General features: G+C 44.5%; 2 protein-coding genes across 2 annotated transcripts; one reads left to right on the plus strand and one right to left on the minus strand.

Annotated features, from left to right (window-relative positions):
- Nucleotides 1-17,792: 17,792 nt before the first annotated feature.
- On the minus strand, nt 17,793-22,044 carry LOC138785957 (olfactory receptor 10A7-like). Its single transcript, XM_069962480.1, has 2 exons — nt 21,994-22,044; nt 17,793-18,734 (listed from the first exon to the last, which is right to left on the minus strand). The coding sequence occupies exons 1-2, from the start codon at nt 22,042-22,044 to the stop codon at nt 17,793-17,795; spliced, it is 993 nt and encodes a 330-aa protein (XP_069818581.1).
- Nucleotides 22,045-46,406: 24,362 nt separating this feature from the next.
- Nucleotides 46,407-47,369, plus strand: LOC138785964 (olfactory receptor 5G9-like). Its single transcript, XM_069962495.1, has one exon. The coding sequence runs from the start codon at nt 46,407-46,409 to the stop codon at nt 47,367-47,369; it is 963 nt and encodes a 320-aa protein (XP_069818596.1).
- The last annotated feature ends 16,279 nt before the right edge of the window (nt 47,370-63,648 follow it).

The raw sequence follows: 63,648 nt of genomic DNA on the forward strand, positions 1-63,648 counted from the left end.
CAGACAAACGAGAAGAAGAGGCAACAGCTGATACAGGGGGTCCAGGAGTGCAAGGATCCAGTATTGGCTACTGTCCATTATACAGACAATACCTCGGTCCCTTTCCAAGCAGTCCAACATGAAGTCTGCCATGTGTGCCACAGTCTCAACAACCTACGGGCTGTCCCCACCAAAGGCGTGGTGCTTGAGTTAATTGTTTTCCATCTTACTAATTGTTTCTGTTTCTCTTTTTCAGGTCATTCCTGCTTGAACTGAATTGGAAATTCTGCATGTTGCCAGCCAGGGATTTTAGAAGACTACAGCACCACAAGCAAAGGTTCTCTGAGCTGTCTGTAATGGTTGCGGAAATCCTGACAGAACCAGGGCCAGAAATCTTGGGTGGGGGTAGCAGGTAGCCCGTCCTTGGGCCACTCAGTCCCCACCTCCACAACGTTGACCCAGTGTGCCGTCAGGGAGATGTAGCGTTCCTGGCCAAAAGTGCTTGTCCACGTTTTGTTGGTCAAGTGGACCTTTGCGCTAACCGCGTAACTCAGGGTCCACCCCGATGTTACAGCATACGGCTAGGGACAGAATACCGAAGTTAGGTACCGTGTCCGCCATCAGGTCACTGTTGCAATGTCCACTGCTTGAGTTTATTGTTTTTCATCTTGCTAATTGTTTCTGTTTCTCTTTTTCAGGTCATTCCTGGCTGGCAGGAAGGAGGGTCAGAGTGAGGTTCCTGCAGTACAGACTCTTGGCTAGTCAGGAAGAAAAGATTGGATTTCTCCTCTTTTCAAATCCACTCCTGGGTTTGGCTTCAATCTTTGGCAGATAATCTGTCGTCAGATCTGTTGGTGTAATAGGGCCCTTAATCGGCCCCTTTTGCTAATTGTTTCTCTTTATTTCTTTTTCAGGTCACTCGTCCTTGGACTTTTTACAGAGCCCCCACTCAATATTGAATGCCGCAGTGTGCAAACCGCGCTCAATTTTTTCATTTGCACACAAGTTAAAATATCTCCAGACCAAGGAAGAACCAGCCCTCGATGGGGGAACCTTGCGCAGAGGCCTAACTTGGGAAAGAGCTGCGGCCTTGCTGGTTGTAGCCTGCCTTTTGCGGTGCTACACATGCCTCAACATCCCCACAGCTTTAAATGCTACACATGACAGCGGGCAAGGTCGGGTCACTCACTTCGTCACAAGACGTGCCTCACCACATAACACACAATGACAGTTAGCGGTGGGGGCTGTTTGATTTCCTCCTTGCCTATGCCATCTGCGGTTGACATAGGCAACGTGATTTAAAGGGGTACATGCAAATTTTTATTTTGCTTAAAATGTGGCTCTGTCCATGATAAGGTAGAGGAAAGAAGGTTTCCTTGTGTTTTTTCAACTTTCCATAAAAGTTATATTGTGTTTGGAGTCTATTGTTGAGAGGCTGTGAAAGTGGCCTCTCCTCTCTGTCCCTATATCGCTGTCAGTCTCTCCTCTCCTCTCTGTCGCTATAACACTCTGTTAGTCTCTCCCTGCTCTGCTATAACTGCCTGCTGCCATCCTGCTCTCTTTTCCACACACAGCCGACTGGCCGCCTCTGTTAGCAAACCGCCTTATATAGAGGGGAGGGTCTGACATCACAGAGGGGCCTGCAGCTGATTGGACGAGCGCTAGGGATTATGGTTACTCCCTTTCTTTAACACAGTGATGCTCCAGACAGCATGTGTGGCTGCCATTTTGTGTTTTGGCAAATTTCCTTAACAAATTGGCAGGAATTCGCTTCGCGGAACAAAACAAATTGACATCACAATTCTAAACAAATCTTGATTTGCCAAATTTGTTTCACTCATCTTTACTTTTGACATTACTAGAATGCATGGAATGAATTGTTTCTTTTTTTGTCAAATACTAGTGTTAAGCGAGCAGAGTTGGTTAACCATAGTGCCATTGCTGGCATTCTGCCGGAGTTGTATTGTGTCTTGCAGAATCCTATTGCATTATTTCATTCAAATTTTTCATTCAAATATGCTGAAATCTAGAGGTTATTCAGTGACCAACGTATATATGGACATATGTTCTATGCCAGTCAATGTCAGTTTGAGATGCCTGTATACTTTAATTGCTTCTGTCTGTATATAGTAGCCATTCGGTAATTATTGATAAACATTCATCCGCTGTACGCAGTTTCTTTCCCAGCGTCAGAAACCTACAAGTCCATAGCGGAGGAGCCCCAGCTGGTGGAACATTCGCAAAAATCTGTTTAGTTCCCGCATTAGTTCAAAACTCCCAGGGGTTAGTGACGTCACTATAATACTTTACCGATCCTCATATAGGGGATAAAAACCTACATGCTTTGGCAGAGAACACATCTGCCATTGTCGGGGTTAACCCTGACAGAGTGATAAAGCAAGTTCTCTGCATGTGGGCTAAACATCACACATGTCGTTCTTCTCCACATTAAGAAGACGGCTTTGTAGCATGAGTTGGGCAAAGTGTTGAGAAGAATGACCTGTGTGCTGTTTATCCCACATGCAGTGAACTTACAGAAATCCTCCAGGTCAGCTAATTCCGATGCCATTGTGTGTGTGATGACATCCCAGAGGGGCAGGCCCAATGATGTAGTCTGGGAGATGGGGCATGACGGCCTTGAAGCCACACCCTGATGACTGTCCACCAAGAATAACATACATTTTTGGGCAACCAAGAAAATCTTTATACAGTTAGATATGAAGAATATAAGCTTAGAATGGAACTTACAATGGTGCTGAGAACTCTGTATATGAAAAGAGAGGTAACACTATCACTTTAAGAAAATGAGGGGGGGGATTATTATTTTTGCCTTCATTTCGCAATCTTGCCTCCTTCTTCTGATACTGTATGCTGCTCTGTTCCTTCCATTGTTGAGACCTTGTTGTCTAAGTTACTGACCACCATTCTGCTCTAAAAACCGTGGTCTGGCTGGTATATCTGCCCCTTTAAGGTCTATAGCAGCGCTTCTCAAACCTTTTTCTACTGGAGCCTCACCCAACAGACCAAGGCAATGCCAGGGCTTCACCAGACTCACCAAGAGGGTACCTGGGCCTCACCATCTGTGGTGAAAGTCTATTTAAATGCTGAAAATAATGCTAGGGCTGCCTGTCACCCGTCTCCCAAGCTCTATATACTAATAAACCAAGTACAAAATAGATTAATAATGTTGCTAAAATGGAGATTTCTGCAAACAGCAAAAATACTGTGCAGATCATAGTTACTTTGTAAAAACTGTGTCCTCAGCTCGGCCTTACCAACAACTAGGGGGCGCCTCACAGTTTGAGAAGCACTGGTCTATAGAACAAAAATGTCTTTCTATTACATTATGTACACAGAATTTTTTTTTCATAGACTGTAATGTAGCACGTTACTAGATAATAAATACGGCCATTTTACACTTTTTTACTGACATATTTTCCTTTTATTCTAGTTTGTGAACCTGAACTAAATTGAAACCAGAAGGTTTTGGCCTTGAGGACGCAGCCTTTTTTCATTGTGTGTTTTCTTTTGTCTTTCCTCCTTGTCTTCTAGGAGCCATAGCTCTTCTTAATTGTCCACGTACAGAGCTGTATGATGATGAATCAGTCATCCTTTTTATAATGACACCTTTCATTTACCTATAAAGATAAACAAGCAAAACTAAACAAAACAAAAAATATTGGTTGGGTGAAATTGTAATCTTGATTTTTTTGGTTGGTCCGATTATAACAGTGTCCATGTATACATATCTTTTATAATGTTTGAAAACTATACTGTTTGAGCGCCATGAGTGCGCAATTTTGAGTGATATTGTTTTGGCGAAGATAGGATTTTTCTATCATTTTTAAATCTTTTTTTTTTTTTCCCCCTAATACATGATGTGCCAAAAACTCTGCAATTTGGGTTATTATTATTATTATTATTATTATTATTATTATTATTATTATTATTTTGTTTGTTTTGCTGTTCACCATAAATGATAAATAACATTACATTTTAATATATCAGACAATTACACGACACAATAATATACAGTAAACATAGTGTGTGTGTATGTGCACAAAACAGGAGAGTGGGTGTTTGGATTTTAATTAATAATTATATATATTTCTTAAATTTTTAAAAACTTTTTAAGTCCCTCTGGATTTCTATTACAACATTTATTAGACTGCTTTTACTGTTCAATCTTATCTTATTGCACAGCATTGATCAGTATTGCTGGTGCTCTGCCCATAGTCCGCCTGAGGCAGACTCTATAACCAGAATGCCTATCTTACCACATAGAGGTTAGTATTATACCGCATGCAGTCAAGGAAAATGATGGGTAAGTGACAGGTGCCGCTTCTGTCACTGACATTTAAATACCACGATTGTGGCAAGCGGTAACATGCTCGCTTTTGCCCTTAATTAACTGTGAGGACCCGGCTGCTGATAGTAGCGGTCCTCACTGTCTATGAAGGGGGCTCACCTCCTGAGCTCACTTCCTAGAGCCCCTGAACATTATGATGTACTGAGACAGCACAAAGCGGAAAGTCACTGAGTATACAGTACCACTACGTCACATGTCTCTATAGGGGGAGGGGGGGAATTATTTGGAATACTAAAAACTTGATAGCAACTTAATTTTAAGGAACAGGAGAAAATGATATAATTAGAAATGAGCGAATTAGCGAATTCCCACCGATTTGTTAACCCCTTAGTGACCGCCGCACGCATATTCACGGCGGCCACTAATGGGCTTTATTCCGATGTGTACGCCTTTTAACGGCGAGCGCATCGGAATAAATTACCGCCCGGCGGCGGCTGCAGGACGGGGGATCAGCGGTCAGTGTGACCGCTGACACCCTCCTGTAACTGTCCAGAGCGGAGGATTCTCCGCTCCGGGCAGTTTAACCCATTAAATGCCGCTGTCAAAGCGTGACAGCAGCATCTAATGGATCCCGGTGGATCCCAGACGGCGCCGCAGGTCCACTTACGTGATCGCGATCTCCCGCGGCGCCGTCCGGGGTCCCAATGTCTCCATGGTGATCCCGGGGTCCTAATGAAGGTCACCGGGGTCACCATGGAGATGCCTCATGCTGACAAGGGTGGCCGTGGCTATTACCTGTCAGCATGAGGCATTATACAATACATTGCAGTACATCAGGTATTGCAATGTATTGTATCAGTGATCAAAGAATTTTACACTAGTGTACAGTAATGTACACTAGTGTAAAAGTAAAAAAAAGTGAAAAAAAGTGTTCACCAAACACAACACAGCCCCCCCCCCAATAATAAAGATGCATTATATTCCCTATACCCAATAAAACGTGACATAAAAGTGATCAAAAACACGAATCATATACATATTTGGTATCACCACGTCCATAACGACCCAATCTATAAAACTATTTCAATAATTATACCGCACGACACACGCTGTAAAAAAAAAATTAAAAAGACAGTACCAGAATAGCTGTATTTTATCAATCCACTTTAGAAAATACGTCATAAAAGAGATCAAAAAGTCATATACATATAAAACTTGGTATCAATAGAAACTACAGATCTTCCCGCAAAAAATAAGGCCCAAACCAGCTCTGTTGCGCAAAAGATGAGAACGCTATGGATCTTGCAATGTGGCCAGGGCCAGCTCCAGGTTTTTGTGGGCCCTTGGGCGACAGAGCCTCAGCGGGCCCCTTTGTATAGCATTGTGTGGCATCATTGTTAGAGGGTCTCTATCTCTCCATTCTGAGTAGGTGATCAGCAGTGTATTATATACTTATTATAACACACTGCTGATCACCTACACAGAATGCCCTGGCACTAAAACCCAACCAGCCTATATACCATATATATTCATATCTATCTATAGTATGCAGAGACAGCAGCACAACTTGCCACTTCTGTTGGGGGAACAAGTCGGATGCTGCCCTAGGGAGTCTTTGAAAACAATTTGACAGGTTCACCCAACACTAAAAACCTGCTGAGTAAAGATTGCAGTTCTTTATATTTTTATTAATGAGATGCCTCCACATCCTTTATTTTCTTAATATGACATGACCCAAAATAAACTATTCTGGCACGTTACAGCAAGCAGTCAATAATACATATTTTTTAGGGGTACAAACACACACACAGTATATGCAGCAGATACGCAGCAAATACGCAACACATACGCAGCAGATTAGATCTAAATAACTGAACACAGCATCAAATCTGCTGCAGATCTGCTGCGTATCTGCTGGCTATACGGTGTGTGTGTGTTTGTACCCTAAGGGTACAAACACACACACCGTATATGCAGCAGATACGCAGCAAATACGCAGCAGATCTGCAGCAGATTTGATGGTGCAGATTTGATGCTGTGTTCAGTTATTTAGAATACGCTGCATATACGGTGTGTGTGTTTGTACCCTCAGGGTACAAACACACACGGCTTATACGCTGCGTATTTACTGCTCCGATACGCAGCAGATTAGATCTAAATAACTGAACACAGTATCAAATCTGCTGCGTATCTGCTGCGTATCTGCTGCGTATCTGCTGTGTGTGTTTGTACCCTTCTAGATCAGACAGTTCTGCACAATCTAACCAATGTCAGCACTTGTAGAGTCTGCAGGGATCAACAACAAACATTTGCAATACAACACAGTGGATTTATTGCATATTGTGACTCCCCCATGGAAAGGAAAGGGGAAAATCTGCAATAAATCCACTCATTTTTTTTTTTTTTTTTTAAATTTGTTTTTATTAGATTTTTAAACAGTTTTACAACAGTAAGGCCTATATTTGGCCTTAAAAAACCATAAGCAATGAACATAAATAATAATAAATGGAAACAAAAGAAAGAACAACAAATGAGAAAAAGAAAATTATGCATATCAGCCATAACATAATGAACTTAACAGTTCTTCAAGAAAAAAGATTCTTTGTACGCGTATCGGGGTTAGGGATTACTTTATATAGGGAGATAGTGCCCAGCTCTTCCAACGTTTTGTAGCTTTTACATTGGGTAGTGTTGTGGGGGTAAGATAAATCTCGTGATGATATTGTGAATTAACACGGTTGATAACTTCTGATATATTAGGTGGATTGGGTGACTTCCAGGCATGTGCCAATGATAGTCTAGCTGCAATAAGAATATGATTAATCACAGTTCTCGTATGAGTAGAGAATAGAGATAAGTTTATATCTAAAATAGCAAGAGCTTTGTCTTCTTTACACGGAGTAGAGGAGATGTTGGAAATTAATAAAAAAACATTTTTCCAGTATTGTGATATGACAGGGCATGACCACCACATGTGGAGTTGGTTAGCGACTTGATTGCAGCCTCTCCAGCATAATTTTGAATAATTAGGTACAATATGAGCTAATCTTGCAGGTGTGAGATACCATCTTAAATTGATTTTGCGCATAAGTTCCATATGATTTATGCATTTAGAGTGGTTAGAAATTTGTTTAATTGCTGAAAACCATTGTTCACATGTGAAGGAAGTACCCATTTCCTCCTCCCATTTTAGCATGTATGCTAGTTTGGGTTTGGATTCATAGTCAACATTGTCTGTCAGGTTATTATAGATATGTGAGTAACCTTTCTGATAGCCTTTCCAGCTGAAGAAATATTTATGTATATTTGTCAATTTTTGGGGCTTTTGGAGCCATTTATATTTATTAAAATGTTGTGTTATCTTTGTAAGTTGAGATTGGGGAGGTGTGGTAAGTGTGGTTGAGATTGTAGGGTCTAAGTTTGTTGCGACATGTAGAGGTTTGTAAAAGTCTGCTAATGTTAGGTAACCGGCATTATGCCATTTATCATATTGTAAAGCCGGTAAGATCAGTTTTAAGAATTCTAAGGGAACATCTTCTTTTGTTATGTATAACCAATTTTTTTTTAGTATATATTTATTCCATAGGAGAATAGAGTCAGACATGGTAGTTAGAGGAGTCTCCGGATGCTTTATTTTGAACATAGAGGCAAGTAAAAGGTGTTTTGTGGAATATCCAGGAATGATATTGTTTTCAATTTGAGACCATCTGTGAAGATCGGAGGAATTCCATCCAATGGCAAGTGGTTCTAGGATGGCTGCCGTGTTACAAGCTGAAAGGTTTGGAACTCCCATACCTCCGAACCGGAGTTTTGTGTATAAGAGGGGTTTTGCTACTCTGGCTCTTTTACCTCCCCAAATAAATTTTAGTAGTGTGGATTGTATCTTGTTTAACAATGTTTGTGGGATTAGGTAAGGTATTGTTCTACAGAGGTATAAAAATTTGGGTAATAATAGCATTTTTACTATATTTATTTTTGCAATCCAGGATAATGGTGTTTTAGATAGTCGGGAACATTCATCTTGTATGGTCATGAGAAGTTCATTATAATTTGTTTTTATGGTTTCCGCTGGAGTTGAAGTTAGTTTAATGCCTAAGTATGTAATATTTGACATAGCCCAGTTGAAATTAAATTTAAGGATTTTTGAACGGATTGGTGATGAGATATTAAGGGGTAGGATAGAGGATTTGTTTATGTTCAGTTTGTAGTAAGAAACTTTGGAGAATTCTTTTATGATGTCTACTATTGTTTTTAGTGAAGAAATTGGAGATTGACATATGAGTAAGACGTCGTCAGCGTATAAACCAATTTTATGCTCATAGTCTTTAATTTTTATCCCTTTAATTTTTGGGGAGGATCTAATGTATTCTGCTAGGGGTTCCATGCATAAGGTAAAAATAAGAGGGGAAAGGGGACATCCTTGACGTGTACCATTTGAGATTGTGAATGATTGTGATAAGTAGCCGGAAGCTAATACCTTAGCTGAGGGGAATGTGTAGAGGGCTAAAATTGCATCTTTTATAATTGAACAGAAACCGAATTTCTCCAAAATAAGATCTAGGTAGTTCCAGTTTACTCTATCGAACGCTTTTTCAGCGTCGAGTGAGAGCAGAGCGGTAGGTATTTTTGATTTATTTGCTAGTTCGATCAAATCTAAAAAGCGTCTCGTACCATCTCTGGTTTGGCGACCTTGAACAAAACCTACTTGGTCTTGCGCAATGAGAGAGGGGAGAACAGCATTTATTCTAGTAGCTAATATTTTGGCATAAAACTTGGTTTCTGAGTTTAATAAGGATATTGGTCTAAAGTTGGCAGTTTGGTCTAGAGACTTCCCTGGTTTCGGTAGTGTAGTTATTATGGCCTGTAACATTTCAGGTAGAGGAGATTTATTAGAGATTATACTATTAAATGTTTCAGTTAAGATAGTTGAAAGCTGCGGATAGAAGAATTTATAATATTCATTTGGAAGTCCATCTGGGCCGGGAGATTTGTTATTTTTCGATAAGTGGATGGCGTTTCTGACCTCTGTTTCCGTTATGGGGCTACTGAGTGTTTTTAGTTGTGAATGAGTAAGTGATGGTAGAGAAAGTTTATGGAGGAATGCTTCTATTTCTTTTTTATCGGGGGTATAATTATTTGGGTCTTTATTTAAGTTATAAAGGTTACTATAGAAATTAGCGAATTCATCTGCAATTTTTTGAGGGTTGAAAATTTTTTTTCCATCTGCGGTTTTAATATAGGAAATTTTTTGCTTTGCTTGTGTAATTTTTACTCTTTTTGCCAAGGTTTTACCAGCTCTATCCCCGCTTATATAGAAGTTCCAATTAAGGCGTTTAAGTGTTCTTTCGTACTGAAACAACAAGGCTTTTTGTAGAGATCTCTTACATTCTAAGATTTGTTCTGCCAACAAAGGTGTTGGGGAGATTTTCATTTGAATCTCTAATTTATGAAGGTTGGATAGTATGGAATTTATTTCTTTATCTTTTTCTTTTTTTGCTCTAGCATTTAACTGTATAAAAACTCCTCTAATGAAAGCCTTGTGAGCACACCACAATATTTCTGGTGAGGATACTGAGTGTGTGTTTAAGTTAAAATATTCATTTAGTTGATTGGTTACGAAGTCTATATTTTTTTGTGATTTGAGTAAAAAAGTGTTTAGTCTCCAGGGAGTTGTGTGTTTAAGATAGAAACGGTCGGTAATGGTTATGCTAACTGGAGCGTGGTCGGACCAGGTAATCAGGTCTATTTTGGCTTCCGCTACATTATGTACAAGAGAGTTATCTATTAGAAAAAAGTCTAATCTGGAGTAGCCCATATGTGGGTGAGAGAAAAAAGAATAATCCTTTTCATTGGGGTGTAAGTATCTCCAAATATCGTGTAAATTTTCTTCTAGGAGCGTAGTTTGGAGGTCAGTGTAATTGTGTGGCGGGGGAAGAGAACGATCTAAATGTTTATTACTTACAATATTAAAGTCGCCACACATCATTAAACATCCTTTTTGTATCGATTTGGCTTTGGAAATAGTTTTCTTTATAAATGGGATTTGTCCTTTATTTGGGGCATAAATATTGACTAGAGTGTATAAAATTGAGTTGATTTCACATATAAGGATAATGTATCTTCCTTGAGAGTCAGTGAAATGATCAATTTCTTTATACGTGACAGTGTCTCTAATCGCTATGGCAACACCAGCTTTTTTTTTCGTATTACTAGAGAAAATTATATGTGGAAATTTAATGTGTTTGAAACGGAGGTTATCTTCTCTACACAGGTGTGTTTCCTGTACAAAGAAGACATCACAGTTGGAGTTTATAGCTTCCTTCCATGTTACTGATCTCTTAAATGGGGAGTTGAGACCTCTTACATTTAAACTCAAGAATTTAACTCCCATTTTGATTTATGCTGGAACAAATTATGTGTAATGTTACTGGTAACATAATCAAAGTATAAACAGACAGATACATTGGCTGAATGCATTGAGAGAACCAAAAAGTGTAGGTGAACATTTTGAACAATTCAAAGGAATACATTTCAATAGAAAAACAGTACTAAACAAAAGAATATTAACAGTTATAAATGAAACACTTCCCTCTTTCAGGGAAACTAGGGGGGCAAAATCCTAGCCAGAAACTGTGGAAGGGACAAGGTCCTCAGGGGAACATACCGAGGAGACTATTGTGTAGGGCTTTAGAAGTTTAGTTATTGTTTTCAGACCTGTTTCTTGTTCTTTTATTAGACCACAGGGGGGTGATGAGTGCAGGTCTTGAGTTTTCTCTTCGTGGTGGAGTCTGGAGAGGAGGAGTGAGTAGGTTCCAAGCTTGCAGAAGATCTCTCAGCACTTCTGGAGTGAGACAGACATGTTGGTTTCCATTTTTTGAGATGATTACTTTAACTGGAAATCCCCAACGATATGGTATATTATTGTCTCTCAGGATTTTTGTGTATTGGGCAAATTCTTTTCTGCGAATCATCGTGGTTGCTGATAAATCTGGGTAGATTGTTAAATCTTTGAATCTTTCTGGAAGAGTTGGAGAGGCCTTGAGGACTTTTAAGAATTCATCTTTGACGTGATAGAAGTGAATACGTGCAATTGTGTCTCTCGGGAGATGTTGAGCCAGGAACCTGGGTTTAGGAAGTCTATGGATTCTATCAATAGTAAGATCCATATTAGTGTGGTTTGGCAGCAAGATAGCCAGTAGATCTGTGAGAAAAGGAGTTAGTTGTTCTGTGGTGACGCTTTCGGGAATTCCACGAATTCTTACATTGTTTCTCCTAGACCTGTCTTCTAGGTCCAGGACTTTGTTGGACAGCCTTTGGACCTCCTCTTCCAGAGCAGAGTTTGCATCAATCAGGAGGTTATGTGATTTTGCGAAATCTGCCATTTTGTTTTCTATATGTTCTGTTCTGGAAGTTATGGATCTTATGTCTTCTCGAAGATCTCCTATTGCTTGTCTGAAATCAGATTGTATATTTTCTCTGAATGAGTTGAAGAGTCTTTTCAAGGTATCTTCCGTACTTGGCTGTGGATCATTTATCTCTCTATTATCCACGTCTATTGAATCAGCTCTGGAAGATGTAGATGGTGAAATAGATCTGCGCTGAGAATGAACGCGACTTCCATGTGCGTGAGTAGTAGGAGAGTTGAATGTCTCTGTTAGTTTAGTGGGTTTTGCTTTATTGTTTTTTTTTGTAGTGCCTCCCATTTTGGTGATGAGCAAATCTGGTAAGTTGGTAAAATACAGCGAAGGTATATGAAACAGGTCTTAGGAAATGAGGATGGTTTAGTTTAGCCGTTTTGTTGTCTCCTCAATATGTTGTTTTATGATTACATTCTGAACAGATATGAATTGTAATTTGCTTTTTACATCTTATTTTTTAGATTTTGCTCAAATATTAGTTCTGTTGTATATATCTTAGATGTTTTTCAGTTATTAGGATTATTAGAGTCTTCAGGGTGCAGTACCCATGCTTAGCTGAAGATGGGGCTGTTGTACTAGAATGTCTTTCAGATGTAAATGTGGTACTTGTATTAACACTAGAAATTCTTTTATCTCTTGAGTTCGTTGCAGAGAGCAGTTAAGTTATCGGTCTCAAAAGGAGAGAAATGAGAAAAAATAGTCAGTAATTGGTGTTCAAGTAAAAGTGATCCTTCTGTAGTTTTATATGTTGAGAGGGTATCACTTTCAAACACCACTTTATCCCCTGTGCATGAAATCACAGGCAGTCATATAATGAAATAGAATAGGGATCCTTAGTTGGAACACTCATGCGTTTGTGTTTAACATTGTGGAGGTCCCAGGCTTAATGCCAGCTCTTATGAATGAGATTTGTTGTGGTGTGCGGCACTTCCGGTTTTTGCGGCCGACAGGAAAGACCGCGGCTTCACTGGCGGTAAAGGCCCCGGTGCGGAAACAGGGTCCGGAGCTCCGGATCCGCCCCGTCAGACCTCGTCACCCCCGTACCTTCGCAGGCACCTCCGCCCGCAGTCCTCGGGAGGGGATCCCACACGTCCCCGGCGCGACCGCGCGCAGGAAAGGCCGCGGCTCCACCGGCAGCGGAGGCCGCGACGGGACGGTAAACTTCGGAGCCTCAGTCCTGCTCCGTCAGACCCCGTCACCCCCGTACCTTCGCAGGCACCTCCGCCCGCAGTCTTCGGGAGGAGATCCCACACGTCCCCGGCGCGACCGCGTGCAGGAAAGGCCGCGGCTCCACCAGCAGCGGAGGCCGCAGCGGGACGGTAGTCTCCGGAGCCTCAGTCCCGCCCCGTCAGACCTCGGCACCTTAAGGAATTCGCTGCGGGTACCTTCGTTTGCTGTTCCACGGGGAGGGATTCCGCACGTCAGTGGCGTAACGGTGCTCAGGAAAGTCCGCGGCTTCTGGTGGAGTTTAGGCCGGAGCTGGTATGTGGCACCTAGCTGACCGGAATACCCCTCTTTTCGTTCCCCGTAAGTTCGGGGGGGAATGAGTGGTTTCGGGGTGTAGGTAGAGGGCTTTTTTCCAATCCCAGGTCTGGTTTTGGGTATATTAGGAGAGGAGCAGTTGTGGCATGCGACTGTCTCCTTCTCCTGCCTGGCCACGCCCCCCAATAAATCCACTCATATGCCACAGGTGACCCTAAAACATACCTACTCCTAGCACACATATATAGATACACTCACACTCACACTACACTTCCATACAGACTTGCACACATATGCATGTATACACAGTGACACCATACACTCACCTCTGTATCTGTCAGGCAGCAGTCCTGTCACCTGTCACATCTCCCTCTGCCCTGGGCCATTGTGGAGGTCAGGAGTCCCAGGAATACAGGAGGGGGCAGGGAAGCACAGCACAGGCAGCACTGTAGTGAGGCTTCTGGGCCCTGACCTGCTGTTTGGCCTCTACAGGCTGCCGTGCAGTGAGCCCCGCCCCCCTCTCCTCTGGCCCGACGCTGAGGGAGTAAAGGCTGGAGGAGAAAGCTGCCACAATGTCACTTCAGTGGCACCAGCGCCCCCTCATCCCTGCGCCCGGGTCATCTCCCCTCCCCCCACAGCCTCAGGTAATGATACTGTTATGATGTGCAGAGGGACTCAGGAGACAGGCGGCCCAAGGACTGGCATGCTGGGAAGAAGGAGGAGGGGTCAGTGAGGGATCCCAGCAGGGTGTAGTTGTGCCACGGCTGACATCACTCAGGGGCCCCCCGGGTGTCAGCAACCCGACCCGGAGTCCCGGGGAGGAGGGAAGCGATGCAGCAGGCGGCATCACTCTGCTGCAGGTGTCCAATGACTGTGCATTCTGGGCGTGGGCAAGTGCCGGGGGGGCCCCTTGAGGCGCTTTGGGCCCCGGCACTTGCCCGAGTATGCCGGGTGCTGACGCCGGCCCTGAATGCGGTGACAGTTTTTGTGGGTTTTTGCTAGGAAGATAGTTTCTATTGCGCCAAAGTGATAATAGTTAAAAAAACCTATACAAATGTGGTATCGCCGTAACCGTAGTGACCCAGAGAATACATTTATTATGCTATTAGTGACCGCCGATACAGATTTTTACGGCGATCACTAATAGGCTCTATGCTCTTTATGGCGATGGTGCAGAATAGTGCAACGGCACCGGTAATGCCCGCAGCCCCCTCCTCCCAGCTACTGAAGGTAGCTGAGGGGTTGGGGCAGAGTGTGGGGTCAGTCCCGGCCAGTCCCCTCACCGGCGATCGCCGTTATTACCAGTATAACGGCGGCCACCGGTAACAGACATTGCCAGCGCAGCTGAACGCTTTCATCTCTTCTCACCGTGAATCCACAGTGAGAGGAGATGAGAACATGTCTCCCCCTGTCCCCAGAATTAACCCTAGTGACCTGGTCACTGACCCTCCCCTCCCAGGGCGGCCATCTGATCCAAGATGGCTGCCGCCATCACTGTGAACAGACTCTGTTCACAGTGATTGATTCCAAAAAATGATCAAAGCTTCATTCTCTCCACCACCGGAGGTGGCGGAGAGCATGGGGCAATGATCGGTGACCACCCGGTGTGGTCCCAGTACAAGTGACCAGCGATATATACTATATACCACTGATCGCTTGTTCCAAATGGTGCCGGCACTTTTTTACGCCTGTCACCAAAGTCAAGTGCCCTGGATTACCCGTAACCACCCTGGATTACTTGTAACCACCCCAGATTGCCCGTCACCACCCCAGATTACCTGTAACCACCCCAGATTGCCCGTCACCACCCCAGATTACCTGTAACCACCCCAGATTGCCCGTCACCACCCCAGATTGCCCGTAACCACCCCAGATTGCCTGTAACCACCCTAGATTGCCTGTAATCTCCCCAGATTGTCTGTAATCTCCCCAGATTGCCCGTATCCACCCCAGATTGCCCGTATCCACCCCAGATTGCCCGTCACCACCCCAGATAACCCGTCACCACCCCAGATTGCCCGACACTACCACAGATTGCCTGTCACTACCCCAGATTGCCCGTAATCTCCCCAGATTGACCGTACCCCAACCAGATAGCCCATAACCATTCCAGACAGCCCGTAACCACCAAATATTACCCGTAACCACCCCAGATTGCTCGCAACCAGCCCAGATTGCCCGTCACCACCCCAGATTTCCCGTCACCACCCCAGATTGCCCGCTGCAACCCCAGATAGTCAGTGAACACTCCCAGATTGCCCATCACCACCCCAGATAGCCAGTAACCACCCCTAGATAGCCAGTAAACACCCCAAGATTGCCCATAACCACCCCAGATTGACCGTGACCACCCCAGATTGACCGTAACCACTCCAGATTGGCACAGACTGCTCGTAACCACCCCAGATTGCCCATAACCCCACCAGATTGCCTGTTGCCACCTCAAATAGCCAGTAAACACCCCGAGATTTTCCATTACCACTCCAAATAACCAGTAAACACCCACATATTGCCTGTAACTAAAATGACACTCCTTCTCTTCTGAGCCCTGCTGTGTGCCCATACAGTGGTTTATGCCCACATATGGGGTACCATTGTACTCAGGAGAACCTCCATTACAAATTTTGAGGTGCTTTTTCTCCCCTGTTCCTAGTGAAATTGAGAAATTTCAAACCAAACAAACATGTTATTAGAAAAATTCTATTTTTTTTTTTTCATTTTTACGGTCTAGTTTTGAATACTTTCCTCCAATACCTGTGGGGTCAAAATGCTCACCACACCACAAGATGAATTCCTTGAGGGGTGTACTTTCCAAAATGGGGTGATTTTTTTGGGGGGGGGATTCTATTCTGTAGACATTACAGGGGCTCTGCAAACGCACCTGGCGCTCAGAAACTTCTTCAGAAAAATCTACACTGAAAATGCTGATTGGCGCTCCCTTCCTTCTGAGGCCCGCTGCGTGCCCAGTGGTTTATTCCCACATATGGGGTACCGTTCTACTCAGGAGAACCTGCCTTACATATATTGGGGTGAGTTTTCTCCCCTGTTCCTCGTGAAATTGAGAAATTTCAAACTAAACAAACATGTTATTGGAAAAAATCTATTTTTTTTCATTTTTACTGTCTTCTTTTGAATACTTTCCTCTAATACCTGTGGGGTCAAAATGGACACCACACCCCAAGATGTATTCTTTGAGGGGTGTACTTTCCAAAATGGGGTGACTTTTGGGGGGGTTCTATTCTGCTGACGCTACAGGGGCTCTACAAACGCATCTGGCGCTCAGAAACTTCTTCAGCAAAATCTGAACTGGAAATGCTAATAGGCGCTCCCTTCCTTCTGAGCCCCGCTGTGTGCCCATACAGTGGGTTATGCCCACATATGGGGTACCATTGTACTCAGGGGAACCTACATTACAAAATTTGGGGTGCATTTTCTCTCATGTTTATTATGAAAATAAGATACTTTAATCTTAACAAATATATTATTGAAAAATTTCTATTTTCCATTTTTTTTTCCAGCCTAATTGTGAATACTTTCCTCCAGCCACTGTGAGGGTTAAAATGCTCATTATACCCCTAGATTAATTTTTCAAGGTGTCTAGTTTCCAAAATGGGGTCACTTATGGGGGTTTCCAGCATACAAGCCTCCTTAATCAACTTAAAAAAGAACTGGTCCCTAAAAAAAAAATCAGTTTTGGAAATTTCATGAAAATTTGATAGTTTGCTGATACATTTCTAAGCCCCGTAACACCCTAAAAAAAGTGAAATATGTTTACAAAATGAAGCCAGAATAAAGAGGACATATTGGTAATGTGACTTGCTAACTAATTTTTGTCATGTGCCTTTTTTTTTAGAAGCAAAGAATTTCAAAGTTCGTAAAGTGCAAAATTTTCAAATTTTTCATTATATTTTGATGTTTTTCACAAAAAACACACAAGACAGCGACCAAATTTTGCCACTAACATAAAGTACCATATGTGACGAAAAAACAATCTCAGAATCGCTAGCATACGTTAAAGCATCACTGAGCTATAAGCGCATAAAGTGAGACAGGTTAGATTTTGAAAAATTAGCCTGGTCATTAAGGCCCAAATAGGCTTGGTCCCTAAGGGGTTAAAGGGGTTGTCCAGCAATTTTTTTTTTTCCTTCTTTCAAATCAACTGGTGTCAGAAAGTTATATAGATTTGTAATTTACTTCTATTTAAAAATCTCAAGTCTTCCCATACTTATAAGCTACTGTATGTCCTGCAGGAAGTTGTGTATTCTTTCCAGTCTAACATAGTGCTCTCTGCTGCCACCTCTGTCCATGTCAGGAACTGTCCAGAGCAGCAGCAAATCCCCATAGAAAACCTCTCCTGCTCTGGACGGTTCCTGTCTTGGCCAGAGATGTCAGCAGAGAGCACTGTTTTTGAATGTGACTAAAACAACACTTCCTGCAGGACATACAGTAGCTTATAGGTATGTGAAGACTTGACATTTTTAAATAGATGTAAATTACAAATCTATATAACTTTCTGACACCAGTTGATTTGAAGGGTCCCCCCCCCCCCCCCCCCCGCTGGAGAACCCCTTTAAGGATTATCTATGTAAAATATTGCAGATTATTTACCAGATCACCCTCCTATGAACTGTTTCCTCTATGGCTTTCCTAATGTCTTTATTCCTCAGACTGTATATAATGGGGTTGACCAAAGGAGTAAACACAGTATATAGCAGGGAGAGGATTTTACTGATGGTGACGGTTCTGCCTTTTGTCGGGACCACATAGACACTGAATATAGTCCCATAGAAAATGGAGACCACAATGAGGTGGGAGCTACAGGTGGAGAAGGCTTTCTGTCTACCAGTACTGGATGGGATCCTTAAGATGGCTGAAACTATATAAGTATAAGACACAACGATGATTATTGTTGGGATTATTAGTATTGGAATACCTATTAAATACGTCTCCAAGTGGACAATGAAGGTGTCAGAACAGGCAAGGTCTAATAATGGGACAATGTCACAGAATAAATGGTCAATGATATTTGGGCCACAGAAGTCTAGCTTTGCTACCGTTATGATGTAAATCAAATTAAAAGAGAATCCAGACAACCAACAGATGGCGGCCAGTATCTCACAATGGCCACCTGACATGGTGGAGGAGTACCGAAGGGGATTACAGATGGCCACATATCTGTCATAAGACATCACTGTGAGAAGAAGACACTCAGAAGCTTCTGAGGCACCAAAGACATAAAACTGAGTCATACAACCAATAAAAGTAATGGTGGCCCCATTATTCAGTAGTATGTGGAGCAGGTTGGGGACAATATCATTAGATAATAAGATGTCACTGATGGAGAGCTGTGAGATGAAGAAGTACATTGGGGTGTGGAGGATCTTGCTGGTGGACACCAGGGTGATGATCAGGAGGTTCCCAAATATTATCAGCCAATAAACCACAAGGAACAGGAAGAACAGGGAAAGTCTTAAAACCCGACTGACTTGAAATCCTAAGAGAAGGAACTCTGTGACCTCCGTCTGGTTGATCTCTTGCAGGAAGATCTAGGCAGTAGTTATAGTGTGTATTAAAAACGTAAAATAAATAACTTTTATCAGGTTAAAACATGTCACTGTTCTGTATCTTTATATCATTGTCTTATTGCACAGTAATGTAACTACATGCACAGCTCTATGGAATACCATGGTGCCATAAAAGAAATGTAAAATATACTAGACATTTTAAAGGGAATGTGTCAGCTAAGATTCACCTTCCAAACTGCTTTTAGGTTAAAGTGTCACTGTCGTATTTATTTATTTATTTTTATTTATTTATTATTTTATAGTTCAGGAGATTTTAAGAAACATTGTTATCGGGTTTATTAGGCAAAAATGCCATTATCTGCATTCAAAAAGCCTTTCCTCAGACCCCCCCCCCCCCCCCCTCTCTCTCATTCACTGCTCATTATCAGGAAATCTCAACTGTTTAACATCAGTCAGGTTCTGTCTGTGTTATGGAGAGGGGAGGGGGGAGGAGGGAGATTAGTCGCCAGCAGAGAGCAGAAAACAAAGGATTACACAGTGGGAGCTGTGTGAAAGCCGCTATTCCGAGGTCAGAGTAATCAGTGCTGACATCAGAAGAGATAGCCAGTGATAAAGCTGTAAATTAACTCTTTGTTGTCCTGTTTTGGTGCCTCATCTCCCTCCACCACTCCCCTCTTTATAAGAGAACAATGAAGACAGAGGGGAGAGCTTCAAACTGCTTTTTCATGATAAAAATGCATTTTTCGGCTAATAAACCCAATTACAGTTTCTTAAAATAGCCTGTACTATTATTTACTGTAAAAAAAAGTAAACGACAGTGACACTTTAACCTCTTAGGGACCCATGACATACGGGTACGTCATGGAATCCTGTCACTTAAGGACTTATGCCGTACCCGTATGTCATGGAGTCCGCCGGTGCTTTGAAGTGAGTTCAGGAGCTGAACTCACTTCAAAGCACGTGGGTACCAGCTGCTATATACAGCCAGATCCTCACTGTTGATGATGGGCCGCCGTAATCAGTGGCACTTACATAAGTGGCAAGAGCTGTGCTCTTGTCACTGACCGATGGGGACCCCTGCAGCGTGTCTGCTGGGGTTCCGATTGTTGTATCTGACTCCCGGAGGTCTCTTACCTTCCTACTGGCAGTCAGATCGGCGATCACTGTATAGAGTCTGCACAGGCAGGCTCTATGCAATGATCGCAGATTACACTGATCAATGCTATGCTATGGCAAAGCAATGCTCAGTGTAAGAAATCCAATGTAAAAATGTTAAAGTCCCCTAAGGGGACAGAAAAAGTGTAAATAAATAAATAAATAAAAACTAAAAAAAAAACAAAAAAAAAAACCATAGCCCCTCCCCCAATAAAAGTTTAAATCACCCCCCTTTCCCATTTTATAAATAAAAAACATAAAACACATTGGGGGACATGTATCAAAGTAAAAAAGCATATTTTTTTTGCGGAAAGGGGCCAGATGCAAATAAATTTATTTGCAAATGGCCATTTTGCAAATAAATTATTTGCATGTGGCACCTCTCTGCCCGATACACCAGGGGGGGCGGGGAGGGGGGTGATGGGGGCAGAACGGGGGGCGCAGACTCAGAGTCCGCTCTATTCTGCATTTGTTTCGCGAAAAAATAGTCAGGAAACATACTCCAGCTCTGAGCTGGCGTAGGTTTCCTGCCGCTCGCAGCGGCGCGCGCGGGATTTATGCAGAGGCAGTCCACCTCTACATAAATCTCCATAGTCTTGGAGCAGCGGGGACATTTTTAAGTCCGGCACAGAAAACACCGGACTTAATAAATGTCCCCCATTGTGGGAACTGACATGTTCTGTGCGGGCGCTATTCAATGAATAGCGGCCGCAGAAAACTGACATGTCAGTTTCTCGTGTGGCCGGATGGAATCCCAGCCTGAACAGGATTCCGTTCATTCACAGACAACATATAGTTTGTATATATCACGGCCATTGTTGCAAATTGCAACAACGGCTGTGATTTGTACAAAACATACGTAGTGTGATCATGGCCTAAAGAGGCATCTTCCTGCAAGAATTTCGGAGACTATTTGGTGCATCTGAATGGGGTTGGCAATAAACAAAGACATCACCCAATTCACATGCATGGGATACATTTTTGGTTGCAGTCATTTTTTACCCAATCCAGTTAATGTGAAGACATCCTATATTCAACCTCTAGACAATGGGGAGATCCCTGCCCGATCCAAGAGACACCTTAATATTGTCTGTAGGAATAAACAAATGCCCATAATACATTGGAGGCTAAAACATAACTTTTATTTTACAATTTATTCAGAAGTACAGTGGTGCCTTGGATTATGAGTATAATACGTTCCGGGACCGCGCTTGTAATCCAAATCCACTCTTAGACCAAAGCAAATTTTCCCATAAGAAATCATTGAAATGCGGATAATTGGTTCCACACTCCCCAAAAATTCTGAATAACATGTAAAACAAATGAAACAAACATTCAGAAACAGCTGAATATGTGATAATATAACTTACTATAAAGTATAGCAATCAGCATGTGGAGTATAATATATAATAACAGCATAAACCTGATAACACAGCAGCAGTTTGTAGATACAGGATGGAGCTGCAGATTCCCATACTGGTTACTGGGCAAACAGGCTAGAAAAGAGAAGTAGGGTTGCTGTCAGAGGTCTGTATGGTCACATGACCTGACTGTCACAGATCTGTGCAGGAGGACAGTGACAGAAACTTTTCTATACTGCAGTGTGAATAGCTGAGAGTGAGTGCAGGCACATTATATCAGCAGTGTATATAGCTGAGTGTGAGTGCAGGCACATTACAGCAGCAGTGTGTATAGCTGAGTGTGAGTGCAGGCACTTTATAGCAGCAGTGCTATGAAGAGATTACCTCCACAGTCCTGTCTCCTGATTCAAGCCCCAGCCTGAAGTGGATCTGCTATGATTCGGGAGGTGAGGGAGACTTCCTGGCTCAGAGTACAGGGCTGTAGACCCTGCTATGCAGACAATGCTCCTCCCCCACTCCCCCTCCCACAAAGTACAGGGAGCTCTTACACCAAAGCATTGCTCTTACACCAAGTTACATTTTTGAAAAACAGTGAGCTCTTCTAGCAAAACGCTCTCAATCGAAATTCATCTTAAACCACTGTATATACAAGTGCTCAAACATGTGCATAACATGCATTAAAAGTATGCAAGGGTAATATATTCCAAGCTATGCGGTATGTGAGGCTAGATACACTATCGTGGAGATATTAAGACAGCAACTACCGCTGATAGCACCCCGGCTGTCGGCACTAGACTCAGGAACTCTTGTTCCATCGACGACCAATACCAGGTCGGTCAGTGATAAGCTCAAGACACACTGCCGCCCTAGATATGTCGTCTCTATTTCCACTCTTAGTCTATTGTTCGCATAGTTGATTAGTAGTGTTGACTATGAGGTCAAGATCATCCAAAACCCAGCAGAGGAGCAAAAACATCAATGGACATCAAACATCTATGGTCATCATGTTGTCTCTGTAATAAAATTACATGGCAATAAATCCGCTGTCAGGTTAAGAGAATATTATGGATAATGTGATGACAATGGCACCAATCAAGGGTCATATATACATTCTACAAACATTACTCACATCAGATATGTCTTTGTTCATTCTCTGAATACTCTTCCTTCTGGTCGCTCTCAGGTCTCTGGGGGGGATGAGTGACAATGTTACACAGCGGCGGCGTCAGCTTCTATGACCACCAGACCCCTGAATGTGAGACATTACCTGCCGATATTTATCTACAAGATGAAGACAAGGGAGCAGGTAGAAGAACTCCCCGGAGATATCTCTGCTGCTGTCTGATCAGTCTCCGGTGTGACGGTCAGTGGGGGAATATAGAGAGAGATCTGTAATCATGAGCAGAGCCTACCGATTATTTAGAAGAATACATAAAAAATTGAGTTATACAGAACATTATTGTAGAGATGGTAAAATTACATTTTCTGCATAATGAATACATTTGTGAGTTAAGAAGTTCATGGCCCCAAACCTTATTGTAACAGACCAACAAGAAAGAAAAAAGTGATGGCACTGCCTGGCTCTCCACTAGATGGCACTATCTCAGGCTGGGTCCGGTATGTGGTGGTGCTCAATCCGAAATAAACATGCTGTATGAACAATGAATAAAGGATAAAAGGAGGCACTCACCAGCAGTGTATTCAGACCATCCGGCTTTTATTGCTGTGCGCCGGGGGAGCGGGGGAGACAAGGTGGGTGACCGCAGTTTCGCGGCTTAGTGCCGCTTTGATGAGGGTTCGTCTGAAAGAGGGTTCGTGAAAGCGGCACTAAGCCGCGAAACTGCGGTCACCCACCTTGTCTCCCCCGCTCCCCCTGCGCACAGCAATAAAAGCCGGATGGTCTGAATACACTGCTGGTGAGTGCCTCCTTTTATCCTTTATCCATTGTTCTTATTGTAACAGATTCTCCAGCTGGGCGCACGGTGATTGCTGCTGGGAATCTTTTGCCTGAATTTGACCTCAAACTAAAGCTGTTGCATTTAGCTTTGATTTGCCATCAGCTGCCAACATCTGTAGTCAAGTTTTCTAGTTCTTACTGCCACAGGGTTTTACAGTGAAGAGCGTCCGGAAACTTTCTGAAGCAACATGATGATGATGGGGAAGCATTGTGGGTAGAACTACAGAAGGAGGTAAAGAGTGAAAAAATAATTCTTGGTGTAATCTATAGACCCCCCAACATTACTGAGGGGATAGACGGTCAGTTGAATAGACAAATAGGGTGGGCTGCCCGGGAGGGGACAGTAGTGGTAATGGGGGACCTCAACTACCCAGATATAGATTGGGGTCACGGTTCAGCTAAAACCACAAAGGGGAGGGAATTTCTTAACCTCCTGCAGGATAATTTTCTGGGCCAGTTTGTGGAGGAGCCGACTAGAAGTGATGGCTGCCGGATCTGGTTATTTCTAACAACGCTGAGCTGGTTGGGGATGTCACTGTCCATGAACACCTGGGGAATAGTGACCACAATATAGTGACTTTTAGCTTAAAGTGTAGAAAAGAAAAACATGTTGGGAGGGCAAAAGCTCTTAATTTTAAAAGGGCCAATTTTCCTGGGTTAAGGGCAGAACTTCAGGGCATAGACTGGGAGCGGCTGCTGTCACATACTGATACAGCTAATAAATGGGAAATCTTCAAATCCACATTAAATAACTGTACTGCCAAATATATTCCTATGGGTAACAAATATAAACGGTTAAAATCCAATCCCACATGGCTTACAACCGAGGTTAGAAGGGCTATAAATGAGAAAAAAGGGGCATTCAAAAAATACAAGTCAGAGGGGTCAGCTGTAGCATTTAACCCCTTAAGGACAGAGCCTGAAATGGCCTTAAGGACAGAGACAAATTTTTTGAATATGACCTGTGTCACTTTATACATTAATAACTTGGGATGCTTTTACCTATCCGTCTGATTCTGAGATTGTTTTCTCGTGACATATTGTACTTTACATTTCTGGTAAATTGGAGTCAATACTTATAAAAAATCTTTATGAAAAAACCCCAAATAACGTGAAAAATTGTGAAAAAATGCATTTTTCCAACTTTGAAACTTTTCTGCTTATACAGAAAATGGTTATACCACATAAATTATATATTAAATAGCATTAGCAACATGTCTACTTTATGTTGGCGGCATTTATTAAACTATCTTTCATTTTTTTTAGACAATAGAAAGCTTAAAACATTATCAGCAAATTTCCAAATTTTCAGTAAAATTTCAAAATCTGATATTTTTAGGGACCTGTTCAGGTTAAAGTGTATTTGAGGGGCCTGTATGTTAGAAAGCCCCACAAAGCACCCCATTTCAGAAACTGTACCCCCCAAACTCTGCAAAAGCACATCCAGAAAGTTTTTTAACCCTTTAGGGGAGTCACAGAAATAAAAGCTAAATGTGTAAGAAATTAGAAAATTTTCATTTTCTTTGCAGAGATTTTATTGTAATCCAATATCTTTCATAATAATAAACCTATTAGCAGAGAAATGCACCCAATATTTATTGCTATGTTTCTGCAGTTTATAGAAATACCCCATATGTGGCCCTATTGCCCTATTTGATGCAACCACAAGCCTCAGGTATAAGGGAGCGCCTAGTGAATTTCAATGCCTCCGTTTTATTTGGTCATTTTTGACTCTACCACTTCAGCTTGGCAGAGGCTCTGGGGTGCCAAAACCTAAAAAACACCCCTAAAGGGACACCATTTAGAAAACTACACCCCTCAAGGAATGTAACAAGGGGTGCGGTGAGCATCTGGACGCCACAGGTGCTTCACAGATTTTCAGAACAATATGGCGTAAAAAAGGAAAAATTCTATTTTTTACACTCAAACGTTGTTCTAGCCTTCATTTTTCATTTTTACAAGGGGATAAAAGAAAAACAAACAAACAAACATGTAGCACAGTTTCTCCCGAGTACGGAAATACCCCACATGTGGACATAAAGTGCCAAGCGGGCGCAGGACGAGTCTCCAAAGGGAAGGAGCGCCAATTGGCTTTTGGAAGCTGGATTTCACTGGAATGGATTTCATGAGCCATGTCGCATTTACAGAGCCCTCGTGCTGCCAAGACACTGGACACCCCCCACAAGTGACCCCATTCTGGAAACTACACCCCTCAAGGAATCTAACAAGGGGTGCAGCGAGCATATGGTCTCCACTGGTGACAAGCACAAATGTGAAACAATGTGACGTGAAAGTGAAAACTTTCATTTTTTCACTTTCACGTCACAAATGTGCCCGTCATCAAGGGGTCCATATCCTCACTGCACCCCTTATTGGAATCCCTGAGAGGTTAGTTTCCAGAATGGGGTCACTTGTGGGGGGTTTCCAGAGTTTTGGCAGCACGAGGGCTCTGTAAATGCGACATGGCGTTCATCATCCATTCTGGCCAAATCCAGACTCCAAAATCCAAATAGCGCTCCTTCCCTTCGGAGGCTTGCCCTGCGCCCACATGGCGCTTTATGTCCACATGTGGGGTATTTACGGACTCGGGGGAAATTGCTCTACACATTTTGTATGTTGTTTTTCGGGTGTAGGATTGTAGGATTCAGGTGTTCCTTCCTTCATACACTCTAAGGGTAGGTGCACACTGCAGAATGGCGAAGGATAACCCTTTGTGCATTCTGCAGCTGGCACCCACCGGCGGACTGATGGAGGCGCACGTCTTCTCTCGTGTCACACTCCATTCTATGCACGGGCGGATTCCGCCCTCTGTCCAAAGAATGAACGTGTTCATTCTTTGGATGGACAACGGAATCCGCCCATGCATAGAATGGAGTCTATGACACGGGTGGAGACACGCGCCTCCATTAGTCTGCCGGTGGGTGCCAGCTGCAGAATGCACAAAGGGTTATCCTTCTCCATTCCGCAGTGTGCACCTACCCTAAATCTGTAAGAGTATCCTGAGGTACTCTCACAGAGTTTGTAGAATTTCACGTCATACCGTCATCTCTTATTGGGACGGTACTGGCGGAAAAGACGTGTCTGGGGGGCAGGGTACGCTACGCTACCCCCAGACACGTCACTGGATGATGAGTATGAGGATGAATGGAGGGAAAAAGGATCCCCCCATTCACCCTTACTGGCTGTTTCAGTGTCGGAGGCAATAATTGCGTATTCGTCCGACGATGAAAACACCCTGGGGGCCATCTTTATACGGGGACTAGTATATGGGGTATGTAAATGTGTAATGTAGTGTAGTGTAAAACTTTATTTCATGAAGTGTGGTATAGTGTAGTGTTTTTTACGTTTTTTTTTACTATCCCTACGCCAAGAAAGGAGCTGCTGATAAATACCGCACTTACGTGCGGCACTTATTAGCAGATAATGGCGCACTTACGTGTGATGCTGATCAGCACTCTGCGGCGTTAGGGTGCATAAAAAGGGGAAAAAAATGGGGGGGGGGGACTTTTTAACCCAAAGCAACTGATCAGTGAATAATACTCACTGATCAGCCACTAGGGGGCAGTAGAGTGACGCTTCCGAAGACTTCCAAGGCCCGCCGAACCCGAAGAGCCGAACATTTCCAAAGAAATCTGTATTGATCAGCATATAGCAGCGATCTTCGGCACGGGGGGGGGGGTGTTAATCACCCCCCGTGCCGACAAGCAGGGATGGCCTGCTATACATCATAGCAGGCCATCTTCCCCGATCGCTGCGATCAAGGAAACATCGGGCGTAAGTGTACGCCCGTTTGCGTTAAAGCCCACCCTGCGGGGGCGTACACTTACGCCCGATGTCGTTAAGGGGTTAAACATTACAAAGAAGTCAACAAAACCTATAAAAATGTAATAAAAGCAGCAAAAATTCACAATGAAAGGCAGGTAGCTATAGAAAGCAAAAGAAACCCCCAAAATTCTTCAAATATATTAATGCAAAAAAAACAAGGACAGAGCATTTACGACCCCTAAATAATGGTGACGGGGAGTTAATAACTGGGGATCAGGAGAAAGCTCAGTTACTTAATGGGTTCTTCAGTTCTGTATATGCAAAAGAGGATGGAGCTGTGGTGGGTGGGGCAGTACTGAGGTGGGTGGGGCCAGTGCTGAGGTGGGTGGGGCCAGTGCTGCTAACACATGTAATGTATTGTACTGGTTTACTATAGATATGGTCCAAGATAAATTAAATAAACTCAATGTAACCAAAGCTCCAGGGCCTGATGGATTACACCCCAGAGTTCTTAGGGAACTCAGTTCTGTAATTTCTCTACCCTTGCATGAAATATTCAGTGATTCTTTGCTTACTGGTATTGTGCCGAGGGACTGGCGTAAGGCAAATGTAATGCCGATCTTCAAAAAGGGCTCTCGAACTTCCCCAGGTAACTACAGACCTGTAAGCTTAACGTCCATTGTGGGGAAACTATTAGAGGGGCTTATAAGGGACTACATCCAGGAATATGTAGTGGCTAATAGTTGTCAGGAATCTGCAGTAGCCTGGTCTGAACTGGGCCTGGTGTTTTGCTTTTGTGTGTTACACCCGATTGCTTCTCAGCTTCTGGTTTTGCAGGAGTTAAGCTGAGAAGCTTCTGGACTTGATTTTACACCTGTCTGGTCTCTGTGATTGACTGGTTTCTCTGCCTGTCTGCAGTCTGGAGGATCAGAGCGCCGGTCCAATGAGGATCCAGACCGGGCTCTTGCTCAGTATAAAGCAAAGCTAAGGCAGAGTTCCAGTGCTGTTTAATTAGGTTAACTCCTGGCTCCAGCTTCCCCGTCTATTCCTGCAAACCCCTTTCCTAATCCCTCTGTTTGACTCGACTTGTTATCTGACCTTCTGCTTGACTATTTGACGATCCCTTTGCCTGCTGATTTTGTACTTTGCTGCCTGTTTTGGTTTTGACCCGGCTTGTAGACTATTCTTATGTATGTTCGTCCATTTCATTCTATGTGCACGTAATCAGCGTAGGGAACGTCTACGTGGTTGTTCACGGCCGCCTAGGGCTGATCGAGGCAAGCAGGTAGGGACAGTGGGTGGGTACAGACCTAGGGACCACTGTCTTGTCGTGTTTGTACCTTCCGGTCCTGACAATAGTATTATAAGTGATAACCAGCATGGTTTTACTAAGGACAGAAGCTGTCAAACCAACCTAATATGTTTCTATGAAGAGGTAAGTAGAAGCCTGGATGGCGGCGCGGCTGTGGATATAGTGTACCTGGATTTTGCTAAAGCGTTTGATACAGTTCCTCATGGACGTCTGATGGGTAAGTTAAAGTCTATCGGTTTGGAAAGTTTAATGTGTAACTGGATTGAAAACTGGATTAATAATCGTACCCAGAGAGTGGTGGTCAATGATTCCTACTCCAAATGGTCCCCGGTAATAAGTGGTGTACCCCAAGGGTCAGTACTGGGCCCCCTTCTGTTTAACTTGTTTATTAATGATATTGAGAGTGGAAATAATAGCAATGTTTCTATCTTTGCAGATGACACCAAGCTTTGTAGTACAGTACAGTCTATGGAGGATGTGCAGATGTTACAGGCTTTGTAGTACAGTACAGTCTATGGAGGATGTGCAGATGTTACAGGCTTTGTAGTACAGTACAGTCTATGGAGGATGTGCAGATGTTACAGGATGACTTAGACACACTGAGTGTTTGGGCGTCCACTTGGCAAATGAGGTTCAATGTGGATAAATGTAAAGTTATGCACCTGGGTACTAATAACCGGCATGCATCATATGTCCTGGGGGGAGTAATAACCTGCAGCATCATTTGTCCTGGGGGGAGTTACTCTGGGAGAGTCGCTGATGGAGAAGGATCTGGGTGTACTTGTAGATAATAGACTACAGAACAGCACACAATGTCAGGCAGCTGCTTCTAAAGCCAGCAGGATATTGTCATGCATTAAAACAGGCCTGGACACTCGGGACAGGGATATAATATTACCGCTTTATAAAGCTTTGGTGCGGCCTCATCTGGAGTATGCTGTCCAGTTTTGGAACCCGATTAATAAAAAGGACGTTCTAGAGCTGGAGAGGGTACAAAGACGGGCAACTAAACTAATAAGGGGAATGGAGCATCTTAGTTATGAGGAGAGATTAAAAGAATTACATTTGTTTAGTCTGGAGAAGAGACGTTTAAGGGGAGATATGATTAACTTATTTAAATATATAAATGGCCCCTACAAGAAATATGGGGAAAAGATGTTCCAGGTAAAACCCCCTCAAAGGACAAGGGGGCGCTGCCTCCGCCTGGAGAGACAAGGGGGCATTGCTTCCGCCTAGAGAGACAAGGGGGCGCTGCCTCCGCCCGGAGAGACAAGGGGGCACTGCCTCTGCCTGGAGAGATAAGGGGGCGCTGCCTCTGCCTGGAGAGACAAGGGGGCACTGCCTCTGCCTGGAGAGACAAGGGGGCGCTGCCTCCGCCCAGAGAGACAAGAGAGCACTGCCTCCACCCAGAGAGACAAGGGGGCACTGCCTCCACCTCGAGAAAAAAAGGTTCAATCTCTGGAGGCGACAAGTCTTCTTTACCATGAGAACTGTGAATCTGTGGAACAGTCACCACAGGATCTGGTCACAGCAAAAACAGTAGAGGGCTTCAAAACCGGCCTAGATAAGTTCTTAGAGCAAATTAATATAAATGCATACAGTATGTATAGAACCTATCACCCCTCCCCCTTCCCTGTATGTATAGAACCTATCACCCCTCCCCCTTCCCTGTATGTATAGAACCTATCACCCCTCCCCCTTCCCTGTATCTATCCCCTCCTTGGTTGAACTTGATGGACATGTGTCTTTTTTCAACCGTATTCACTATGTAACTATGTAACATCCAGAAAACCCTGTGGCAGTAAGCACTGGCAGACTGAACAACAGATACAGCTGGAGAGGTAGATATGGTACTTATTAAATGACCTTTTTTATTTTTGTTTAATAACATTTTTCCCTGTGAGAACCTTTTCTTTCTATTTATAATTGAATTAGTGGTAGATTTTTTTTTTTTTTTTTACACCAGTACTGAAGGATACATGGGTACTGGGAACAGTCTGTATAAGAGTACCAGCAGGCCCGAACAATTAAAGTAAAAGTCTGTCACTGTGCAGTAGTAGGCTGGTAATATTAGGCTGGCAATAAACAAACTAAGTGGCACATAGTAGATATGAGTGAATCACGCAAAAATCAATTTTGCTAAGTTCATGAATATTCGGGAATTTCTTGTCGAAAAATTGAATATTGGTGAATCATATATAAACCAATTTCAGTAAAACAGTTAAAATATAGTAGCTACAATAGTGGGACTATTACAGACTAAGCGTATATGCACACTACGGAATCCCAACGGACAGTCTGTAGCAGATTCCGCAGCTCGTACCCGCTCGCCGACACATCTTCTCCCGTGCCATAGTCTCCATTCTATACAGGGGCGGATTCCACCGTCCGTCCAAAGAATGAACAGGTTCACTTTTTGGACAGATGTCGGAATCCACCAAACTAGGGATGAGCGAACTTTTGAAAAGTTCGGTTCGATCGGAATAGTTTCATGTAGTTGCAGTTGCTATTACAATGAAAAAAGTGGAAAAAATAAAAGTGCAAATATAGTGGGAAAAAAAAAATAGCCGGCAAATCGGCAATAATGCCGACTCCTCTAATGGTTAATATATTTAATTAATAGAACACATTTTCGTTGTAATAAAGTTACTTTCGTTGTTCAATAATTTAATTAAAAAGATTCCATCATTGTGCAATTAAATATACTGTTATATATAAAGAACAGAGTTCCGCTGCACTCCTTCGGTGAAAAAATAAGTGTTTTATTTCATAGCAAAAAAGTTTACAAACTGCAACGTTTCAGTCTCATCACGAGACCTTATCTGTTATATATATATATATATATATATATATATATATATATATATATATATTATAGTGTAATTTTTACTCACGTAAATTCTCTTTCCTGTAGTCCGAAGCGGCAGCACATATATGGGGAGATTCTATCTTCCTGCAATGATAGGACAGATGGTAACAAGCAATTAAGGATTTTAATGAGCCTGCCTATAAGAGCCTCTATAGCCCTAGCCTCCTTGTGTTATTACAACGACTTCTGAGTACTCTATTCAATATACCAATAAACTGACAGACTCCAGTATAATGCGAAATATATAAATCTTTTATTGGGAGGGTTTGCTTGTGCTGCCGCTTCGGACTACAGGAAAGAGAATTTACGTGAGTAAAAATTACACTTTCCCTTTACGTCCTAAGCGGCAGCACATATATGGGGATTTAGCAAGATCACAAATAGGGAGGGTTTACAAAAATTTATGTCCTGGTTCTCAAGACCGCACTACCAAAGGACTGGTGTCCTGTTGATCTAATGTCCAATCTATAGTGTCTGGCAAAGGTATTCGATGATGTCCAGGAGGCGGTTCTACAGATCTGGTCGATGGGAATACAGTTCTTCTCTGCCCAGGAAGTTGACATTGCTCTGGTGGAATGAGCGTTGATGGCTTCAGGAACTTGCACTCCTGCTTCCCCATAAGCCAACGTAATTGTCTCTCTTATCCATCGGGATAAGGTTGTTTTAGTGGCTCCGCTACCTTTGTTTTTCCCTGAAAAGGATACAAATAGGTTATCAGTCCTTCTAAAATCTTCCGTACTCTCTAAGTAGATTCTTAAGGCTCTACCCACATCTAGAGAGTGCAGTCTTAGTTCATCATCATTAGAAGGATCTCGCAAAAAAACTGGTAGCTCAATCTGCTGATTAATATTGGCGAATGATGGTACTTTAGGAGTGAAGGGTGGCAGAGTTCTTAGGATTACCCGATCCTGAAGAAAAATCAAGTATGGTTCAGTTGAACCCAGAGCCTGAATCTCGCTGACTCTTTTGGCTGATGTGATGGCCACCAGAAAACATACCTTGAGGGATAGAAATTTCAGACTTACTGAAGGTAAGGGTTCAAATGGTGGTTTACAAAGTTGGTCTAAGACCAAGCCCAAGTTCCACTTAGGTGAAGGATTCGTGACAATTGGTCTGATGCGTTGTGTAGCTTTTATGAACCTTTGTATCAGGATCTCTTGAGATAATCTCCTTCCGAGAAGGGCAGATAAGGCAGACACATGAACTTTCATTGTGTTCGGGCTTAGTCCTTTGTCAAACCCATCCTGTAAAAACTGCAAAATCTGCTCCGTTGATGGTGCATTAGCTGGTACCCGAGTTTTGGCACACCAGGAGTCAAATGCTCTTTTAACTCTTAAATATGTTTTATTAGTAGACGGAGCTCTGGACTGTATGAGCGTATTTACAACCGCCTCTGAGAGACCTCTACCTCTTAATAGGGAGCCGTCAATTTCCATGCCGTTAGATGTAGTTCGCTCAGATTCCAGCACATTCTGTCGCCCTGAGACAGTAGGTGAGGTACTGTTGGTAACCTCCAGAAGTCCCCTTTGGACATCGTCATCAGGAGCGCAATCCATGTTCTCTTGGGCCAGTATGGTGCCACCATTATCATTGATACTTGATCCTGTTTTGTCTTTTGCAAGACTTTGGGGATCATGGGGATTGGGGGAAAGATGTACCCCAGTCTGAAAGTCCACCTGAACGATAGGGCATCCAACTTCCATGGCCTGTCTGCCTTGTACAGGGAGCAGAATCGGTGGACTTTCTTGTTCTCTGCTGTAGCCATAAGGTCTACTGATGGAACTCCCCAATGCTGAGTTATCTGATGGAATATTTCTGGGTCCAATGACCATTCTCCCGATATGGGAAGGTCCCGACTCAGCCTGTCTGCTAGGACGTTCAGTTGTCCCTTCAGATGGGTCGCAGATAGTCTGTGAAGACATCTCTCTGCCCAAGAGAATATTCTCTCTGCCTCCATCAGGAGGGGGAGAGATCTCGTGCCTCCTTGCCGGTTTATGTATGCCACAGTTGTGGCATTGTCCGATCTGACTTTGACACACTGACCCAGGATCTGGGGTTCGAAGTGTATCAAGGCTAGACGTACTGCCATCAGTTCTCTCAAGTTGGAAGATAATATTCTGTCCACTTGGTCCCAACTGCCTTTTGCTCGTTGGCCGATCATGTGGGCGCCCCAACCTGAGCCTGAGGCATCTGTTGTAATCTCTATCCAGGGTACGGGTGCAAAACTTCTTCCGTTGGTAGGGGACAGCCACCAAGCTAGTGAAGCTCTTGTGTCCCTTGAAATTATCTTTTTCTGGTCCAGGGACTCGGTTCTTCTGTCCCAGGTTGATAGGACCTCCTGCTGTAGTGGCCGCATATGCCATCTTGCCCACTCTATGGCATCGCTTGTGGATGTCATAAGTCCTAAGACTTTCATCATGTGGCGTAGAGATAGCGGCTTCGTTGTCCTCAGACTCCTGACAGCTTGCTTCAATTTCTGAAGTCTCTCCGGAGGAAGGGACACTGTCATGGTTTCTGTTTTTAGGATAAACCCTAGAAAGACCTTTTCCTGTGAAGGTGTTAGCTGGGACTTCTCCAGATTCACTATCCAACCTAGCGATTGGATATGTTCTAGGGTGTAGTCTAATTTCTTCTGGAGCTCTTTCTTTGAACTGGCGATTACCAACCAATCGTCCAGGTATGGAACGATGGTTACCCCTACCTCCCTTAGGGAGGCTGTGACCGCAGAGACAATCTTTGTAAATAGGAACGGTGCGCAGGTGATCCCAAAGGGCAGAGCCCTGAATTGGAGGTGTCGCCAACTGCCTTGTATGCAGACTTTGATACGGAGGTATCTTCTGTGGGTCGTTTGAATGGGCACATGCAGGTAGGCGTCTTTCAAATCTGTTGTCGCCAAAAAATCTCCCTTGGAGATGAGCGGGAAGGCAGACCTTATGGTTTCCATCCTGAACTTTCTTTGATCTATAAATTTGTTCAGAAACCTTAGGTCGATAATCATGCGCCACTTCCCTGAAGGCTTTGGCACCAGGAATACTCGTGAGTATATTCCTTGCCCCCTTTCTTGGACAGGGACGTCCTCTAAAACATTCATCTGAATGAATTCTAGGACTGCACTCTCCAGAGGCTGTTGTCTTACAGAAGACATAACGGGAGTGAAGCAGAATCTGTCTATTGGTGTTGTGCGCCATTCTATAAGATAACCATCTCTTATAATCTTTATGACCCAAGGGTCTTGTACATACCTTTCCCAGAGGTGTACGAAGTGGGCTAGGCGCCCTCCCACTGGGATGCTTCTGGCGTCAGAACGTCGCTCTTTTGGCATAATTGGCTGAACCTCTGCCCCGTCCTCTCTGGCGTTGCGTTGAGGACCCTTGATTCTGCCGACCTCTTCTTGGATAGTAATTTTCTCCTCTGCCCGCATTTGACCCCCTGGAGAAGTAAGATCGAAAGGAGCTTTTCTTCTTTTTATAAGTCAGAGGTAGAGACTTTTCCTTTTTCTCCGCAAGACCTTCCATTAGAGAGTCCAGATCAGGACCGAATAACCTATTAGGCTTAAATTCCATGGTACATAGAGCATTCTTGGAGTGAACATCGGCCCCCCAAGGCTTTATCCACAAGGCTCGCCTACTTGTGGAATATAATGCCATACTCCTAGCTGCAAACCGAGCCTGCTGTACCGAGGCATCACAGAGGAAATCCGAAGCTAGAGCGATTTTCTTAAAACTGCTCAGGATGTCATCTCTGGGGACACCCTTGTCAATGTCTTCCTCCATCTGGAGGAGCCATGACCTAAGGTTCTTGGCCACCGAGTAGGCACAAGCTGAAGCTTTAGCTTGGGCTGATGCCGTCATATACCCCTTTCTAAGAGAGTTCTCTAATCTGCGGTCCATGGCATCGGAGAAACTGGCCCCATCCTCACTCGGTACCAATGTGCGCTTGAAGAGTTTTGAGACTGCATAATCCACCTTAGGTGGGGTACCCCACTCCTTATTCTGTTCAGGATCAATTGTAAACATTACTTTGAATTTCTTGTTTAAAAAGGGACCTTTATCGGGTGTTTTCCATTCATGTAACATTAAACGTTTAATTACAGAATCAATTTTAAATGCTCTCACCTTCTTGGATGAGCCATCTTCCTCTGTAAGAGGAATCAGCCTGTAAGACACCGTCGGGTTTCAGATACCTGAACAGGTTATTCATCCTTTCTATGGGAAAAAAATTAAAATCTGGTTCCTCCTCGTTCTCTGTTTCCGTGTAGTAAACTTCGTCTATGACCTGGAGGTCATCCAGGCAGACTGATTCATGAGGAGAAAGCTCTCTTGATGGAGACATAGACATCCGTACAACAGATGGTGTTGTTTCAACTCTTTTGTTGACCTCAGATAATGATGTTTTTATGAGATTTTTCATCCATGCCATCATTTCTATGTTGGATAGCTGCATATCGGTCTGTTCATTCTCGGCGATGCAGCTGTCACATAATCTGTTCTCATGTCCGTCAGGCAAAGGTGTCTCGCAGGCCACACAAGCCAGATGTTTGCGTTTGCTGCTTGCTTTCTGACCTGATGCTTGAGACATCTAGGATATTACAAAAAATGACATCATAAATATCTACTTCCGCCTTATAGTAGATAGTGCCTCTATACAGCAGTCCACAGAGGACTGTATAGTGTCCTCCCCTCCAAACGGATTAACTCCTTGTCCCCCAGTGGGATAACGAACCCAGTACACATAGTGCCGCATGTCCCCCTGATAACTACTGACCCACCTACCTTATCTCTGGGGGTCGTCCGGGATGCGGGCGGCAGGACACAAAGGCAAGGGTCCTACCAGCTGCCATGCTTGCTGGCCAGACTAAATAGCCGCCGGGGACCCGGGCCGCATCTACGTGATGATGCAAGGCCCCTCCTACTCAGCACCACGTGGTGCACGTAGATTCGAGCCGGCGCATGCGCGCGGGCTCGGCGGAGCACGTGGTGACGTCAGCGCGCCCGTACGTCCTGACGCGGACACGCCGGCGCCTACCGATGACGTCACCCCATGCTGCCTTAATCGGAAAACTAATCCAGGTACAAACTCGCATGCGCGCGGGCTCGGCGGAGCACGTGGTGACGTCAGCGCGCCCGTACGTCATGACGCGAACACGCCGGCGCCCCCCGATGACGTCACTCCATGCTGCTTTACCCGGAAAACTACCCCAGGTACAAACCGTTCTTATCCCCTTCTAATAGGAGGGGATGTGGAGGCATAACAACCCCCTCAGGGTTCTATTGAACTAAAAAAAGGAAAAATAAATAAACTTAATACATCCCCTTTCCCACTGCACGACCATGCAGTGAAAAAGGTGCTTGAGAGAAAAAGGAAGGGAAGAAAGCATCAGCAGACCCCCCCTCCTCCTTCCACCACCTGTCCCACAGAAGGACAGAAAAAAAAACACAAGGAGGCTAGGGCTATAGAGGCTCTTATAGGCAGGCTCATTAAAATCCTTAATTGCTTGTTACCATCTGTCCTATCATTGCAGGAAGATAGAATCTCCCCATATATGTGCTGCCGCTTAGGACGTAAAGGGAAATATATATATATATATATATATATATATATATATATATATATATATATATTTTTTTTTATTATTTTTTTTACAGTATATTTAATTGCACAAGTATGGATCCGTTTAAATTAAATTATTGAACAACAAAACTAATTTTATTACAACGAAAATGTGTTTTATTAATTAAATATTAATTATTACAGGAAACTCTATTAAAGCTGTTTATTCATATTCCCGGTAATAGAGCTTTCTGTCATAATTAATACTTTACTTTAATTAAAACATCAAATGTTTCTTCTAATTATGCTATCACAAGAGCATTATTAGCCCCTTAAGGACGGGGCCAATTTTCGTTTTTGCGTTTTCGGTTTTTCCTCCTTGTGTTTAAAAGGCCATAGCACTTGCATTTTTACACCTACAGACCCACATGAGCCCTTATTTTTTGCATCACTAATTGTACTTTGCAATGACAGGCTGAATTTTTGCATAAAGTACACTGCAAAACCAGAAAAAAATTCAATGTGTAGTGAAATTGAACAAAAAAAAAACACATTTCTTTTATTTGGGGGGACTGTGTTTTTACATCATTCACCCTGGGGTAAAACTGTCTTGTTATATATGTTCCTCAAGTCGTTACGATTAAAATGATGTATAACATGTATAACTTTTCTTTTATCTGATGGCCTGTAAAAAATTCAAACAATTGTTAACAAATATACGTTCCTTAAAACTGCTCTATTCCCAGGCTTATAGCGCTTTTATCCTTTGGTCTATGGGGCTGTGCGAGGTGTCATTTTTTGTGCCATGATGTGTTCTTTCTATCGGTACCTTGATTGCACATATACAACTTTTTGATCGCTTTTTATTACATTTTTTCTGGATTTGATGTGACCAAAAATGCGCAATTTTGCACTTTGGGATTTTTTTGCGCTTACGTCATTTACCGCGCGAGATCAGGAATGTGATTAATTAATAGTTCAGGCGATTACGCACGCGGCGATACCAAACATGTTTCTTTATTTGTTTATTTATTTTTATTTATAACCTGGGAAAAGGGAAGTGATTCTGACTTTTATTAGCGGAGGGGGCTTTTTACTATTAACAATACTTTTTTTTTTTTACACATATACTAGAAGCCCCCCTGGGGTAAGGGTTATTCCCCCTGGGGTTAGGGTTATTCCCCTCTGGGGTTAGGGTTATTCCCCATGAGGGACTTCTAGTATATACACTTTGTTCTCTCATTGAGATCTTTGCTGTATAGATATACAATTAGCTAATTAGCGGACACGGCGTTCAGACCGTGCCCGCTAATAGCGGCGGTCCCGGGCTACACGCGGCACCTGGGACCGCGGCGCTTCAAAGCGGGGTCGCCGCGCAGCCCCGCTTTGAAGTGCTCTTGAGGACATATGATGTACGATACGTCATATGTCCTTAAGAGGTTAGAAGAAACATTTTGAATCATATGTGCGCTCAGCTGATTGGCTGATCGGCTGAGCGCACATATAATGAGCCGGTCCGCAGTACAGTGACTTCATTGTGCTGCGGACCAGCGAAGAGGACACATCGGGGTGAGTATAGAGCTCTCCCCACCCCCTCCCCTGCACTGCACCCCTTCCAGCAAGGAAGGGGGGGGGGGGTCACCTAACCCCTTCCTTGCTGGGATGGGTGCAGTCTGACATCAGTCTGGCCCCCAAGGGGTTAAGGGGGTTGCAATACATCCTCCCTTAACCCCTTGGGGGCCAGACTGTAAGCAGCGATCTGTAAAGATGCTGCATACTGTAAGGAGCACAACACCGCTCACAATGATGGGTGTTGTGCTCCTGTTTGTGTGTTTTTTGTGTGTTTCTCCCTTTTTGTTTTTCAGCTATCGGTATCCTGGGGATTACGTCGGATTCGGTGGACTACGTCGATGACCAGCAGTTGTTTGGATTTTATTTTTTTTTAGTAAAATGGTCAATGAGGGGTGTGGGGGTGTTTTTATTTGAATAAAAAAAAAATTTCACTTGTGTCTTGTCTTTATTTCTTTACTTTATAGACTTAGTAGTGGAAGCCGTCTAATAGACGGAATCCATTACTAAGTCGGGGCCTAGTGTTAGCCGGTATAAAATGGCTACCACTAACCCCCCCCCCCCCCCCATTATTACCCCAGTACCCAATGCCACCAGGGGTACTGGAAAGAGCCGGGTGCCAGTGGTCCCAGAGCGTCAAAATTGGCGCTCCTGGACCGGGCGGCAGCAGGCTGGTAAGATTTAGGCTGGGGAGGGCCTAAACCAATGGCTCTTCCTACCCTGGTGTTACCAGGCTGCTGTTGCTTGTTTTTTAACCCGGCTGGTTATGAAAATAGAGGGAACCCTTTTTTTTTTTTTTTTAATAAATAATTAATAGAGACTATAGAACGTACTCGAAGTCCAATCATCTCTAATTCTGACCCTCTTCTTAATTAAAGTCTGATGCTATCATCTACCATTCACCTCTGTCCATGTCAGGAACTGTCCAGAGCAGGAGAGGTTTTCTATGGGAATTTGCTGCTGCTCTGGACAGTTCCTGACATGGACAGAGGTGGCAGCAGAGAGCACTGTGTCAGACTGGAAAGAATGCAGCACTTCTTGCAGGACATACAGCAGCTGATACGTACTGGAAGACTGGAGATTTTATATAGAAGTAAATTACAGATCTGTATAACTTTTTGAAACCTGTTGATTTGAAAGAAAATTATTTTCGACAGAGTACCCCTTTTAACAAATGTATACATCTACCCTCATGCATGTATTTAGATAATATGTTTACTATTGGACATTTTTTTGTATACTGTACAAATATCCTATACCCAGCCCTTATTGCATATGTACTTGATCCCTGTTCAGTGGGGTGTACACCCTTTATCTCAGGGTGTTGTATGGCATGTTTTTAAATGTTTTTGTTGTTTTTGGTTGAGCTGTGTCTCAAATAAATTACAAACATTTTTTCCCAATTTAGAGATGAGCGAGTAGTGTAATATTCAAATTTTCGAATATCGAGTCGAGTAGACCCCGATGCTCGACTATCCGATCAAATATCAAATCCCATTAAAGTCTATGAGAGAAAAATTCTCGACAATTGGAAATCAAAATCCGACCACTTGGAGTTCTAAGACAACTCAGGAAATGATGGCAACACCTCTGGATGCAACAGGGACAGCAGGGAAAGCATGCCTGCATCTAACACATTAAAGTCGCAGCATTACACCACTATAACCGCCTCTCAACAATACACTCCAAACCCAATATAACCTCTATGTAAAGTCTAAAATACACCAGGAAACCTTCTCTCCTCTACATTAGCATGGACAGAAAGCCACATTTTAAGCATAAGGAACATTTTCATGCACCCCTTTAAATCACATTGCCTATGACAACTGCAGATGGCATAGGGAAGGGGGAAATCACACAGCACCCACCGCTAACTGTCATCGTGTGTGAGTGTGTATTTTTGGTCAGACACGTCCTCTTTAAAATTGTCTTGTGACAAAGTGAGTGACCCGACCTGGCCCTTTGTTGTGTCTAGCGGTTAAAGCTGTGGGGATGTTGAGGCATGTGTAGCACCACAAAAGGCAGGAAGAGGCAGTGGGGTGGCCAGAGAAAGGGGACAGTCCATAGGGAAACTGCAGAAAGAGGCAGTGGGGTGGCCAGAGAAAGGGGACAGTCCATAGGGAAACTGCAGAAAGAGGCAGTGGGGTGGCCAGAGAAAGGGGACAGTCCATAGGGAAAGGGCAGGAAGAGGCAGTGGGGTGGCCAGAGAAAGGGGACAGTCCATAGGGAAAGGGCAGGAAGAGGCAGTGGGGTGGCCAGAGAAAGGGGACAGTCCATAGGGAAAGGGCAGGAAGAGGCAGTGGGGTGGCCAGAGAAAGGGGACAGTCCATAGGGAAAGGGCAGGAAGAGGCAGTGGGGTGGCCAGAGACAGAGGACAGTCCATTGTGAAAGGGCAGGAAGAGGCAGTGGGGTGGCCAGAGACAGAGGACAGTCCATAGAGAAAGGGCAGGAAGAGGCAGTGGGGTGGCCAGAGACAGAGGACAGTCCATAGGGAAAGGGCAGGAAGAGGCAGTGGGGTGGCCAGAGGCAGAGGACAGTCCATAGAGAAAGGGCAGGAAGAGGCAGTGGGGTGGCCAGAGACAGAGCACAGTCTATAGGGAAACTGCAGAAAGAGGCAGTGGGGTGGCCAGAGACAGAGGACAGTCCATAGGGAAACTGCAGAAAGAGGCAGTGGGGTGGCCAGAGACAGAGGACAGTCCATAGGGAAAGGGCAGAAAGAGGCAGTGGGGTGGCCAGAGACAGAGGACAGTCCATAGGGAAAGGGCAGGAAGAGGCAGTGGGGTGGCCAGAGGCAGAGGACAGTCCATAGGGAAAGGGCAGGAAGAGGCAGTGGGGTGGCCAGAGACAGAGGACAGTTCATAGGGAAAGGGCAGGAAGAGGCAGTGGGGTGGCCAGAGACAGAGGACAGTTCATAGGGAAAGGGCAGGAAGAGGCAGCAGGGCCGCAGCTCCTTCCGGTAGTAGGCCCCCGCGCAAATCTCCCCTATCGAGGGCTCGTTCTTTCTTGGTCTGGAGATATTTTAATGTGTATGCAAACAACAAATTGAGCGTGGTTTGTGCACTGTACCATTCCATATTGAGTGGGGGCTCTGAAAACAGTCCAAGCACAAATGACCTGAAAAAGACATAAAAAGAAACAATTAGCAACAGGGGATGATAAAGGGTACCATGGGCCTCAGGCTGTTAAGAAATTGTGGGCCGCCTGCTAACCATGCCCCTTCTAGCCAACCCCCTATGCAAAGATGGAGGATACATACAAACTCCATGCACATGTTGTCATGGAGGCGAGGCGGATAGGGGTACCATGGACCCCGGGCTCTTTTTGCACTCATACAGCATCCCTGGCTTTAGCAGACAATGCGCCAACATGCTCCTGGGCTGGTGGGAGGCAACCATGGCCTTGAGTGATGACAATGAAAATGTTAGTGACTGGGTATTAGCATGGTCAAGGTTCATTGATGACATCCTCATCTTGTGGTCAGGCTCTTTGGATGACTTCAAAAACTACATGACTCATCTTAACACTAACCAATTGGGGTTAGCCTTCACGTCAGAAATAGATGGATGAATGCTCACATTCCTGGATGTTAGAATAACCAAGACGGATAATGGTTACCTAGAGATGACAATCCATAGAAAGTCCACCTCTACGAACAGTCTCCTCAGATGGGAGAGCTGTCACCCCACACCCCTCAAAAGGGGGATTCCTAAGGGGCAATACCTCTGTCTGAGGAGAAACTGCTCAGAGGATTTTCATACACAAGCAATAAACTTTGGGTCTAGATTCAGGGCTAGAGGATATCCAGACTATATATTACGCACGGCCTACCACGCAGCACACAACAGGGATAGGGATGCACTACTTACTCCAAGGGTGAGAGAGGAGAAGATGGAACCCATGCGAGTAGGGGGCACTTTCGACACAGAAGCAGGACGGGTGAGGGACATACTCACCAAACACTGGGACATACCAAACACTGGGACATCCTTAAATTGGACCCAGATACCAGAGAGGTGGTGGGAGATCACCCTTCGATCACCCTATCGCAAAGGTCCTAGCATAGGTGACAAGGTGACTTCCAGACACCTGGAACCTCCCCCCATGAATAGAACATGGCTTAACACCTCCCAAGTCATTGGATGCTGCAGATGTGGGCACTGCCAGGCCTGTCATTTCATAGACAAGACTAGAACAATCACTAGTTTTAATACAAACAGGACATATACAATCAACAATTTCATTAACTGCAGGACGGAATGGGTAGTATATGTAGCCACTTGTATTTGCAGGAAACGATATGTTGGCAATAAGTTCATTCTTTGGACGGAGGAAGGAATCTGCCCGTGCATAGAATGTAGTGTATGATACGGGAGGAGACGCGTGCGCCCGCTGCAGTCCGCGAGCTGGGAATTCTGTGACGTAGGTTCCGTCTAAATTTCACAGTGTGCACATATTCTAAGGTTGGAGTGGAGTATATGGACCAGGAGCTCCACCTGAACTCCGCCTATTCCCACTCCATAGGCACAGTACTGCCTCTTTCAGCCACGCCATGACAGAGGGGGTTATGTTTTGTTTAGGTTTAGTGAATTAAAAAGACACACATCTGCCATGGACTGCCCATTCCAGTGTTCTACCTTTACCTCATTGTGCATAGGTTCCTTCGCTCCCTCCCAGGACTGAAAGATCTCCTGAAAAAGCGTCGGACCGAGGTAGAGAACAGGACAAGACAGTTGGCCCTAGCCACTAGAACCCACCTTCTGTCCCTACCTACTTGCCTCAACGGCCCTAAAAAGTCACCGACAAGCACGTTGGCAGTCCCTATACTGATAAAGTGTAACACAGAACAGGACAGAAAAAACAAACACAATAAGCCAGAGTACACAATCTGGGTCAGCAACGTCAGGCAGCAAAAGTACAAAATCAAGATCCAAAAGAGTAGTCAAAGTCAGGTTTTATGCCACTGATCCACTGGTGTCCAATGATGCCCATGAAGACCATTTAATTTGATGCCCCTGATCAACCAATGTTCTTCAGACATCATGTGACGCTGCTAAGTTAGCAATGTCCTTTGCTGTTTTGGGACAAAAATGAGTTTACGCCGCTGATCCACTGATGTCCACTGCTTTCCATGGTGGAAATTGAATGATTGACAGGCTGATTGACATTTAAAAAAAACAAAAACAAATTTTTTTCAACTTTTAACACTGTCACAACAACATGGGGTGAAAAATCTGTCCTTCAGTAATAGTCCCACTGTTGTAGCTACTATAGTTTAACTGTTTTAAAATAAATTTGGTTATATGTCATTTGCAAATATTCACAAATTCGTACGAATGTTCACGAACTTCGAGAAACAAATTTCTGAGTGATTAGCTAATTTCTAGTTCCAGGTCAACTTAGCCCAAGGTAGACAGAGAGGTCCATTAAGGCATGGGAGTGGAAGCTGGTGCTTGAGTTCCTCCATTGAGTCGGGCCTCAACACTATACAACACCTTTGGGATGAACTAGACTGGAGATTGCGAGCCAATATTTAGCCAACATCTGTGTCTGACCTCAGAAATGTTCATGTGGATGAATACCAGTCAGGACCATAAGGCTATGTTCACATAATGTATAAACAATAGCAGTTGTTTTGAGGCAATTGAAGTTTATGGACAACGGTCGGAAAAAATCGATATGATTGTTATTTGGACGGCCGTTGAGCAATACATTGTGTGAAACAACGTCTGTTGTTTGCATTGACTTCAACGCAAATCATTGCAGTATGAAAAGAACGGCAGTTGTTTTATTTGTGTTGTGTTTTAAGCTTTGCTTTTATCAGGATTTAGGTCACAAAAAGATGTATGCAATTTTTATTGGTTATGCTTTAATACAAAATTGCATGAAGGCGCCCATAGGCGTTTCAGCCTTGACCATGTGGATAAATTCTGTAGGTGGAGGATTTCTTAATGACATTTGTGAGACTTTATTTTTTACTTTTTATTAGTCCCACAAGGCATCAAGCTACCAGACATCCCTGCCAGAGGCTACAGCTGGATATGTTTACATACAACACAGACCCAGCACCTCATGGTATTCTGTCTTTCATGGAAACTCTTTGGTATTCGGCAATCAGGTGTCAGAGGTGCCTATGGGGTGATAGAGTCCTCAGAAACCTCTCAGATGCCACCATCTCTTCTGGAATGCAGCATCTAAGAGGATAACTAACCAGGTTCAGAGGTTTCTCTTCCAGGAGTACAGCTTCTGTGGGCTTCCATGTTAAAGTCTTCTTGGTTTAAGGGAAACTACTTTCTATAAGGCTTAAAGGGAATATTCAGAAAGCGGGAAATATCCTACTTTTTTTTTTTCTCTTAAGAACTACACATTCTCCATCTGCCTATCTGGGCTGATACCTCCACAGACTAGAGGGGGCAATAGCATGTTCCCTCTCATCTGCAAAAGTATAAGCATGGGTGGGCAGACAGAGGAAGTGAAGCCCCTTAGAGCAAAAAAAGGTAGTATCTTTCCCTTAGGAGTTCCTCAGTGAGGCAGTGAATGAAATTTTTTCATCTTTATCTTCAATTTTTCATCTTCACAATAATGACCTATACATCTGAATGTTTTATATTTTAATTAAAATAAAAAAAATGATTTCTCTCTATATTCCCCCACTGGCGGTCACACCGGAGACTCATCAGACAGGAGCAGAGATATCTCCGGGGAGTTCTCCTACCTGCTCCCTTGTCTTCATCTTGTAGATAAATATCGGCAGGTAATGTCTCACATTCAGGGGTCTGGTGGCCATAGAAGCTGATGCCGCTGCTGCTGTGTAACATTGTCACCCATCCCCCCCAGAGACCTGAGAGCGACCAGAAGGAAGAGTATTCCGAGAATGAACAAAGACATATATCATGTGAGTAACAATTGTATGACAAAGAATTTCTTAAAGATGAGTGAAGGTTAGAGATGAGCGAACCGGGTTTCGAGTTTGAGTCGATCCGAACACGAACGTTCGGTATTTGATTAGCGGGGGCTGCTGAACTTGGATAAAGCTCTAAGGTTGTCTGGAAAACATGGATACAGCCAATGACTATATCCATGTTTTCCAGATAGCCTTAGGGCTTTACCTAACTTCAGCAGCCACTGCTAATCAAATGCCGAAAGTTCGGGTTTGGATGGACTCCAGCTGCTCCAGGTTCACTCATCTCTAGTGAAGATGTATGAATTATTATAATATCTAAACAGATCAGCTAGAACATTAAACCTCATATTGTGTAGGTCCCCTTAAATTGCTGACACATCTAGATAGACTTCATAGATCTCTAGAGATGTCCTTTGGTATCTGCTCTGAGATGTCAGAAGTAAATCCGTAGGCTGTAGCCTGAATGGATGGGACTCACTTCTCCAACACATCCCAAAGATGATCAATTGAGGTCTGGGAAATCTGAAGGTCAAGTTACCACTTTGATCTCTTTGTCATGTTCCTGATTCCTGAACAATGTCTGCAGTGTGGCTCCTGTGGCAATATCCTACCGACAGAGGTCACTGCTATTGAAGGAAGGACTTGGTGTGTACTATGGTTAGGTAGGTGGCACGACCCATGACTTGCTCGAGATATATTCTACCCCTGACTGATATCAGTGTCACCCCATAATCCATAATATTTATCAAACCTATAAAATGTTTCATTTCTATAACTTCTTATTTGTTGATCTTTGGTACTTGATAAACCTTTATGGTTTTGCTATTGTAGTAGGTTTTTGTATTTTATTATGTATAGTTTGTTAACTATATTTATATACATACATATACTATACATGATATCTATTATTATGAAATATAATTCTGTTGTGTTTTATGTGACAGTTGTATGAGTATTGTAGCAGATTTTCTCGTGTACAGAACATTAATGGGTTTTTACAGAACTTTTTGCAATTGCTATAGATAAGAACCAATTCCATTCATATGTGTTAAACCGAGTTTTAAAAATTGTCACGTTGCATTTTTCCTATTTTAGATTTTTTTTTTTGTAACATCTTTAGTAGTTACATGACTGGAATAAGTCATTATAACCCTCTTTCTGTTATAATATTTTGCCTTGGGTCATATTTAGACTACTTTAGGTTTTCTAAGATTTAATTTCTTATGGCTTTAAATACACAATGTAACTATATCCATGATCTACATACAGGAGAACAACAAGACAAGGGTCACAGAGTTCTTTCTCTTAGGATTTCAAGTCAGTCGAGGTTTAAGACTTTCCCTCTTCTCTCTGTTCCTTGTGGTTTATTCCATGATAATATGCGGGAACCTTCTGATCGTCATCCTGGTGTCCACCAGCAAGATCCTCCACACCCCAATGTACTTCTTCATCTCACAGCTCTCCATCACTGACATCCTTCTGACAACAGATATTGTCCCTAACCTGCTCCATATCCTACTGAATAATGGGACGACCATCACTTTTATTGGCTGTATGACTCAGTTTTACTTTTTCTGTACATCAGAAGCTTTTGAAAGTCTTCTCCTGGCTGTGATGTCCTATGACAGATATGTGGCCATCTGTAATCCCCTCCGTTACTCCTCCATCATGATAATTGGACGTTGTGTCGTATTTATGGTCATCTGTTGGCTGATTGGATTTTCCATTACTTTGATTTACACCACAACAGCAGCAAAACTAGACTTCTGTAGATCGAACATCATTGACCATGTATTCTGTGACCTTGTTCCCTTAATAGACCTTGCCTGTTCTGATACCTCTATTATCCACTTAGAGACTTCCTTAGTAGGCTTTCCACTTTTCTTCATCCTAACCATAACCATTGTAGTGTCTTATACATATATTGTATTGAACATCTTGAGGATCCCATCCAGTACTGGTAGACAGAAAGCTTTCTCCACCTGTAGCTCCCACCTCATTGTGGTCTCCATATTCTACTGGGCTATGTTCAGTGTCTATATCGTCCCTACAAATGGCCTAACCCTTTCCATGAGTAAAATCCTCTCCCTGCTATATACTGTGTTTACTCCTCTAATCAACCCCATTATATACAGTCTGAGGAATAAAGACATTAAAAAAGCAGTACAGGGAACACTTCATAAATGGGAGAACTGGTTAATAGAGATGAGCGAATAGCGAAATATTCAAAAAAATTGGAATTAGATTCAAATAGCCCCCGATATGCGACTATTCAATCGAATATCGAATCCCATTATAGTCACTAGGAAGTCACCAAGTGGCCAATGTAACCTCAGGAAATGATGCCAACACCTCTGGATGCATATGGGACAGCAGGGGAAGCATGCCAGGGTATATCTTCGACATGGAGATAGAGGAGCGGCTGCACATCACATCTATGGCTGATACTAATGCTGCTAAGCCTATTTAAAAAAAACAACTTCAGGATGTTGGAATATGAATTGATCAAGCCATATCGCCCCGTGTACCAACGTGCAGGTCTCCTGGTTCACATGGGTCCCTACGCTAACTCCACACCGCGTCGGTCAGTGACCGCCACCCCCACAAAGCGTGCACATGCAGGGAAGGGAGGCCATGAAGTGGCCCTGCAACCCCCATGTCACAGGACCAGACCCAAAAAGCCCCCCCAAAAAGTCCCAGCCAGCACCACCAGCGAGGAAGGCTGCCCCCAAACAACACAAGTATGGATATGGTATTACACTCACCAAAAACTGCTGCAGACAGAATGGGAAAAAAAATGGAGGTACTGTCGTGTGAGCACAGGTATATGCTCTGCTGACTTAGGGCACATGGGTCTTTTAAAGGGGAGTGCTAGCTGCCCAGAAAGGGGAGAAAAATACAAAATCTGACATGGAGAGTGAAGAGCGGCTGCACATCACACCTATGGCTGATACCAATGCTGCTAAGCCTATTTTAAAAAACCAACTTCAGGTTGTTGGAATATGAATTGATCAAGCTATATCGCCCCGTGTACCAACGTGCAGGTCTCCTGGTTCACATGGGTCCCTACGCTAACTCCACACCGCGTCGGTCAGTGACCGCCACCCCCGCAAAGCGTGCACATGCTATATACTGTGTTTACTCCTCTAATCGACCGCATTATATACAGTCTGAGGAATAAAGACATTAAAAAAGCAGTACAGGGAACACTTCATAAGTGGGAGAACTGGTTAATAGAGATGAGCGAATAGTGAAATATTCAAAAAAAATTGGAATTAGATTCAAATAGCCCCCGATATGGGACTATTCAATCGAATATCAAATCCCATTATAGTCACTAGGAGGTCACCAAGTGGCCAATGAAACCTCAGGAAATGATGCCGACACCTCTGAATGCATATGGGACAGCAGGGGAAGCATGCCAGGGTATATCTAACACGCCAAAGTCCCATCTTTACACCACTATTAAAGCCTCTCACTATAGACTCCAAACACAAAATATGTACTGTATAATGATGATAATAATTGGAAAAGTTCTTTCCTCTTCTTTGGCAAGGACAGAAAGCCAAATATTAAGCATAAGAAACTTTATCATTCACCCCTTTAAATCCTGTTGCCCATGACCAGCACAGATGGCATAGACACGGGGGTAATTAAACAGTATCCACTGCTAACTGTCATTGTGTGTGTGTGTGTGTGTGTGTGTGTGTGTGTGTGCGCGATGCCAAACAGAAAAAGGTGTTCAGGATGCACAGTGCGCAAATCAGTAGCACCAAGATAATAGTTTTTATGGCACACTCAGTATACAGCTGTATAACGGATATATCATTTTTTTTAGAATGCCAAACAGAAAAAGGCATTCAAATTCTTAGAGGATGCACAGTGCGCAAATCAGTAGTACCAAACTTGTTTTTTGTTATGGAACATTCACAGTATACGGCTATGTTCACACTATGTAAGAGACCGGCCGTTCCGGTTGTGAACTGACAGTTCTTTGCGGCTCCGCACGGGATCCGATGTATACGATGTGTATACGCTCCGGCCAGGATCCCATAGAACAATAAGCATTTTACCACAACGTGCAAAGTACTTTTGCTGTACTTTTACGTATTGTGAACATAGCCTACAGCCGTATACCCTATCTGTACAGTACATTCACTACAGCCTATTGCTCACATTCCACTACCTACCTGTCTGAACACACTGCTTGTCTTACAACACCTTCTAAATCTCTGCTTTCTATACTTTTAGCCCTAACAAGAGCTTTTGGAGGTCCCTTCCAACCTAACCTCACCTAAAAGCTCTCTTTTCCTGGTATACAGACTATCCCTCTCTCGCTATAAACAGCAAGTGACACGAATCTGAAATACCCTATTCATATGATGCGTTTACACAGAAAGATTATCTGCCAAAGATTTGAAGCCAAAACCAGGAACAGACTATAAACAGAGATCAGGTCATAAAGGAATGCCTGAGATTTCTCCTCTATTCAAATCCACTCCTGGCTTTGGCTTCAAATCTTTGGCAGATAATCTATCGGATAATCTTTCCGTGTAAACGCACCATTATACTCAGGAGGTCACATGATTTAGCCAGCCAATCACAGTTAGAGTTTTTTTTTAAGTCCTGTCTATTCTTGTTGCATGTCCCTCCCCCCTGCATGTTTATTGGCTGAAAAAAGCGCCAGGGGGGGTGGGTTGGAGGTCCAATCAAATTTTTACTGCGTTTTTGGTCGAATATTTGAATGAAAACGAATAATTTGATTAGTGTAGTATTCCATCAATAAGCTATTCGATCAAATAATATTCGCTCATCACTACTGGTTAAGTAATATAAAATAATGTAAAAATAGAAAACTATTAGATTTTATGAGGACTTTTATTGGGGAGCTTTAAGGATCGATGACCGACAGCATTCATAAGCCCTGGTTTTCTTCCTGTGGATTGTCGATGCTTCTCTGGACTTGAGGACTGGCCTTACTGGTAGGGTGGTGTAACAATAAGCCTTCTTTTCAGAGCACAGCAAATAAGCCAGAAATCACATACCTGACATGTACTATTAGGGTGCTGAGGATCCACCAGTGAAATTGATTCTGTGGACCAATTCCACATATACTGTTAATAAAAATATATTACCTGATCATTTTCAGGTCTCGTGCACATACAGGCGTGCTCTTACAATTACTAGTGACAATGCCCCTATGAACACTATGACAAGGTAAACGATAATGAAGGAACTTGTAGGAGTCGGCACTTGCTGGTAAAAAAAATTCTGTTCGATAATCTTGATAAAAAGTCATCACAAAAGTCCATGGAAATGCATACAGGACATACAGTCTGACGCGTTTACCGGCCCTCAATCATAGATAGTGTGTATGAGGCCAAGCAGGGAATTTATGTGAGAATGGGAACCTCCCCTCCCGATCCCACCTGCTGGCTAATTAATGTTTCACATAGATAAACACTGATACAAAACTAGTATAAAATACACATAAATACAAGTATCTAATAGTTTAGTAAAAGATCCATTCTATGATTTAACCCCTTAACGACCGCGAGTGTAAATGTACGCCCCTGCAGGGTGGCCTTTTACGCAAATAGACGTGTTAGTATTCGTTCCCTGTGTGAATTCCGCTGGAAGAATCAGCCGACGCCCCATTACTCAGGCCTGATTCACACACTTCTATCTGTGCTGCCAGGGAGCCGACACCCGGCTTCATGTTTCTCCTGATTCCTCTCTGGTGCTTGTGGGGTTAAGCCTTCAGGTGTTGCATTACTCCTGGGGCTTGCTCCATGGCTGCTATTGGTCTGCATCACTGCTGTCAGACTCCTTGCTCCTATCAGGAGCTGGGGCGGGAGCTCTGGCAGCATTTAGTCTGGCCAGTTCTATCAGTAGTTGCCAGTGTATGTTTGGTTTCCAGCTACACCAGTGTATCCATATTTCTGCTTGTTTTTGACACTTGGACTTGGCCTCTGCCTCATCCTCTGTACTGCGTTACCTCCTGTGCTTGACCTTGGACCGGACTCTGTTTACCCTTTGCTTACTGATTTTGATTTTGACGTTACATCCTGTTGCCGACTCAGACTGTCTGACCTGTTATTGTATACCTGTCGGTGTGTTCTGTCTACCACCCTGTATCCCTAGTTAGGCTAGGGACTGTCGCCCAGTTGCTGCCCTGGGGATTAGCTCAGGGGGGCAAGTAGGTAGGGACAGGGACTGCCATCTTCCCACACCCCAGGACTCCCTGTCAGGATGTACATTTACATCGGATTCCCCTGATCGCTGTGTGTACACACACAGCGATTGGGGAGATGGCCTGCTATAATGTATAGCAGGCCATCTCTGCTCGTTGGCACGGGGGGTGGTTAACCCCCCTGTGCCGACAATCGCTTCTATCAGCTGATCAATACAGATCAGCCGATAGCAGCTTAATACAGCTTTACTGGTCATAGTGACCCGGTGACCCGGAAAGCAATGGCGATTGATGCTGTCCGAGACAGCACCAATCGCCATTTGTGTACCGGGGAAAGATGGCGCTGGTGCCACCCCCACAATTGCCGTGATAGGCCTTCCAGTACAGGCCGGCCCATCACGGCGATCAAACAGTTAAAAAAGTGTCCCCCCCCCCCCCCGGGTTCTACCTAGCTGAGGGGTGCTGAACAGGTGTGTATAGTGTAGTTGCACTATACTCACCTGATCCCGGCGTCCAGAACGAAGATCGACGGTCCGCGGCGTCTTCATCTGCGACTTCCGTGTTCGGTCGGGTCTTCGGAAATCTTCATAGATCTTTGGCTCTTCGGCAATCTTCATTCTACTGCCCCCTAGCGGTTGATCAGTGAATATTATTCACTGATCAGTTGCTTTGTTTGTTTTTTTTTCATTTTTTTTTCTTTTTATGCGCCCTAACGCCGCTGAGTACTGATCAGCATCGCACGTAAGTGCACCACTGATCAGCAACTCCTCCTTTTTGGCGTAGGGGCGTTTTCCCCCCTATATCCTACCGCCACTGTCTGCTGATAAGTGCCGCACATAAGTGCGGCATTTATCAGCAACTCCTTTCTTGGCTTAGGTATATTTTTTTTCTTACTGTAAAAAAAAAACTTAAAAAACACTACATTACACTACACTTCATGAAATAAAGTTTTACACTACACCATACCCGTATACTAGTCCCCATATAAAAATGGCCCCCAGGGTGTTTTCGGTGTTGGACGCATACGTTATTATTGCCTCCGACACCGAAACAGCCAGTGAGGATGAATGGGGGGTCCTTTTTTCCTCCATTCATCCTCATCATCCAGTGACGTGTCTGGGGGTAGCGTAGTGTATGCTTCCCCCCAGACACGTCCTTTCCACCATTACCGACCCAATAAGAGATGACGGTATGAGTTGAAATTCTACAAACTCTGTGAGAGTACCTCAGGGTACACTTACAGATTTAGGGTATGTGCACACTGCAAAATGGCGAAGGATAACCCTTTGTGCATTCCGCAGCTGGCACCCGCCAGCAGACTGGTGCAGGCGCGTGTCTCCACCCATGTCATAGACTCCATTCTGTGCACGGACGGATTCCGATGTCCATCCAAAGAATGAACACGTTTATTCTTTGGACAGAGGGTGGAATCCGCCCGTGCATAGAATGGAGTGTGACACGAGCAGAGATGCGCTTGTATCAGTCTGCCGGTTGGTGCCAGCTGCAGAATGCACAAAGGGTTATCCTTCGCCATTCTGCAGTGTGCACGTACCCTAAGGCTGGGTTGACACTACGTATATTTCAGTCAGTATTGAGGTCCTCATATTGCAACCAAAACCAGGAGTGGATTGAAAACACAGAAAGGATCTGTTCACACAATGTTGTAATTGAGTGGATGGCCGCCATTTAATGGCAAATATTTGCTGTTATTTTAAAACAACGGCTGTTGTATTGAAATAATGGCCGTTATTTACTGTTATATGGCGGCCATCCACTCAATTACAACATTGTGTGAACAGATCCTTTCTGTGTTTTCAATCCACTCCTGGTTTTGGTTGCAATATGAGGACCTCAATACTGACTGAAATATACGTAGTGTCAACCCAGCCTTACGCTGCGTTCACACTACGTATATTTCAGTCAGTATTGCAACCAGAACCAGGAGTGGATTAAAAAGGCTCTGTTCACACAATGTTAAAATTGAGTGGATGGCCGCCATATAACAGTAAATAACTTCCATTATTTCAATATAACAGCCGTTGTTTTAAAATAACAGCAAATATTTGCCATTAAATGGCGGCCATCCACTCAATTTCAACATTGTGTGAACAGAGCCCTTCTGTGTTTTTAATCCACTCCTGGTTTTGGTTGCAATACTGACTGAAATATACGTAGTGTGAACGCAGCCTTAGAGTGTATGAAGGAAGGGACACTGGAATCCAGCTCCTTGAATGCCCCCCCCCCTCCCCCATCCTCGGAGTTAGTGGGGAGATCATTCGGGAATTGATCTTCCCACTGCTGGATAAAGGTTACCACCACCTGTTCGGGGATAACTTTTATACCAGCACCCCCTCTTCCAGTCCCTAGCTGCCCGAGCTACTGTAGCTTGCGGCACGATCCGAAAATATCAGAAGCCGTAATAGCGCCCTAATATTTAGCAGCCATGGAGCAACCCAGAGCTTCTGGATATGAAGGACCCCATATCGCACCAGGAGAAAGGGAGACCCCAGAAGAAGTGCAGAGTGTGGGGGATCAGGAAGAACGCCATTTACCAGTGTGACACCTGTCCTGATCACCCCGGCCTCTGCATACAGGATCGCTTCAAGGCGTACCACACATCATTGGGGTTCTACATTATCTAAATTCTGTCCCTTATTCCTATTTCAGGGGTCACGTTGATCCAGGGATTATTCTGATCGCCATTATGGAATCAGGAAGAAATTTTTTCCCTGTAATGAGGCTACTGCCTCACGAGGGCTTTTTGCCTTCCTCTGGATCAACACAGGTTGAATTTGATGGACACCTGTCATTTTCAACCTTATAAACTAATAATTGGCCTAATACCCCCAAATAAATTAAAAATTGTCTCTTTTCCCCAGCTAAATAGGTATGGCCGCCAGTTTTGCCTACCAAATTTTTTTATTTTTTTTTTGGAGTTACTCCAGTATTTATCTTTGATATATACTGGAGTAACTCCAAAAAAAAAAAAAAAAATTTACTTTAGAAAGATTAAGGCAATATTTAATTCTCTGATATGGGGACAAAAAAGAGTCCGATTAAAGATGGATTACCTTTGCGTATCAAAAGACAAAGGTGTCCTAGGGTTACCGCATGTGAGATTGTATCACCTAGCTTCACACTTATATTGGTTTACCCTGCAAGGTTTTAAAAAAAATTCTTGGATTGTGTAGGGGAGGAAGGAAATCCTGAGCCCTATGATATCTGCCAGAGATTGGAAATGGGGGTGTTGGAAAGAGGAGTAGGTAAAAATGGAGTCATGGTAAGACCTATTGCTAGGACATGGAGGGAACTGAAGAGGATACTAGGAGTTAATGGTTTCTTTGATTTTACCCCATTGTGTGATAATTATATTCTGTAGCCCGTTTATGAACTAGGGACTCTGAAGTATTGTCATGAAGCAGGAATTATGCTTATTCGTGATGTGATGGGTGAGGGAGCAATAAAAAGTTGGCAGGCCTTGAAAGTGGAATATAATGTGCCAGAGAAAGCATAGTTTGAATATATGAGACTAAGGCACGCTTTAACCCTATTGGTAAGGTCTGGAAGGGTTCAACTGTTCAGTTCAGATCTACTGATAAACAGCCTAAGAGGACAACTGTATAGGAAAAAAGGTATATCATTTGTGTACAACTATATTAAGAGTCAAGGGGTTCACGAATTTAAGAGTCGGAGTAAGTGGGAACACGAGTTGGTGGGACAATTGTCTCTGAATTGGTCAGTTATATATAAAAATGTCAGAAATGTATCATCTGCCGCTCACCATCAGCTTATTCAATTTAATATTGTGCATTAAGTTTATTATACGCCAGTTTTTCTGTGCAAAGTAAAAAAGTGGCCACACAGTAGATGCCCAAGATGTGGTTATGAGGGAACGGGGTACATACATTTGCTGTGGAGCTGTGTAAAAATTGAAGAGCTGTGGAACTATGTGTTCGAAAAAATAAAAGAGAGGTTTGCGGTGGAGTTACCACGAATTCCTCAGGTTGCCTTACTGGGTGACACCTCCGAATTAAAATTGTCTAAGGGGAAAAAAAAGACCATACTGAGGATGCTGTTCTATGCAAAATTGGCTCTGGTTAAGAGATGGATTTCTCCAATCCCTCCACAAGTGGGTAGTTGGGAAAGACTGGTCACACTCTATGAAAAATGTTACTAATACATGATATATGTGGATGTGTGTTTTTTGTTTTGTTTTTTTCCCCTCTCTTTCTTTCCTCGTCAGGCGAGGGGGTGGAAGGGGTGGTGGGAGGGTTTAGGTCTCTTTGGTATAATGAACAGTGGCATTTTTGTATTTGGTGGTTGTATTACAATTGTTCAATCTTTACTTGTTTTTTATGATCTTTGATGTAATTATGTAAAAGTAAAAATTAATAAATAAAAGTATGTTCTCTCCAAAAAAAAAAAAAAAAGTATCGACTCCAATTTACCAGAAATGTAAAGTACCATATATCACGAGAAAACGATCTCAGAACCAGCCGGATAGGTAAAAGCATTCCCAAGTTATTAATGAATAAAGTGACACTGGTCATATTCATAAAATTTGTCTCTGTTCTTAAGGCCAATTCAGGCTCTGTCCTTAAGGGGTTAAGTATCCAATACCCCTCCCGATGAAGTAATTTTTGTCTTCTATCTCCTCCACGGTCGGGGCAGGACACTCTTTCTATGCCAGTGATACTTAGTGCAGACACATCACCTGCGTGAATGAAAGAAAAATGTTTTGAAACATTAGAAGCATTTCTGACATTATTGTGGGTTGCAACCCACTTCTTCTCCCCATGTGACAACTTCTTACAGCATTTTGTAAAGTGTGCTGTGAGCGGGTGAGAAGAGAGTGCAAGAAAAGAGAAGGATAGAGAAAGGGAAAAAAGAGAAAGAGCTCTCATTGGTGCACAGATCACTGAACCAATATCCCTGTAAACACAACAGCTGTGCAATACTTAGACATACAGTACATGTACTAGTGACATCCAGTGGTAAAACTCAATACTTCGCCACCACTAATACTTTAAAGTAAAGGCTTTTGCAAAAGGTGTAAGAAGAAGCAACACCCGTGGTGGGACACCACGGGCACACCTTTACACAATACTGGCAGTGTTATTAGATAAGCTGCAGCGCTTCATACAAAGCCATAATGTCAAGTATAATGTCTTTTTTTTTTCAATATTTCCTTTAGGAAATATTCTTAGGATCTCCTAATGAATACAAATCTATCTTTATATCTCTGAACGTCACACCGGAGACTGATCAGACAGGAGCAGAGATATCTCCGGGGAGTTCTTCTACCTGCTCCCTTGTCTTCATCTTGTAGATAAATATCGGCAGGTAATGTCTCACATTCAGGGGTCTGGTGGTCATAGAAGCTGACGCCGCTGCTGCTGTGTAACATTGTCACCCATCCCCCCCAGAGACCTGAGAGCGACAAAGAAGATTTCTGAGAATGAGCACAGACATATCTGATGTGACATTTATAAAATAATACGGAAAAAAGACTCCTCAAAGATGACTCCAGATATCTGAAATATTATCAATCATCAATCTACATGGATCAGACCTAACAGTGAAACTACCCTCCCATCATTATGTAAGTGCCCCCTTACCCTATAGCACTAAAACTCCACAAGACCTCTGAAGGTGGGGTATGCTGTGGTATCTGCACCATGATGGAAGACCCCACAAGCAGGGCCGTATTACCAGCTGCTGCTGCCCTAGGCAATAAACCTGAAGACGCCCCATCTTCACCAATTAGCCTCAGGATTTTCTAGTTTCTGAACATCATATTGATATCTGATCAGTCTTAGGCCGCGTTCCCACATTTACTGTACAGGTCAGACCAATACCACCTTATTGTGACTGGATAACTACACCACACCAGACCTGATTAATACCGCCATACTGGGTAACACTGTCATACAAGACCTGACCAATACCACTGTACCCTCTCCCCCTTCCCCCCAAATGCCAGATTTACTGGCAAGTCTGAACGACAGGTGGGAGACTTAAAAAAAAAAAAAAAAATAGGTTGTTTCCTTCACCCTGCTCCCTAGTGCTGCCCTAGGCGCTCTCTGGGGATGTCCCGGGGATTCCCCAGCAGAGCGCGCACCAAAGACCTCAGTGTACGCCGCCGTCCAGAACTTCCCGGAAGTACAGGCCGGCGGCACACTGAGGTCACTGATGCGCGCTCTGCTGGGGAATCCCCGGGACATCCCCAGAGAGAGTGTATCAGCCAGGGGCCGGACCGACAGGAGGAGAGAAGAAGACAGCCGTAGTGGTGAACGAGGTGCTAGGTGAGTTGTGGGTTGTTTGTTTTTTTTGTCTGAGGGCCATCTATTAGGGGAGAGCGCACTGGAGGGCTATATACTACTGGAGGGGAGCTCACAGGGGGCTATATACTACAGGGGGAGAGCATAGGGGGCTATATACTACTGGGGGGAGCTCACAGGGGCCTATATACTACAGGGAGAGAGCACAGGGGGCTATATACTACTTGGGGGGCTATATACTACTGGGGGAGCTCACAGGGGGGGCTATATAGTACTGGGGGGCTATATACTACTGGGGAGAGCTCACAGGGGGCTATATACTACAGGGGGAGAGCGCACAGGGGGGCTATATACTACTGGGGGGAGCTCACAGGGGGCTATATACTACAGGGGGAGAGCACAGGGGGCTATATACTACTGGGGGTAGCTCACAGGGGGCTATATACTACTGGAGGGAGCTCACAGGGGCTATATACTACAGGGAAAGAGCACAGGGGGGGCTATATACTACTGGGGGGAGCTCATAGGGGGCTATATATTACAGGGTGAGAGCTCACAGGGGGCTATATACTACTGGGGGAGAGTGCACAGGGGGGCTATATACTACTGGGGGAGCAACAGGGGGCTATACACTACTGGGGGAGAGCGCACAGGGGGCTATACACTACTGGGGGAGCAACATGGGGGGGTTATATACTACCAGGGCAGTCACCCCCTTTGTACCTAATATTAAAGGGCTGTTGAGAGAGAAAAAATGCCAGTTTTCCTGCTAATAAGCAGCAATTCTGTATGTAAATAGTTAAACATTTGTGAAAATTTACAAAACACGTTTCCTACTGATGTTCAGCTCGGACCTTCACCTGACAATAAACCCTGGTAAGTGGAGCGTCACTAAAAGTTGTTGAGTACCCCTGATATAGTCAGTCAGATCCTTACACTCCATGTTAGTCACCGGTCTGTGCTATGCCGGATTGGTGTACAGTATATGACATTATTGCCATCTGATGTATGAGTTTTCTTGCTCCAGGTTCCCATTGGTCTTCCAGTTTGTACAGTTGGTTAATTCTATCTGTACACAGGGCCGGATTAAGGTTGGTGGAGGCCCTGGGCAAAAATTTTGTTGCCCCCCCCCCCCCCCCCCCCCATTTTTTTCCCCAAATATATCCCATAAAGCGATCTATACAGGTGGCTACTTACTGTAGCAGACTTAGCACCTTCCCCTCCTCACTCCTGGCTGTGTGCCTCAGCATCCTCCTCTGTTTTGCATGTGATGGTCACTACAGGCTGCAGTCCAGAGGAAGATGCCAGGCCCTAGAGACAGGATGGGAAGGGGTGTATTCCCACTCGGGCTGTATTCGCACTTTGTGTTTATGTTAATAATACATAATGCGAGAACAGAGCACTTTAGTACTTTCTGTGCTCTCTTGCCCACTGTGTCAGCCCCCACAGCAGCAGATGCAGATGTGAATCGCTGAAGGAACCTGGACTTGCAAGTCTAAGTCCCATCTGCAGTTCCCAACCATGTACACTAGCTGAAGCAGTAAGGAGCAACCAGAAAGTACTTAAAGGCTGTGTAGAATATATAGCGGATATGGTACATGTGAACGTACCATAAGGATTAAAATATACAGCTGTGTGCAGCCCATGATATGGCATATATAGCCTGTGTGCAGCATATGACATACATAGGATATACACCATATGCTGCACACAGGCTATATACCATACACTGCTCTCAGGCTATATATCATATGCTGCACACAGGCTATATATCATCCACTGCTCTCAGGCTATACTGTATATCATATGCTGCACACAGACTATATACAGTATATACCATATGCTGCACACAGACTATATACAGTATATACCATATGCTGCACACAGACTATATACAGTATATACCACATGCTGCACACAGACTATATACAGTATATACCACATGCTGCACACAGGCTATATATCATATGCTGCACACAGGCTATATACAGTATATACCATATGCTGCACACAGGCTATATACAGTATATACCATATGCTGCACACAGACTATATACAGTATATACCATATGCTGCACACAGACTATATACAGTATATACTATATGCTGCACACAGACTATATACAGTATATACTATATGCTGCACACAGACTATATACAGTATATACCACATGCTGCACACAGGCTATATATCATATGCTGCACACAGACTATATACAGTATATACCATATGCTGCACCCAGAGTATATACAGTATATACCACATGCTGCACACAGACTATATACAGTATATACCACATGCTGCACACAGACTATATACAGTATATACCACATGCTGCACACAGACTATATACAGTATATACCATATGCTGCACACAGACTACAGAATTATTATCTCATGCAGTTTTGCCACAATTTCAGCTGATACAGTAAAACTCTGCTATTAAAAAGCAGCGTGTGTATTATGGCAAAGAGCAATATTTCCCTTTTCACTTCAGGGTTCCCTACCAAATAGTTTTCTCCAAAAAAACAAAGAAAAAACTTGTAATTCAGTGACTCACAGGGGACGTCTTCTTTAATCTCAGGTGTCACTTTCCTTTTCCTCTCCATCTGGCCTGGACCTCCAGGATGATTTCTTGCAGCTACAATTCTTCTCTTTACAACCTGCAAGACAAACATCTCAGGCTCCGCACATTTCCTTCAATTTCCTTCCCTTTTTTCTTAATGAGTGTGTGGGTTGTCCCCTGTATGTAGCATTCTCTGCTGTGCTCCCATATAGTAATAATGTCCCCTGTGCCCACATATAGTAATATCTCCTGTTGTGCCTCCGTATAGTAATAAAGTCCTCATGTTGTGCCCACTTATAGTAATATTGCCCCCTGCGGTGCCATCATATAGTAATAATGTCAAGCCCTGCTGTGCCCCCTGCTGTAATGTGCCCCCATAGTATATACCCCCTGCTCTAATGTGCCTCCATAGTATATGGCCCATGCTCTGATATGTGTCCCCATACATAGTATATACCCCTGTTCTGATATGTGTCTCCATACATAGTATATACCCCCTGCTCTGATATGTGCCCCCATAGTATATTCCCCCTTACATAGTATATGCCCCCTGCTCTGATATGTGTCCCCATACATAGTATATACCCCCTGCTCTAATGTGCCCCCATAGTATATACCACCTTCTCGAATGTGCCCCCATAGTATATGCCCCCTGCTCTGATATGTGACCCCATACATAGTACAGTATATGCCCCCTGCTGTAATGTCTCCATACATAGTATATACCCCCTGCTCTGATATGTGTCCCCATACATAGTATATACCCCATGCTGTAATGTCCTCCATAGTATATATATACCCCTGCTGTAATGTTCTCCATAGTATATACCCCCTGCTCTGATATGTGTCCCCATACATAGTATATACCCCTGCTGTAATGTCCCCTATGGTATATATACCCCTGCTGTAATGTCCCCCATGGTATATATACCCCTGCTGTAATGTCCTCCATAGTATATACCCCTGCTGTAATGTCCTCCATAGTAAATATACCCCATTCACTCATACTCACCTGATCGGGGCGGGGGATGGGTCTTCTCTCTTCTCTCCTGGTTCCTTCAGCCTGGCAGCCGCTGTGACAGATCGTCCAGCAGGCTCTGTGACGTCACCTCCCTGCTGCAGCTGGAGAAATCAGGTTTCCTACCACTTGAGGTCCCGTCGGCGCGCTGTCCTCTCCTCAGTGAGGTCAGAGGGGAGGAGGGGGGTGGGGGGTGGCAGCAGGAGAGTGTTGTTCGGGATCCTCCAGGAAGCCTCTATCAGGGGGAAGTCTGAGGAGCCTGCCGGGCGGGAGATGTGTCAACACACAGTTAACCCTACACCCAGGCCTGTATTTAGAGTTCATGCTGCCCTAGGCACTTTGCATGCTGAGGCGCCCTCCCCCCCCCCCCCCCTCTTCCCCTCGGCACTGACAAGTTACCTGCATGGTGTATACTGGGAGCTGGGTGCTGGAGGCCGGCTCCAGCCGGTGGGGGCTCAGTGTAGGGAAGTGACCCCAGAACAGCACTAATAGGGGATAGAACAACAACATTTCCCCCTATCCCCTATTAGTGCTGTTCTGGGGTCACTTCCCTGCACTGAGCCCCCACAGATCTATGTATTCTGATCTCCCACAAAGCATCCAGTGTATAATGCACCTAGGACCCAACTACAACAGCTGCAAGCACTACAACACCCAGCATGTACTGACAGTCTGCAGCCCTCAGCATACGCTGGGAGTTGTAGTGCCTGCAGCTCTTGTAGTTGGGTCCTAGTTTAAAAATTTGCGCTAGTGTACTGTAGTGACCGCAGGGCTGTGTCAGTACACTACCGCAAACGATACACTGACCCATTAAGACCCCAATGGTGCACAGGCTCTGCACACTATAGAAGTGATTATAGTGCAGTTACTAATGACTCACAGGTGACGTCTTCTCCTATTGCCGTCGCTCACACTTCGCTTTCTTCTCCATCTGGAGCAGCCATCATGAAGACTTCTCCGACCACAACTCATCTGCAGGCGGGCAGCTGGGGGTGACTGGGGAAGGGAGGCAGCTGGGGGAGACTGGGGAAGGGAGGCAGCTGGGGGTGACTGGGGAAGGAGAGGCAGCTGGGGGGGGGCTGGGGAAGGGAGGCAGCTGGGGGGGCTGGGGAAGGGAGGCAGCTGGGGGTGACTGGGGAAGGGAGGCAGCTGGGGTGACTGGGGAAGGGAGACAGCTGGGGGTGACTGGGGAAGGGAGGCAGCTGGGGTGACTGGGGAAGGGAGGCAGCTGGGGTGACTGGGGAAGGGAGGCAGCTGGGGTGACTGGGGAAGGGAGGCAGCTGGGGGTGACTGGGGAAGGGAGGCATCTGGGGGTGACTGGGGAAGGGAGGCAGCTGGGGGTGACTGGGGAAGGGAGGCAGCTGGGGTGACTGGGGAAGGGAGACAGCTGGGGGTGACTGGGGAAGGGAGGAAGCTGGGGGTGACTGGGGGAGGAGAGGCAGCTAGGGGGTGACTGGGGAAGGGAGGCAGCTGGGGGTGACTGGGGAAGGGAGGCAGCTGGGGGTGACTGGGGAAGGGAGGCAGCTGGGGGTGACTGGGGAAGGAGAGGCAGCTGGGGGTGACTGGGGAAGGGAGGCAGCTGGTGGTGACTGGGGAAGGGAGGCAGGGATAGCAGCTGGGGCAACAGGGGAAGGGGAAGAAGCTGGGGGCAGGGAGATCAGCTGGGGCGACCGGGGAGGGGGAGAATCTGGGGAACAGTGGGAGCAGCTGGGGCGACCGGGGTAGGGGAGAACCTGGGGAACAGGAGGAGCAGCTGGGGTGACAGGGGGAGAAGATGGGAGGGCAGCTGGGGTGGCAGGGGGAGGGGGAGAAGCTGGGGTGACAGGGGAGAAGATGGGAGGGCAGCTGGGGTGGCAGGGGGAGGGGGAGAAGCTGGGGTGACAGGGGGAGAAGATGGGAGGGCAGCTGGGGTGGCAGGGGGAGAAGCTGGGGGGCAGGGAGAGCAGCTGGGGCGACTGGGGGAGAACCTGGGGAACAGGGGGGGGCAGCTGGGGCAACAGGGGGAGAAGATGGGAGAGCAGCTGGGGTGGCAGGGGGAGAAGATGGGGGGCGGCTTGGGTTGCAGGGGGAGAAGATGGGAGGGCGGCTGGGGTTGCAGGGGCAGAAGATCGGGGTAAGCTGGGGTGGCAGGGGGTGAGGATGGGTGGGGGCAGCTGAGGTGACAGGCAGGGAGGGAAGAGTGAGCAGTCGGGGGGCTGAGGGATCAGCTGGGTAGCAGGGGGACCAGCCGGGGGTCCGGGGGATTAGCCGGCTGGCAGGGGGACAAGCCGGGGGTCCGGGGATTAGCCAGCTGGCAGGGAGACCAGTCGGAGGATCAGCAGGTCGGCAGTTACAGAGGCAGGCTGAAAAGGTCTCCCCCATGCAGGGCCGGCGTGAGCTTCCGGTACAGACAGGCTGGAAGCTCACAGTGCAGCCCCGCGATGCCCGAACTTCTTCC

This window comes from Dendropsophus ebraccatus, chromosome 1, assembly GCF_027789765.1.
Source record: "Dendropsophus ebraccatus isolate aDenEbr1 chromosome 1, aDenEbr1.pat, whole genome shotgun sequence".
NCBI classification, from domain to species: Eukaryota; Metazoa; Chordata; class Amphibia; order Anura; family Hylidae; genus Dendropsophus; species Dendropsophus ebraccatus.

Bases quoted from the DNA above. Each gene is read 5' to 3' on its own strand.
- LOC138785957 (XM_069962480.1), bottom strand. From the start codon at position 22,044: ATGGAACAAGAGTTCCTGAGTCTAGTGCCGACAGCCGGGGTGCTATCA. The intron at 18,735-21,993 runs GTAGTTGCTGTC...ACTACTGCCTAG, and splicing joins CAGCCGGGGTGCTATCAGCG to ATCTTCCTGCAAGAGATCAA.
- LOC138785964 (XM_069962495.1), top strand. From the start codon at position 46,407: ATGATCTACATACAGGAGAACAACAAGACAAGGGTCACAGAGTTCTTT.